Source organism: Corvus hawaiiensis, chromosome 9 (assembly GCF_020740725.1).
Source record: "Corvus hawaiiensis isolate bCorHaw1 chromosome 9, bCorHaw1.pri.cur, whole genome shotgun sequence".
NCBI classification, from domain to species: domain Eukaryota; kingdom Metazoa; phylum Chordata; class Aves; order Passeriformes; family Corvidae; genus Corvus; species Corvus hawaiiensis.
In genome coordinates this window covers 12,756,776-12,828,864 of record NC_063221.1, presented here as the reverse complement: position 1 = coordinate 12,828,864, position 72,089 = coordinate 12,756,776, and positions in this window count along the sequence as shown.

The following is a 72,089-nucleotide window of genomic DNA, read 5'->3' as shown; positions in this document are numbered from 1 at the left end:
TGTACTTGGCATGTAGGGCCCTATACACTTCAACCTTTCCTTCCAAGTGCTGCTGGAAGGAGCATGGTTTGTAAATACACAACAGCTTTCACTTTAGCAATATCAAGAGGTCAGTGGGGTGTTGGGGATTGACGAGGCTACAGGCAAAGGAGATTTGTCTCTTCACTTATTTCATTTCACAGTTGAATTGAATTTTCTGATTAATTACAGAATATTTGAAGGAAATGAAAAACAAATCCTGTCTCAAGTTCATTTTTAGATAACAATATTACTTGAGTCTAGCAATGCAACTCTGATTTTTTCAGTCTGTGTTGTATGTGGCAACAATGACCAACCAAAATTTAAAATAGCCAAATCCTCTCATACCATTTTTCCAAAGATACTGAAAAGTGTTTCACATAAATTTGAGCAATGTGGAGATAACCTGGTAATTCTTGAGAATAATGCACTATATTCATAGGCAGTTCTTGAACAATGAGATCCCAGATATGCTATTATCTTTACTTTCCAATAACTTGGTTCCATTATTCCTCTACTGCAAGTAGATCATTTTCATGCACTCATTTGCATCACAGATCTAAATCTTTTCTAGTTAAAGCTTTCATATCACTTTTGATTTGTTCTAATATTTCCTGAGACAAAACAAAAATTTGCCTAGTGTTCTGAACAATATATTCAGTCTACAAATCTCAAGTGAAGGTAGATGTCAATGAACTGAGAGAGGCATTTTGAAAATCTCTTAAAAGATTTTCATGTTTAAAAGCACTTCACAGTCAAATCTAATGGCTCCTGTTCACCAAAGATAGTAGTGACACAATCCACGCTGTATGAGATGCTGTCTTTGCAAGTGCCTGAAGGCTATTCCTTATATTATCACTGCTACCCTTTGATAGGGCCTTCTCCAACAGAGAAAGGTATTTGGTAAATCTGCTATAACTATTCTAGACAAAGGAGTATAGTGCTTATATAGGAGTTAATTCTATATTGTAAGCATGGAGAAAACAGCATAACCAAGAATTATATTCTTAGTATTTTACTAAGTATACAAATTACTAAGTATTTAGCTGCTCATTCCTGTATCTCACAGTACGGATCTCGCATAAACCAGGAGATAATGACAAATTATGAGCTCAGGGGACATTGAAGATCTGAGCTGCAGGGTAATAAAGCAAGAGTAAACACAGACCTTGGTTCTGCTGTGTTTTCATCAAGGAGAGAAAAATGCACCGGTGTCCCAGCATTCACTGGAAGAGCAAACTCCTCCAAAACGCTTACCTGTCCCACAAGAGAATATCACTGACTGCCCATGGAGCTCCCAGCTGCTTCTGCTCCCCTGACTTGTCTTTTCCCAAGTCCTGAATTCTTAGAGCAGGTGCAAAAGAAAAGGCCTTGAGAGCCTGGTAGCCCTCCATGCAATAACAAAAGCACTTTCCAAACACCAAGATTTAAAAGGAAGCATCACCATTCTCTGGTAGCTCCCCCAATAAAACCCATTAACATGAAACTGCCTCTGCCCAGGAGGTCATTTGTTACAGCACCGAGGCCATGGTGACAGAAGTGACTGACATTTCCACTACAACACATTTTTGCTAAGCTACACGACAGCAGAGACTCTGCTTAGAACGTAAACCCAAAAGCCAGGAGAACTCAAGAAACAAGTCAGGTTCATTGTCACAACTCAAGAAACAAGAAAGGGCAAAGCCTGGGCTCTTGCAAGGAAACAAGACAAGGAGGGCAGGAAAGGGAGCTCAGCCCTCTGAGTTCCTGCCTCATTCATCTTCCAGCTCCTGCTTGTGAAGCATGCTTCCAGCTCCTCCGGTGTGCCCTCAGAATCAGGGGAAAGGAAGAGCTGCAGATAGCAACTTCGACGGCCAGGCTCTGCAGCCTGACTCACAGGCAAGAGGGCAGAAAGTGGTGAACGTGGGTGAAAGCTGCTGGGCTGTGACACAGAAATGCAACCAAAAATGGATGGATGTAATGTTAGATCTTCTCAGAAAATTCCAATATATGCAGTTGTTTTCATCAAACTTACCTTGCAGTTATTGCATCTTAACTATTGTGGTACTAATGACCCGAGAGTGAGAATGATTACCAGCCCACTGAAGCTAACTTCATCCATTTTCCCTGTCTAAACAAAGTGCAATGCAAAAAAGGTGATCAAACAAACAACCTTAACTGTGAAAATAAAATTGGATTTTTAAAATACTGTCATTTTTATTAATCCGAGGTGATATTACTGAGCTGAAGATTGCCCTTTCATTTACAACAAATGTGTTTTTTCAAGTTAACATTTGCTATTTAGCTGAACATAGAATTACTAAAAGGAATCTGCTGTATTTCAGACAAAAGCTATTTTTTACCACGAAGTCATAAAACCCCATGAAAGAAGTTTACAATGGGAGCATTGACATCCCCTTAACTGCAGCAGCACCAGCTAAGGCAAATGTAATGGGGAAAAAATTTCAAAGATAAGAATCAAAGCGTTTTATCAAGGTTGTTCATCCTATTACAATCTCCACTTATACAAACCTTTTAATGCAGAAATTCACCTGCTGGACAGAAAGCTGTTGGTACGAATGTGTATATAAAAGCATTTTTCAGTTACTGTCTTTACCTGAACTGCCAATAGGATATCTTCTGTGGAATTCTGTGGAATGAATTTTGGCTTAAATAATTCTAAAGTAGGCTGAGCTTGTCAATTTTTCTCTGGGTTTTTTGATATTCCAAGCTGTGTCCTGTGTAATAATTAAAGTCATATTCTGCTCTCAGAAATACCATCAAAGTGAAACCACTGAAATGTCATATCTTAGCACAGGTTTACACTGCTGAGGTCCAAATCAGAATCTGATTATTGAGCTCTTGAATGTTGCTCTTGGTCTGACCTTGGAAATACTGAGAATAAGCTAAATGCAGCCCAGAGTACTTTTATCTGAACAGACACACATTTTCAAATGTGCAAATATTTTCAAGAAAAAAAAAGGAAAGCTATTTTAATGCACTGCTAACTTGAAAAAATAATTTTGAGACTTCAAAATTATCTGAATGAAGTAAAATTTTAACTATTGTCTCCTTTCAATTCTATTTGAGTTTACTGCTATGTAGCATAATCTCACAAGAGTTAATAGTGTCAGCAAGATCCCACTGGATTTGTTTTTACAGAGATATAGACATATTAATTAAAAAACAGATTAAACCACTGCAGGTCTCATTTCACTGAGCTACAGAGCAGCTACTGAAATATTTCTGAGAATTACTGCACATTTCTTATTTGTAAGATAGAGGAAAAGTATTCCAGCAGATCCCATTAACAAACACCAAACAAAAAGCATCATTGATTTATGTCTTTGGCTATATTCACTTGTTTCTCAGCATAAGGTAATGGTTTCTGCAGATATATATGTACACTATGAAATTATCTCTTCACCCAGTTGTCCCCTTTAAAAGAAATAACTGGACTGTCTAGGTTTGCTATGTATCCACTAAAGGAAATGGATGAGCCAAAAATTTGTGCTCATGCAAATCCTTTAAGTTAAATCTATTCAAGAGTGAAGAATTTTTTAAGCTTCTCTAGCAAAATATGAAAGATTTTACTGAAAGCTCTTCACCTCCATAATATTGTTATGAAAAGGGTGCTCTCTTACCCTTATATAATTTGTGAATTCAGAAGCCTGTTTCTTCATTTATGTCAACATGTCTAAGTCAAGGTTTAAAGAGTGAAAGATTTTTTTGCTTGGATGAAGACACAATTTTAGCCAAGGATATTAATCCTAACTTCCCAGATACTAAACTGAGCATTTTTCTGTTAAACAAATTACTAAAAAGTGCAGTTTCAGGATTCTATGTGAGGGAATGGTTCAATCAACCTTTTTTTCTTTAATTTTTCCCTTGGGGAAAATAAAAAATTATATATAAATTTCAAGCAGAATTAGCCCAGCTTGAAATACTGCAGTTGCAATATTGCAAAATGCTATTTTTGAGTTAAAGCAACATTTTGTTTAAGGCATCAGTAGAGCTGGAGTGTCCCCCAGAAGCTCTCAGAAGACAGCTCACCATCCTGTTCTCGCTCTCCACTGACATCCACTGGCACCCGGACCGTTTATACGGTGCCAAGGAGTGCTGTCACTTGTGAGAGGCCAGTGATACTTCACAGATATTTAAGGGCTCTTTTTGTGCTCTGGTTCTCATGGTTGCTTTTTAATCTGGTTTAAATCTTTGAGCACAGAGCAACGAGGAGTCCTGTGGGACTCGGCAAGAAGCATGTCTGGATGTTACCACACCAAGTGGCAGGTGACTGGCAGGCATTCCAGGATATGTGTGTGTACAGTTACAGGCAGAATGCCCAAGGCATTGCAAATCCAAAGCAAAGGCCAAATTTTCCAAACTTTAACTCTGCATATCATTATCTATTTTAAAAACACTTCATTCTCCAAAGAACTTGTATTCCCTGACCAGTGTTCTCTGAAGCTGTGCCTGACATGGAATATTCTCTGCAACATCACACCCCTTCCAAGGACATGGTAGCACATAATGAAGGAGTCTTCAATTAAGATTTCCCCTTAGCAACAAACTAGCCAGGAACCAGCTGCACTGTTCTGGCTTTCCATGAACTTTGCTGTGAGGAAGACATGCCAGCAATGTCAAATTTAGGCCAAAGTAGAAAGGAGAGGCTTAAGGGAATTGGAGTGCATCCTATATTTCTGAAATATATTTCTTGCTCATTCTGTACCCAAAAAACCTTTCTAGAATTTGCTAACAATACCTTTTCTCATATGGGCTCTTTCAAAATCCCACTGGTTTTTTTTCCCTCCTTCTCTTTTTGTTACCTTATTTCTGAGTTAGCCCATTTTCCTCCATTCCCTGGGACAATTCTTGATACAAAAAGCAATCCTGCAAACTGAGAAATCTGACATGCATTCACAAACTTGTATCATTTGCCATAAATAAATAGAACTTCTATTATGGATCACAAAAGTAAGGAAAAAAAAAAACACCTTATAATAATTACTTGGTCCTGAAATTGATATGCAAAAATATGAAACAGTTTACACACCGCACCAAAATTGCTAGCAGCAAATGCATTGCAAACTCATTTACATTGATTCTCCACAGATAAGGAAAGAACATGGGTGAACATAGCAGGGTCCATTTCAGCTCCAGTTTGAGAACTGGCCTGCAGCTTGGTGACAGAATGCAGAAAGGGGTACAAGACCCCAAACAGGAAGAGAGAAGGCCTGTGCTATTGTCTCTTTGGGTTTATTTCCCATACAGATAAAATTGTTAGCCCTAAGATCGAGATGCCAGCTGATGCAGCTGTGTTATCAGAAGCAAACCCTCCGACCAAACCCAACAGCAACCACAGAGCAGAAAATCCCAGTCCCTAAATTTGCACCTGCACTTTTGCCCTTATGACCACCCATGACTGCCAAAAATCCTGAGAGTGCAGCAAAGCTCCTGTGCATGAACACACTGGGAAAGCACATGGACCGTCGGAGAGCTCTCTCCAAGCACAGCACATTTCAGCATGGATGTCTTGCAGGTGCACTTCACAAGATTAAAGTGTGAACATATGTAAGCATTTAATATCACATTTCATAGAGAAACTGTTAATACTGGTAAAACTAATCCTGTTTTCAAATGTCTGAAGATCATAAGAACAGCCATATTTTGTGTTGAAAAAGGCCCACAGTTGGAAAACAGTATAAGAAACCAGGAAAATACAGAATGGCACGTCCTTCCAGCAGGATATTATGTCTGAAAGCAGAGGGAGGAATTATACCTGAAGACTGCATTTTCTTTAAAATCCACAAAATCACACCTATTCATTACAGAACAAAGTAATCAAATCCCATTTGAACCTATTCCCATTTCATATCTCCACCATACCCTCTGACAGGGAATGCCACAATTTAATTAACCATTTATGAAGTGAATATTTCCATTTGTTGGTTTTAAAACTGTTGCCTGATTATTTTATTCAGTACACCATCATCCTTACATTATAAGAACAAATAAAAATGCTACCTTTCCTACTCTATTTGTCAGTTATTAGACCTTTACCGCAACCCCAGTCCCCTCTTTTCCAAGGAGAAAGTATAGAGCGCTTTAATTAGTCCTCAACAGGAAAACCTTCTCTGTCATCTGCTGTTGTTCTTTGTAGCTCTTCTAGTTCCTCTGGGAACTTTTACCACTCTTGTCTTAATATTCAAGATAACAATGCAACCTAGATTTCAAAAGGATTGCATTCATTATTTTATCTTATTTTTTCCCAAGATATTTTATAGAACTGCATTTTCCTCTTTAACTGGTGCTGAGGTGACAGCTTTATTGAACTAATCACAATAACACCAATATCTCCCTCCTGAATTGTAATTACTGAATCAAAATGCATATTTAAATACGTTAGTTCCTTTCCATTTACCAAAATTGAATTTCATCTGCCATTCAGTTTCATAAAAGACATGTTTTACCTTTTTAGAATCAACTTTGCTTTTGAGCATTCAAACAAATTTAATCAATTAACAGCCTGTATCTCATACCTAATCAGCCCTTTCCAAGGTTATTTACAAGCATGCTGAATACAACCAGAATCTGAGAAGCCAGATTTAAAATCCTCTCTTCATAATTCAAATTTCCAAATATCAGTAACACCCTTACAGCAAAGGTACAAAGATTGGTTTGGGGTCTTTTGACTAGGATTGCAAATCTTTCATGCTTTCTAGAGATTTTATTCTGCATGGTGTTTTAAATGTTAGAGCTAGTGAAACATGGGAAATGTTTTCAGAACAACTCATTTCAGCAGAATCAATTTGTATTTGAACTGTTTATGACTTATCACTCATTTTGTGAATTTTTAAACATATTTGCAAATATTGAATTTTTCCAGTTATTAGAAATGTTATTCTTTGTTTTATCAAAGAAAAATATATTTTATAAGAAATTAACCCATAAGTGATCAAGTTTCCCAGAAAATATCATATAATCCAATTACAGCAACCAAACCAGATATACCAGAACTATATAGCTCAAATCCCAGATTTTAATACCCAAAGCACACACTGTGTAGATGTCAGACTCTTTGTCCCTATGTTTGCAAAGGAAGTTAAATTTTTTTAAAGTTCGGTGTAAAATATTTAATATTTAATTTAATCATTCTTAAATAAAAAGCACGTGTTGTTGAAAATATTATCTGTGTCCATAATTAAACTGGCCATCTTCAACCACCATTCAGCTCTTTGGCTGCTTTAGTGGCCTGTGTAACCCGCTCAGTGGCAGACAATTTCTGCAAATACAGAATAATATCCATTATACTAGTTTGGAAAAGAATGAAACAGACACATGGAAAAGAAGAGAGCTTCATTTCCAGACACAGTTTTCAAAGTGGAATCCATGTGGTCAGTCTCTGTGCAGACTCTGATAACAAGCAGTCACCTCAGAGAGATTAATGCTGACATTAGATGTTCCTTCTCAGAAACAACTGGGGATGATCATATCCTGCTACCCAAAAATGGGAAACTAGCTGGTGGTGCAGGTAACAACCAGAAGTGGCCATTTCTAAGCCTGAGGCCACTTAGAAGTCCTGTCTTGACAGCAAGCCCTACCAGGAATTAATGCATTTCATTGTTAAGGGTAATTAATTCTCATCTTACAGTCCTTATTTTATTATCTCTGCAATAGTTACATTGGCTTGCTCAATGCCCTAATTTTTCCTCACTCATAGTCATTTTAAAATAAGCTTTTTGAAACCTGTGAGCCTGCTGATCTGAGGAGTTCTTTTTCTTTAGAATATGTGTGCTTGTCTGGCATTTCTATCCAAGCTTCTACAGCTCTGCTTAAGAGTTAAAAACTGTAATAAAATTGAAATATGTTAATATAAAAATGAAGAATGGGATCTGTCTTACCATATTAAGAAGATTAAGCAATGGCTAGATAGTCCTGGACCATCTAGGGTTTAACTTCTACTTGTCAAAGCTGCTTTCTCATCTCTATAAAGACACTGGATTATAGCCCTTTTCCAAGGTCAGACTACCCTGTCTCTGCAAGTGGAAAACATGAAAGAGATTTATTAGGCAGCAATATATATCTATGCATTTTATCTTTCTGCAGTCTAAACACCTAGGAGAGGCTTGAGGCAGAGTTTAGGAGGAAATCAAATGAATTATAAATGATGATTAAATCCAAATTGATTTAAAGCTGATGGGGTTGCATCATTTACATTGTCAGTAATGTTGAGTGTCATTTTTAAATGTTACCTCTTTTTTTGAACATGTGTCATACAATATCTATTAGCAAGATACCAGTATACATCAGAAGATGTATAAGGAAGATGATCACAAGCATGCTCAATATTACAATGAGCTTTTAAAATTGTAATCAGTTTACAGGAAGTAGCTGAAGTGGGAACAAACATCTCCACAGCACCCATGGGCCACAAATGCAGACACGATGTATATTCCTGTACATATGTATACACACATACATATCTCTCATAGCTAATATTGAACAAAAAAAAAAGGCATAAGTAAGGAATCATTTTTCAGAGAGTATTTTGCAGGCAGATAATGGGCTGACAGCTATATAAAGGATATTTACACAGATAACAAAGTGAAACAATGGTAAATAACCCTGCTAAACAAAGCACTGGCACAATACTAAACCAGGGAGGTTCCCCAGGATAGGTCACTTCAGAGTACATCCACAGGCATTAAAAACAACACAACATCATTGTCAACATTGCCATACACACTATTTCTCCTATGGTATCCCAAAAGCAGGATCAGTGTTACAATGTCTATCCTGCTTTGTGCCACATATCATCTTTCATATGACTGGAGCCCTAAGCAACACTTTCTGATTGCTAACAAAAACTGTATTTTAAAGGTTAGTATTAGCCAATCCATTCTTGTCCAATTATTAAAAGAGAGCAAATCTTTTTAAACAAAGAATTAAAGAAACTTTGCAGATAAGAATACAGACAGAAAGACCGGTTCCTCAGTCTTTGAAATCAATTTTGTTACAAAAATAAAATATTCAAAGCTTTAACACAAATTTTGTAGGCACACTTCCCACAATGAACAACTTCAGTTCCTCTTGATGTCTGTTTTCTTCTTTCCTTGCAAGCACTCAGAGCTAGTTTTGGAAAAAAAAGGGGGAAAAGCACCAAACCCACTCAGCATATGACATAGAAACTGTCCCCATGAATAAAATGAACTAAACGTGTAAGATTGTTTTCAGATGAACCCAAGCAGCCTGTGTTTATTATGAAAGTGTCACACTTACACAATTGAGAGTTAAGCTATAATTTATCCCACACTTGGTTTTCTAAAAATCAACCTAGACAGCAGATTCTGATACCCAAAGTTGCATTCTCCCTCTCGACTCGCCCCTGCTTGGCTCTGGTGGGCACCGGCACTCCTCCAGCCCTGTGCTCACAGCTCTCTGCAGCCCAGCACTGCAGAAACAGCTTGCAAGTCTTGTTCAACCCTGCCTAACATTTCAAGTGCAAGATTATAACTCTCAGAGTCCCTGGACCTTATTTTTTTTCAGACTTTTCTTTATTTATAATATGAATTTTTCTGCAGGTTCTCATTAAAATTTACTGAGGATTTTTATGTAATAAAAGAAATAAAGCCAAAAATTATAATTTTCCCTAATCCTCAATCCTGAAAATTCTTCCTAAACACTAGCCTTAATGAGTTATTTAGGTGTGCACCTGTAAACAAATGTATGGTATTCACAGATCAAGGATCTCAGAAGTCAGGATTTATAGATATTCTCCCAGCAGTACTGACACAGCTAGAATGAAAACCCTACCAGTCCCTTAAATTTGGTCCTAATAGAAGTGGACCTATTCAAATAGGCTGCTGAAAATTGGAAGCAGCTTGGGAAGATGAGATTCCTCTGATGAATGTCACAACACAGTCCTGTACATAGTGAAGGAAATTGTTTAAAGTGCTTTCCATCTATTTGTAATTTCTTGTTCCTTCTGTGCAGTTTGGGATGCAGTTTTGCTTATCAGCCTTTGCTTGAGATCTGTGTTCACCTCAGCCCAGAATAACTCCATAATGTGTCATTTTGGATCATGTACTTATCATACCGTAAAGATCCTTGGAATCAAATTCCCACAAAAAATGTCATCCAAACCCTTGTGTACTGTTTAGCTTGACACAGGCTATTTAAATGGTAATAGTTGCAAATGCTGGCGTGTGGTATTTCTCTTGAACGTGCTATCGCTCCCTCTCTCTGAAACAACCACCACCAGTTATCTCGAGCTGAAGGTTAAACAAAAACTCTAAACATCTTTAAATTGGATTAACCAATATGATCAAAGCTTGATGGTTTCATAAATGTCAGTATATCTGCAAAATGAGACTTGGAACTTCTAAATAAAGCCAGGTCCACGCCTTTTTGTATTTAGGAATTCTAAATGCTGTTTGCCCTTCAGGTTTAGAGTGGTAAAAATTAATAAGGTATTGATTAACTTGAAAAAAAAAAAAAAAACCAAGAAAAAATTATGGCTTTAGGTAGATCTTAAAAATAATATTGTTGAAATTAACTGCATCTACCAATTTAACCTAAAATGTATTATATCATTTAGTTCTTAAAATCAGATTTTAGACAATAACGTTAAGAACAGACAAAACTGAAAGGTTTTAACTTTTCCTGTTGATACTGGATTAAAAAAATATCTCATTATTTCTCTCTCTATACAATTTATTTGCAAATAACTGTAGCCCTTCATGTATTCACTAAAAAAAGAGATTGAGAGGAAAGCTATATAGTAAACCTTTCACTGAAGTGCCCTCATGTTTACATCTCAATGGAATGAAAACATCTCTAGAGACAGCAAAATCTTTGACAGATTATGACCCTCCCCACTGGAAAATTGATTTACCAAAGTGACTCAAAGAAAAACTTCCCCTGCTACCTGCAGCAGTTGTATATTTCAGTGATTCCATCCCAGACACACCGAAAGGCCAGCTGTATTTAGTTTTCAGAATTCATATAACTGGAATGTATTTTTATAGGCCTCACATGCACAACCTCTTTAAGAAAGAGACATGTACTTAAACAGAAGTCTAAGGAACATAGAGTCAAGAGGCAAAGATCATCAAAAGCAAACAGTCAGGGGCCTTACTTGAATTCCTGAAAACCATCAGCTTGTGGCTGTGCAAACACGGCCCTTGCCAATGCCAAGTGCTCATCTCCTCGGGCATGGAGCTTGCACACCTCTTTCCTGGTTTGCAGTCATCACCTGGCTCTGCCTGGCAGTGGTTTTACTCATGGATGTTGGTCCAGCTGCACACCTGATCACAGAATTTGTCATGAAAGCAACTGTGAGATTTTAAGCACCACTGAGTATGTAGTACCTGGAACCACCTCATTTATAAACACTTTTGTTGTTTGCTGCAATCTGTGTCACAGGGCAACAACTCCTCCATTAAAAATTTTTTAAAAATACGTATTTTTAATAGATTGACCAATATGGATCAAAAATCACATCAAATTTCACAGATTTTCTGTCAAATTCTCCTGGTCAAATGAGCATAACTCTACTGATTCACAGAACTACACTATTTGGTACCAGTTGTGAGACAAGTCACATCTGCTCACATTTTGCTTCATGGTCAGATATGATTAAACTGCTTATAACAACTATAGCGTTATATATTTCTATTCTATAGCTACTTTTTATAAAGTATATATGCCCCAATATCTTAGATATTAAATGGCATTTGTATTCCTATGTCATCAGCTTTACATATTTATTTGACGCGACCACCTGATGAATTAAGATTGAGCATTTTGAATTGCTAGTAGCTAAAGCAAATTTCTAATAAAGTGGAACACATAACTAAAACATCACAAGAAAGTATCAAAACTATAATTCTGTTTATACTGACACTGAGGTTTGAACACTGGCTGATATACATACACACAGAAATACCTCCTTCCAGCCAAGAACAGCAGTAATTCTAAGATCCTCTCCAAATGATAAAAGAGACTCCTATAAACTCAAAAATTTTGGTTTTCTTCCAAAGTAATCAATTAGATTCCAGGTCCTCAGATATGGCTTGCATGGTTCACAAAACTTGCTGTTGGTACCTGTATACAGCAAGGAGACAATCTCCCTTTATTTATAGTCTCTGATGATAAATGTAAAACCATTGCAGCTCCAAAATTTTTATTTTCCATTTCCCCACTAATCAAAGGCCACATCAGTGGAGATCTGCTTTGCCTGTAGCCTTGTAATATTCAATCAGACTTTCAAACACATACTGTAACACAGCTGTAGTTAAACAAAGATGCTAAGCCTCCAAGAGCATTGCTTTACATCTTAAAATTTGACAAACAGCATGCAGAATCTTAACCTGCGTCCTACAGGATATAAAGACAATGCATAAAGAGTCAGTTGAAACACTTAACAAGACAAATGAGATCAAAACAGATTTTGCTGCAGTGCTGCAAAATGAAAACACACAGGTATTCGTCTTTGACTGCATGTCTGTCTCACCACAGGGTGTAACTTTAATTTCCCATAAAACGCTTTAGCATTTGCTTTATTCCCTGACAATCAGTTCCATAACGTTCCTCCACCTTTCTTGTTCACTAGATACTGTGCATGTAACAAAACATTTTTTTCTTGTGTTCCTTGTTTAGGTATGTAATAATCACCTTTCTTGTTGGTCAGTTTTCTGATGTCTTCTATCCAAGCTTTGCACACCACATGCCTCATTACTAATACGACCTGTGAGGACTGTGGAGTGTTTTTTTTTCCCCATTTTTTTTTTGTTTCTGCATTTGACAAAGGTAGGAATGTCTGCACAGTACTACAGGCCACATATCTGACACACCACTATTCTGATCCAGCATCTTCCACTCAAACCATAGCAGAATAAAGCCTGTGTCAGTCATTTAGAGCAATTCAGCTTTCCCTCTCTTAGTGGTCTTAATCTTCTTTCTTTGCTGTGAACCCCAGATGAAGATTTCTATTGGGTCTGGCTCAGCTGGAGTTCATTTTCCCCAAGCATCCCTCACAGTGCTGTGCTTTGCATCAGGAGCTGGAAAGGTGTTGATAACACCCCAGTGTTTTGGCTACTGCTGAGCAGGGCTGGCAGAGCATCAGCGCTGTCTCTCAACATTCCAGCCTGTAGCAGTAGGCTGGGAGTTGGCAAGATCATGGGACACAAATAGGACAGTGGACCCACATTGACCAGGAGGATTTTCCAGGCCATATATTGTCTGCTCAGACATAAAAGCTAAAGGGAGTCAGAAGTGGGGGCATTCTTTGTCTACATTTCCCTTCTGGAGCCACTGCTATGAGAGCTGAAGTCCTGCTTCCTGTTAAGTGTCTAGGCTTCACCTGCTAATGAGAAGCAGAAAATTAAATCTTTGGTTTTTATTTTCCTTTGCTTGTGTGCACATAACCTTTTGCTTTAGTAAGCTGCCTTATCTCAACCTATGAGTTGTCTCCCATCTAATTTTCTCTCCTCTGTCCAGCTGAGAAGTGATAGAGCAGCTTGGTGAGGGCCTAGCATGCAGCCAAGGTCAGCCCACCGCAGTCCTTGCTGTGGGGTGAGCCCATGGCAGTTTTCCATTAGCCATGCTGTAGTTACAGCAGTTATTGAGTAGCCAGTTCCTGTGCAGGACAGAGAGTTTGGCAGCTGAGCTGCTTATCTCCCTATTTGCCAAGTTTGGGAACATGCTAACATAACCAATGGCTCTGTGCTTACCCTGGCACTGATGGCCTTGCTGTGCTAGGCAAGACATTCATTTAAGGAAGATCTTGTGAACTCCCCAGGAACACAGACCACTGCAGATGAAGGTATCCAGTACCTGAGAGAATTAGCAGTGCTGGAAGTAGTCTATAGTGATATCTAAGAAAAATGTCAGTGTAGAAAACTTGAAAAGGTATTGGAGAAAGATTCTTCAACTCCCTGAGTATCACAGAGCACTGTGCCTCAGTGGTGGTGTAGCAAACACGAGAGAGCTCTTCCCAGCATTGTCACTGGGTATGAGTAAAGGGAAGTACAAATTGCATGGAGGCACAAAAGAGTAATCCTTTTAGGCTTAAAAAGTTATTTCCTACAGAACATGTACAGAGAAATTGATATGTTAAGGTAACTCTTGAAATTAAAATACTAGAAGGAAAATACACCATTCGAAGTTTAAGTAAAGGCCTCAGTATATGAATTAAAACATTTGTCTTGCCAAAAGAAATGTCATCAGATGGCCTTTCACTTAAAAAAATAAATAAATTGGAGATTAAAACATGCCTTTTGGGGTTTTTTTGTAGTTTCATACTAACACCTCAATATTTCTGATCTCATTTGTGACATAGTAGAATATATGAATGTAACATGATAAGCTTTAAAATTGCTGACATAGAATTCAAAATCCATTTTACACTTTTGAGCCAAATAACTTTGGAAGAAGAGTGTGTTTGCTGGGTGAATTTCAATGACTTCTTCCAATTTTAATACAACTGCATTACAATTACCATATTTGCAAAACAAAAAGCACAAACCAGAAAAGCATAAAAAGAAATGGATGATGACATTTGCATTTGCAGAGTACATTCAATGTAAGTTTGATTTTTTTTCTACTCAGCATCACAAATGTGTTTTGAAACCTCAGTGTAGTAAGCATTATGTGTTCATTTGAGGAGTTTCATTTGCATTTAATTTGCCTTCAATGGCTGAATAGGATATTAATTTTGAAGGCTTATAATAATTTCTTATGAAATAATACCATGACCTAGACATGAAAAATCTCCATATTTTTACATTTTTCACACAACCCTATCCTGCTTTTATTACATGCCTAAAAGTAGAAATTCTTAGGACAAAGTAATTTCATTTTTTTTTTAAATATGCTCTATTTTTTGGAATTTCCCTTGACACTGATTTTAATGTAGAAGATCACAGAAAACTTTTCATTTGTGGTTTTTAACACATATTACTAATATTTCATTCTAGATCTTCTTTAATGCTGGGAGTCTTAAAAGCTCTCCAGGTGTCTAAGGCTCATCACATACTGAGAAACCTTCACTTAAAGCTTAGTGATCAGAAAAATAACCCTAAGAAAGTTTATTATCCCATGGCAGCCTTTACTAGGGTTAGGATATCAGGTTCTGGAGTGAAGAAAGAACTGCCACTGGTGGTATAACACCACTGATTTCATGACTGACTCAACAGAGAGTCCTTAACTGCAAGACTTGACCATTTTAATAACCAAGAAAGATTTAACAAAGGGAGAGAAATGGATGCACAGAAATGGAAGGTTATTCCAAGAATTAATGCAGCTGTAAAGCTTGTTGTGAGAAAAACTAGGACCTTATTCTACAGAGGAGAATTCAGCACAAACAGTGCTGTATGAACAGAGCATCACCTCTGACCAAAGCCTTACAGAAACAGCTCGGCAGACACTGACAGCAAGCACAGTGACCCGCATTTTTGTCATTAAACTTGATTTCCTTCTTTTTTTTTAACTTACCTTTCCTGCCATAATGGAAATGGTACCAAACAGGAAATAGGAGCAGTAGGGAGAAACCTAGGTTAGATGAAACATATTTTTATTGCAACCAAGCTGGAAAACTTTAAGTTGCCCAGATATCACAGAAATGAATAATAGGAAAATAAAGAAGTCATTAGCTACATTAGATTTAACAAAACTAGAGGGAAATTAGGGTTGCACAGGTAATACAAGAGCAAATGAGGAAGAGAGATCACATAGTGTAATACATATCAGGAGCTTATGGACAAGCAGAGAAATATTTAGCCATAATGGCAGCGAAAACAAAATTATCCTCCTATAGTCAGAGAAAAAAATGACCACAAAGGTGGTTGAAAAGCTCCTTGCCCATGTCCCATGAATAGTTCCCCCCCACAATAAGTGGAGAAATCCTCACATTCAAGCTCCTCTGAGTCTCTTATTTCAAACACAGATGCTGTACACAAATAACACATAAAATCCCGAGATCTTCCATCCAGTTTAAATGGGGGTCAAGCATCCCTTTCTATATCTGCAAGTCCTTTGAAGACCCTTTTAAAGCAAATATTTTATGGAATACCGTGGGATGGAGCTCTTGTAGAGACTGCACTGGGAGGTATCCCTAGATACATGGGATCTAGGATTTCTTTTGGGAGAAATTGAAGAATTTAATCATGTGTGTAAATCTGCAAGTGTTCCTGAAGAATCAACCTTTTTCCTGGATTCTCTGTCATCATGCCAACTGCATCAGTGCTAATTCCTCATCACAGGAAAGGAAACAGAGCTGGTATTCATGCTGGTCTCTTTAAAATATTGGCCACTGGGAGTCATGTTCAGTTAAGAGATCTGTGGTCTCACAAATTTCAACAGTTAAGAGAGAAAAATTAGTTCACAGCATTTAGGTATCAAAGGAGGCTGACAAACAGCTGGCTGAATTCAATGGAATTCAGTTCAGTTTTTAGGGTCAGAAGTAGATACAAGTTCAGTGTAATCAGAAAACACTCAGACACAGTAGGTCCTACTTTTGATAGCAAATTCATTAGTATGGGAGATCTGGCTAAGGATCCATTAAAAGGAAATTCTAAATTGTTGGCCATCTGTTAGTAATGGATAAGGAATATATACAGAAGCCATTTCTGATGGGTCAACAATGCAATTTATAACCATATAGTATCATTTGACTTAAACCTCTCTACAAAAAGAATTTATTACAACCATTTTTGCTCCTTTTTTTTTTTCTTTTAAGAGAGAATTCATTACTTCTTAAACAGCACTTGAAAGACGTGGGAAGGAAAACCTACATAATTTTAAGGAGCTGCCATTAAAGGTGGGAATGACTGCATTCATAAAGTTGTTCTGATCCTACACCTGACTCCAGTGATGCTCCTTTGTAAGTTCAGAGATCCACCCACACTGCCATACACCCACTGAGTAGTAAGAGTGCTGGCTTATATAACTTCCTAATTCAAGGACTAATGAATGTTGGCAGTTTTTATTCCCTAGTGCATTTTTTCTTTCCTGATTAAAATTCAATTCCTATGAGAAATAGAACTGCATATTATCAGACTGTTCTAGACAGAATATGTAGCACCTTTGCAGCTGAGTAGAACAACACACAAAACCAGTGAGAATTTTGAAAATCCACCTGCATCTCTCTTTTTGTATTCAGTGCTAAAATAAAATCATCCGCTCTCAACATTACAGAAAGTTGGACTTAAAAAACTATTTCAAAATCCAAAGCCAGGTCAATCAGGGCTTAACCACAGTAAGATCATACAGTCATTGATTTTTATAACAGTGGCGTGGCCACACATGATTGCAAAAAGCAAATTCAACAGCTCACTGCAGAGACAACTGCTCCACAAATTTCCAGGCACTTGGATTACTTGGTGGTAGATGTGCAGAGTCAACCACAGCCACCTACTCAGCCTCCCACCCATTCAGAGTGAATTCCCCATCCCAGTGAATTAAGTACACCCTTGAACTCTGTGCTTGTAACCAGGACCCAAAATTAACTTGCCCCTTGGAGGACCAGCACAAAATAACCACAGCTGAGGTGTTCAAAGGCAGCACTGTTATCCCCCTGACACCGGCACTGCAACCACACCCATTACTGAGGTAGTGATACCCTTGTTCAGCAGGCATGATCTTAACAGCCCATTTGTCCCACATAACAGCAACAGTAACCCTGACAGAACGTGCAGTGACAAGAAAATTCACATTAACACTCCAGCTTTCTTACACTAACAACTTTATTTGAATAACATACTTATGAACAATTAATAAGTATAATTAATAGGAATAAATAAACTGAATAATCATAAAATTAAAAAAACAAGTATTATTGCTCACTGATCAAATGTTTTACTTTATCTAAAGCATTATTACACACTCACTCTTACAATGGAGGGGGTATATATTAACCCCTGTGTTTGACTTGTGGACAAGGATACACATGAACAAATGTGGACAAGACTGCCTGTGAGCTCATTACTGTCATCCCCTTTGTTCCCTCTTTAGGTTGGGGTTTTGCTTTTTTGTTTTAATGCAATTTTGTTTTACTGTGAGATTTTGGCAAAATCTGAAGCACGTCTAAATTTGGGCGCTAAAGAAAATCATCAAACTCATGCATTGTTTTAGGCACTGACTGAAGTCTTCAAAGTCCTATTTTATCATTAGAGCTACTTTTCCAAATACATCTGGATTTTTGAGTACTTGTCATAGTATATATCACCTAATTTATCACCTGAATAGACATCACTTGCCTATGCAGTTCGTTCTGGGAAGCAACACAAATCTATTTGTTCCCTCTGAATGAAAACTACATTATAGAAACTCTCCTACAGCTGCTCTACACTTGAAGCTTGCTTACAACAATGGTACAGGTCACTGTTAAAAAAGATAAATTAGCCCCTACCGATGTTTATGTTAAACAATTACTCATGTTAATAAGTCAAATGTTCAAGGTTAAATATCATTGTAGTACTAGGTTACATTAATTGATCTACAACCAGGAAGGGTCAGGTGTCCTTTAATCTAATAACCAGCCCCAATAGCTTTACTATCCTGAGAAAGAGGCCCATGATTCACCTGGGATAAATACAAGATCTTACTGTCAATGCTGCAAACTAAAGGCTGAATAGGAAAAGGTTGCCCTGAAGTTGACATGGAGCACCTTGGTACTGTTCAGTCAACATGTGCAAAGCTCAGCCTGTCCTCCATGGAGGAGTTTTCCTAACTCCAGACAGCACCAGCAGGTGCTGGTGCAAACTGTGAAATCTTCCTTGGGACTGGCTGAGCTTGCACAGCCTGGGATTTCCCCCGCTGCCAATCACGCTGCCCAAGCTGCTGCCACACAAGTTGCACTGACACAGTCCCTCCTGTGAGCTGTCCACAGACAGCTGAAATCCCAAACCAGCCAGATGGTATTCCTTGGGTCATGATAAAAACAGCAAAATTCCCAGGCAACTGCTTTTGCCCAAAAACATTCAGAGAGATTTTAAAAATCTTTAGACACAGAACAGAGGTGAACTTTCTATTATACTAAACTTTTGCTAAAATACGGCCATTTCTTTGGGTGAGGATAGGGAGTCACTTTTGAAAAATCTGTCTTTGCTGGCAGGTGGGAATAAAGTTGAGTGGGAAGGCATTTCTTTTGGAAGAAAAGAAATTTAGAAGCTTCCTATCTCTTTCACTGGAACAGCCGTCAGTACCCATTACCATCTGGCATGGCAGAATTTCATACTTCCTCAAACTGTAATGACTGTGTTGTGATCAAGTAAAGTAAATAATTTTGAAACCTGAGTGATGCAAGACCATTCCGATAAGGAAAATTTAATGGATTTCAGAGGGAAGAAAATCATTGCCATGATTTAATAAATTATACAATTGCAATAAGTTCCATTTAACAATTACAAAAGAATCCAACTAAGATCAAGAGTTAGACAGAAGAACATTTACATAAATTAAAAATAACTGTACTCATGGATACAGCTAAAAATATTATTTACATGCAAACTGTATGAATACTAAAGCCTGTGTAGGGCTAAGAACTGCCTGTCTTTTATATATTAAAAAAATTAAATATCCTGTGCAAGGTAATAAAGAGGAAAATTAACAGATGCTACTGGCCTGTGTTTGGAATATATGTTTAGCTTGACATAAATGAGAGGAGAAAATCTGTGATAGAACATTTAACACCGGGTTTTTCCTCCCCTGGCACTAATGTAGAAGAGGTGAAAAGGAAGAAGAAAAAGTCTAGCTTCTAATTACTGAAAAGATTCTGGGAAAAGAATGGAAGATCTTATCCATTATTTCTGTTGTATCCAGGACCAGGCACAGTCTTGCAGCACAAAAACTGAGGTTACTTGGAAGAGCTCTACAAAACTCATATTTTTTGTTTTGTGATAAATAATACCTCAGGAAGGATACAGCACACTACATTTTGCTTCTGAGAAATTTTGCAGCCATGAATTTAGACAGTCTTTACTTTTACTATGCAAAACACACTGGTGCAACATTGGTAAAACCCAGAATATTTAAATCAGTTTGTGGAGTGGTCAGGACAGGATAGAAGTTTTGAATATGTAAGTCAAATATTGATACAAATTGGTTTCCCAAGATTATCTTTTGGGAGGTGGCAGATGTATAATGCTCCTGAAAATGAAATGGACTATGACAGGTATGCTAAATTCTGCTTAGATAGGGTTCAGTGGGAACTGGCCCTCCTTCATAATTTAAATTACTACTCTGTCACATTTTAATGCAAGAAACAGGGTCTCCACTCACAGGATTTCCCCAGTTTTTAACTGCAGAGGACCAGTAGGTCTTTGTTTTTTTTGGTTTTATGATTAAGAGTTCCCTTACTTTAAGAAAAAAAAAATTAAACAGCAAAAGAAAAAACCCACAGAAGAAAATACATATATATTCCTGCTTTAAAAAATGAAAAAAGAAAAAAATACTTCCTGCAACCTGTATATTTTAATAGAGCATAATATAACTAACACTGAGGTCAACATCACACACTTCAAGTGCTTTTGCATTTTATGTGCATTTACTGTAATGTGTATGTTTGAAATGCATTCTTTAGTCTTGTTAGTGATTCTTTTTAAGCCACAAATACTATTTTATGCTATTGTAGGCCAATCTAAGCTAATTTTCTGTGGATTATTTCTAATTTTCTATGGACTGTCTCCGAGACCTATCCAGAGCAACACCTTTCTCATCGAGAAATCACAGGGCTATCTACAGCTACTTTCTTGTGTGCAAATGGAATTACTAAACAAAAAGGAGATTAGTGGCTATCTCAAATATGTCTTTTCTTTAATAAATGTCCTTCAAGTCATTCAGATTTTGGGATTTGATAGTAATGTTTTACCTGAGATGCTAGAATCCCTTCTAGGAAACACTAGTCGCCAAGAAATGAATTTCTAAATAATGGGGAAAAAAGCCTGATTTTAAAAAATCATTTTTATTATTCTGTTAACAAAGAAATATTAAACCAATTTTCTGTCAGATATTTTTAATAAATACCTAATGACAATGAAATATCTCCCTTCAATGACCCAAGAAGCCTCCAGTATGCAAATAATCTTAGGAAGATGATACTAGTAGAGTTGAGGAGATTAACTGCAATACTTAAGTGGCTGTTTATTAGCTCAAAACTAATGAACAGGTTAAAATGTATAATTGCTCAAGCTATTTGTAATATTTGCTACAATGATTAGCTGAACCACAACACTTTCCAGATTTGCTATGAAAAATTATTGTTGCAGGATCTCCAAGACTCTAGTGTAAGCTTTTGTCTCTTGAGTTTTCTTACCTCTTCTGCGCCAATAATTGCAAATAACACTAAGAGATTATATAGTAGCTTTACTCTGACATAAAACAACACACATCTTTACAACAGCAAACGAAGGACAGTTTGTAAAACCAAAGAGATCTGGGTAGCCAGACTTTAAATTATCTGATTAACTTTGCAAACTAAAATACCAATGCCATTACCCTCTATTTCTTTGAAAATTGTGGTCTCCAGGAGGCTATCCTTTCATGGTTTTGTTCAAAAATACAATCTCTGGTGAAATTAATTTAAAAAGCACAGCAATGTGAGTCCTTTCAGTTTGGAAATACTTCATGTCTATTATCAAAATACCTCATTTAATTACTGAACAAATTACTTTGCGAGTATACCAACCACTGCAAAATAGACATTTAGGATAATTTGCTTCGACTGTCTTTGTCCTTTCCTGTAGCTCTTAATATTTTTTCAGGGATATATTAAGATTTAGACATACACAATAATGATTAAGCCATTGCAGTTCTGTCACAAGCAAAATTTTCCCTTCTGGTCTAAGTCTGAACATTTCAGAGGCTCCGAACATGATGTGATCAGCCAAGTGAGCAAGGGACATCTTAAGGGCATACAAATTTGACAGCTGCTTAGACACAATTAAATGCCTATATCTTTTGGATGAATGGTCAGTCCAATCAGTGACCATTTTCTAGATCCAATTCACAGCCATTAATAAAATATTATGAGCATTGCTTGGCACAATCTATTAAATTTAACATAGCAGTTGTTTTGGATATTTACCATGTTCTATGTGAGATATTTTATTGTCCTAAATACAAATATCCACCCAGATTCCAACATTAATGGATTGGAAATACCAAACATTTAGCAGCAAATTATGACAGATTTAAGAACACATCCTTGAAGAACAAAATACTTTGCCATCAGTTTGAATACCAAAAGTCTAGAAATGTATGGCCTAGATTTTTACAGCAAGTGGTCATTTTTGAGTCATCAGTATCTGCATGCTTTACTCCAGGCAGCCTGATTTTCAGACACTACATTATGTTTCACTATTTGCAATGCAAATTCTTTTACTGGGTAGTAAATTCAGAAACCCAGAATGAAGGCACTCAGTTCCACTAATCCCTTTCTAAAATTCTGGTCTGGTGGTGAATCCCAGTTTAAAATCAAATCTATTTAGAGATGTGATTTTTTTCTTTAAACCAACAATTTTCAGACATGCAATGCAGAAGGAAAACAAACCCAATAGCTCTCTAAGAATTGTTGCATGATTTTGATCAGCCCATTTAGCACATATTAAAAAATAAAAATGTCATCACTTCAAACAGAAACAGCTTGTCTTTCCCCTGGTTGTAATTATCAGGCTGGTCGATCTAATTCTGACATCAATTTCACAAGTGATCCTCTGCTCATGGTTTATCAACAAAAATAACTTAGACATAAAAACTAAAGGCTCGTTGCCCAGCCAATACTTTATTTCCTACTCCTACTTGATATATAAACTGTACTTGAAATTTCATCTTTAACAATGATCACTTAATTAAATAACATACAGGTGTTTTAAGTTCTGCTTTTCTGGAATTTGATGAAAAGGGGTGTAACAGTTGACAAGCACTTGAACTTAAAAGAGAACATATCTTTGATGTCAAGTGTGTCTAAAGGACTCTCAAGTAAGAGTAATATGAAAATGGGCTCACCACCACTCAATCTATTCCCAACAGTTACCTGCTGGTCTAAGTGCCCCTGCACCACTATAAAAACCTGTCAAGCATTCAAAATCAATTACACACAGGATGTCAAATGCTGCCACGCCAGCTGTCCTTTCAGTGCCCATTTCCAGTTAAAAATACATCGAGCTGTGCTGTTTTTCTCAGCTGTGATTCACTGCAGTACAGAATCTGACCTCTACATACCTTAATACCTTCATACACAAAGGTGAATATTTATACACAACAATCATATTCTAAACATTTGCATAATTACAGGTACAATGAAAAATTAAAGTTATTTCAGGATTTATTAACGTCAAGCTACAATTTTAAGGGGAAACCATTAAGTACTTAAGTTGTTCATGTGTGTTGCCTTTTTCAGTGATTGTATATGACGCTAAAATGGAAAGGCAGCTTTCAAATATATCTCCTGCTGTCTCTTCTACACAGCACATGGACTTTAAAGCATTTATTTACCATGACATGCAGTAGGAATTAACAGTACAGTTATTGAAAGATGTGAGTCCAAAAAGAATGGCTCCCTTTGGCTACAGAAGCAGCCCTCCCAATCTTATATTGAGTCGCATATTACTCCCAGTGCTAAAAACTGTTTAATATCCACAAACTTGGAGGGACACCCAGGTCTTGATAACCACATTTGATGTGAGTAACACTGAACTATAAAATAAAACATCCCACCACTAAGCCCCTTCTTCTCACTTTGTGAAAACTTATTTTAATTTTACTATTATTTGTTGAGATAGGGGGATTTTTTTCCCTTTTCCATATGAATTTTGGTATTATCTTTAGTGGAGGAACTTCTATTTGCACCATAAAGATTTAATTCTTTCTGAGAAGTAAACTCTTGTTCCAGGCAAACCTTTTCAGTCGTTTGCAGAATTCATAGAAGATGATTCTATGGTCTTTCATTGAAACCAAAACTATAATGGAAAAATTTTGTTTTCCTACAATGTTTTTCAATCCAAAAGTTTTAAAAATCTTTTGAAACTTTTTGAAAAAAAATTGAGGCTTCTAAATTGAGAGCATCTGTTCTGACACAATTCTATTGCAAGAAAATATTCAAAATACTTTATTTTCAGTCCAGTGTGAAAAAGGGATCAAACCAAAGCTGTTGTGTGGAAGAACTGACATACCCCAAAAAAGCTGAAAAAAGTTTACTGATAGTGTCAGGGACACTTTGTAATAAAAGTGCCAAAGGAATTAAACATGAGCTATTTGTCAAAAGCATTTGTAGACACACTTACTGTGTGACTCTGCTGGAGACAACGCAAAATAGCCCTTTTGAAACACGGTGCTAAGGGAGCCAACAGCAAAGCCCACTGTGCCACTTCAAAGGTACATCTAGTGACAACTGTATCCTTCTAGCACTCATCGGATTCACACTTGCTTTGCAAAACCTCTATAAAATAACCCTTAGTATATTTTAAAAGACCCCAGCCTTCCCACATAGCTGCTTTTACTGTTCCCTGCAAAGCTGGGTCTCTTGCCAGCAGCCATATGTAGCTGTGAAATTGAGGTTAAGCCAGACAGCACAGTGAGACCCCAGTGTTGGGATTTTAGAAGAGCGTGGCTCCACATGTGCTAACGGGCACTATGATGACATTCTGTCTCTGATACACACGATGTATTACAGCTTTGGAATGCTCTAGACATATTTTACTCTTGTTTTAAATCAGAAAGAAAGAGTGCCAAATGTTTGGGGGGTTTTATCATGGAATAATCGTGTCTTGCTGAATATACATAACTACCAGTAACACTGAAAGATGAGCTCACTCCTCAAAAAGATCAATGTTTTTTCACATACATCCATTTTAAACAAATGTTAAACTTAATGTCCATATTTAAAGTTGCAAGCATGCTCTCTAGAATAGTATAATCAATGTTGAGCAATATTAATACTTGTATTTTGAAACAAAAAAAGAAAATAAATTCCCAATATACCTTTACATTTAGTCACTTCTCGGAGCCTTCTCAAAACTGTTTTAATTGTTCCATGAATTGACTGTAAATTAAGCCCCTTCCAAAGCCCTCAGAAAAGTATCTATTTAGCAAGTAACTTTACCTGTCTCCGTTGGGCCTTTCAGCACAATCTCTCCCAAGACTAAATAGAATCCAACACTCTGTGCTTCAATCTTTAATGAAGTCCTCAAGTGCTACAAAAAAAGGAAGTGTTCATTAAATGTACTACTAGTATTAATAATAGTTTGTGATAACAACAGCAGATGAGTCATACAAACATTTCAACAAATGAAACAGGGCAATTCACTTTCTCTTCAAAACAATTTGACACTGCTGTAATAAACTGATTGTCTCTCAAATGAACATGTATCACAGTTTCCAAGGTTACAGAAGTCTGCAGTCCTGAATAGGCTTTGTGTTCATTTTAATGTACTGAAAACTTTGCACTCATGATTCAGAACAATGGTACTAACCCGGTGATGGCCCACTGCATAGAGCTGTCCATGCTGTCTCTGTTGAATCATTTGTGAAAGACAAAGGATGAAATGGTCTTCATAGCATAGGCCTGAATAAATTACTGGATTCAGTTCTGTTCACGTGATCATCTTTAGAAACTTGTCACTGGAAAGCTGTGATGTTGATTTGTCTCAAAGTGGAATGATTTTGACAGTTTTGGAATGTTTCTTCATGCTTAGAAACAACAGTAATGCCCATCTGAAGAGGGTATTGTGGGACCAATAATAATAAAAAAAAACATTTGTTTCAAGAAAATGTCCCTTCAGTGACCCCACCAACCTAGAAAATGTCACCATCTATCAGAATCATAATCTCAACGTAAACTAGCATCTCTGAAAAAGGTCAGAAATCAAAATGAAATGCTAAAAAGCCTTACAAAGGAAAACAAATTGGTTCAAATACCGATAGTGCTCTACAGACAATAGTGGTTGAAAAATAAGTTTTGGGAGTGCTTTCATGATGAAGACGGCAACAATGAGGTTTTGGTGGGGGATGACTATTATTTAATAGCTGACAGGAAAACTGGTTAACTGAGACCTAAACCCCTGCTTAAAGAGGGGACTAAACTCAAGATGGTCAAGACATCAATTGACAAACTACAATGGCTACAACCAGACAAACTGAGGCTTTACTTCACATCACCTTTTTTAAATACACTGTATCAGCACATCTGTGCAGAGCGAGTTAAATCTACCTTAATCAAACTAAACAAAGGTGTCGTGACTGTAAACAAACGTAGCTGGGGAAGACCAACAAGACAGAAATGGATTCTTTGTTTAGCTGACCTGTAAATGTCTGTAACAACTGCTGAGCCCAATGTTACAGAATACTTTGAAGACTTAGGAGCAGACTAATAATTCCCCGCTTTGTTTATGAAGAGTCGCACGAACCAGTTCTACTTGGAAAAGCTTAATATTAAAATTCTTTGAAACCGATGTTTTCAAGGCTGGTTCACTTAGACCAGGAGAATTTGCATCAGCTCCCATGGGAGAATTAGTACACTGATAGATTTGGCTGCATGATCAGAGGAGGTTTGAATATGACCTGCTTATAATGAACATTATGCCTCCTCAGGTCCTCTTCAGCTAGTCAGAACGCTTCTGAGTTTGATTCACCAGAGGGCCAAGGGGGAGCCAGGAAATTCACTGTTGGGCATGCTGAGAGAAACACATGAACGATTTTAAGGGCAAGTAGCATTTTATGTCCTTTTTGTGCTGCTAGGCTGAAAAGTGGCAGCTACTGATAACCTGGTTGTGCATTTGAATGATGTGAGAAAGCCATTTACTTTGGAATTGAGAGGAAAGTCACAAAGGCGTGTCAGATAAATTACAGCTTGGCTGCCGCTGCTGAGGCACAGACTGATGCCTGGTGCTTCCAGGACACTTTCTGCACAAAGCTCCATTACGACCTTATGAAAACTCCAAGAAATGTGTGAAAACACACCTTAATTGGGTGAGCTGTTCTGGCTTCCCAGCACTCATTTATATGAAGAAGGTTATAATTTGCTGAACCCCTTTGTGGATTACATTCAAGAGCACTATGGGAGGCTTGTGGCATGGCGGGCAGTGCGGCCCCAGGCCCTGCAGGTTTGGGAAGCCCATTCCCATGTTGGCTGTGGCAGCCAGACATGAAGGGCTGCCCAAATGCAGGACAGATTGATGGACCTGCTGGCTCAACAGATAGTTCTGCAGCAGTGAAATGCACTAAGTAGGAAGACACTAACTTATTTTTACAGAAAGAGACACTATATATATTCAAGTAGGTATAGAACTGGTTGTTTCTGTGTCTGACACAGCATGACAGGAATGAGGCATCCTTCACTGAGCATTGACAATGCATGAAATAACACAGAGAAGTAACTATAAGTATTTATTAATTTATTTAATATTTAGCACAGTTGTTTAGTGATGCTCAATTCCACTTCAACTTTCTGTATCTTCCTTTCACATCATGACTGAATGAACACATTAAATGATACTTCCAGGAGGAAATAAATAAGCTGGTCCCTATTTCTTTCGTGAAAACACCAAAAAAAGGGATTTAGACCACAGCAAAACATTTAAGGGAGAGATTATGGTTATTATTTTGGGGAGATTATGGATAATTAACCAGCACAACACATCAGGCTGCAGAAAGGGCAGGTGGAATCTCCATTGTTTTAAAATGTTCTTAAAAGCATACAGGCACTCATGAAAGTAAAGATACAGATTTGAGGTTTATCCAGGCCAACATCAAAGCTAAAGAAATCTCATATATAAAGAGAAAAATGCTTATGACATGTTACAAAGTAGTATATATTAAAATACATTAAATGGACTATTACCAGAATGAATCTCAGAAAAATACCTTTTCAGTTTTCCTCTTCAGTGATACTCCATCTACTGCCAAATAATAACCTGCTATCCATACCTGGATAATTTTATCATTGTAAATGGTCTTTACTTTTGACTTACAGATTTCTGGGTACTAAACTAAAAAGATTTTAATTCAGCTTTTAGGAAATTGCAACACTTCCAAGTCTGGTTTCTCTAAAGGATTTTCCTAATGCTATAAAGACAAAATTAGATGTTCACAGCCTGATAGATTGTACCTGTGTTCCTCAAAATTGCTAATCCATAGATTTCATAACACTTAATAGATTCTAGGCAATGATGAGCCTGACTTCAACTGAAATGCATGTTTTGAAAAGGCACAATCTGTAAATTATTGATCCAGAAAACCTCTAGACTACTAATCTCTGTTACCATCTGTATTTGCAGGTTTGTAACAGAATGGGGACTGATCTCCTTCCTCTGAGACCATTTACCAATTCTGTCAGTATTCATTGCAGTGTAATATTATTCTCCAGGCAATGCAGCTTTGTTGCTTAGCAGCAGATTCTGCTTGTGTACCTGACAGTTTGGGCTAATCTAGATAGAATTTAAAAAAAAAAAAAAACAAACCCAGAAAAACCCCACCAGTAAAAAGATTTCTACTATTATCATCACTGGATAAAGAAACAGGCCTGGAAAGGGAAGAATACTTTCTGAGCTCTAACTTTTACTGAAAAAAATAGTCTAACGTTATGAAAGTACACAAAATTTCTTTAGCAACACACTGGTTCTCAGAGAGCAAGAAACAAGTGGTGGTATTTAGGAACTCAGTGGGAGTGAGACACCAAGGCAAAGGTGAAGGAGTCAACATGCACTGGGTTTTTTAATCATCATCTGTAGAAAACAAAGCTCACATCCCATTGCAAAATATTCTACTAAACTTGATATAGAGGCAGAAAGTACAAAATTCAGATCTCCAGGCTTAGTGGTACAAGCAACAGACTGGCTTGTGCTATCAGGGTTGACTCATGTAATTTTGCCCAAATCTTTCAACAGGACTTTGCCTGATTTATTTTATCTCAAAGAAATACAGTACTTAAAAATTCATTATCCCCACCTTTTATCTCCATACACGATAGCCACTTCTGTAGAGACTTTTTCCTACATTGTACCCTTTGTGATGTTGTGGAAAAGATGGTATCATAAATCTCACACTGTTGTAAAGCTTAGATTTAGGTTTCACTGTAGATATGATGTAGCCAAACAGTTCTATGTTGGGAGAAAAGTAGAGTGAAAAGAAGATTAAGGACATACAATAGTCTGCTACCAAAATTTTGTATGAAATTCACAAAAGTTTGATACCAAAAGGTGTAAACAAATTGACAGTTAAAGAGTCAGATACAGAGCCAAAAAAGCTTTACTGAGTGGTTGGTATATGTACATTAGACACCCCTCCCTTTGAGACATCCACTGAATATTTTTTAATGGGTGGTCCAGGATTTTACCTGCGAGGGCAGAAACAATATAAATAATTCAAGCTGAACCTACCAATTGAGATTCTCATGCTGCCTCACTTCTAGAGTAAAACATTTCTCAGTTTAGGAAACTCACTCCCTTGCTGTATGTACAAAAGCAAATGAATTCTGAAATGGCAAGGAAAGAAGTGTCATTCTTCTTTCTTCATCTTTAAGCATTTTACAAAACCCTGGTTTTCACTATCAAAGCTATTTCCTGCCTTGACCACTGACTGAACGGATAGAAAAGTACAAACATTATCCACTCTAGTTCTAAATGTACTATCCTTAAGTATCCAGTGAATAGTACAGCATTTAAAAATCTTTTATAGACACAATATAGGTATTTCTCTCTGCAAAACTAGACAAAGAAAAGAAGCTTACAGTGGATATACATAAAGCCACTTAGGTTACTGACTTTTTAAAATATAATAATTCACTACAGTTTGGATTGCTTATTATAAAAATATGGAGTACAGGCAGGAGAAACATACACTGAAATGTGAGGAAACACAAAAAAACCCAGAAACAGCCCAGACCCAAACCTAGGTCTAGTTAAATTGTACCATCATATTCTGAGATTTGGCTCTTGAAACTGTAGAAACAAGCAGCAGGTAATGGAATGAATAATAGTATTTCTTTTCAGGGAGTGAAAAGATGAGACTGATTAATTAGCTATTCTCCAATTTATTATGCATGATATAGCTAGGACTGATGTTTTGATGTTTAACAGAAGAAATAATTGTTTTGCATGCTTTTGTTTTGCCAAAAGTACATAAAAATCAGACCAAGAAATGGATAGGACACTTAATTTTGGAAGGTGTCATAGGTTAGCAAGCATAGTCCCGGAATGGATGTCCTTGCTAAGGGGTGCTTACAGCTTCCTCTGGGACCTGATAGAGCCTATCAGCTGGCCAGTTTGAATATGGACAATTCTCTAAGCCACTTAAAGTTGTGACCACCTCTGTGATCCACATTTAAGAATAGGCAAACTCCCCCTCCAAGCTCTCTCTCGTTTCCGGCGCTGGCACAGGTGGCTGCGGGCCCCGAGTGGGGGCCAGCGGGCCCAGCCAGGCCCTGCTTGGGCCAGGCCGGGCCGGGCCACGGCCATCCTGGAGCCGATGGACCTGTTCCAGCCGTGGAACCCCCCCCACTGCCTTGCCGTGGGCAGCCGGAGCGGCTCGGCTCTCCCCCCTCTCCACTGTGATAAGAAAGATTCAACATTCCAGCTGCAAAGCTGCAAGGCCGAGGTGAGAGTAACCCTTTTACTGCTGTGAAGAGCTGAAAACCTGAGGGAAAAGAGAGAGAGGAGATGCTTAAAGCTGAAATTCTGTTGTGAAGCTATGATATATCAGAGTATCCTGTTGTAATTTCATGAAGATATGGGGGGTGGAGTGTTCAACTCGTGAGCAAAAGCACCTGCGCTGAGATAGGCAGATGCTGCCGCAGCTGTAATTTCATGAGAAGTTTGGACAGGGAGAGATGAACCAGATGAGGACTTTTGCTCCAAACGGGAAAGGAGAAAACCTCAGTCCCTAGAGATGCTCCCAGAGATAGTCCTAACAATGAAGATGATGAAGACCCTTTGCTCCCAGGGAAGGAGAAGGGCCTCTGTTTTTGTTTCTGAACGGCTCAACCTTAAAATTGTACCCCAAGAAACTTCAAGAGTGGACCCCCGAAAGCAGTTGTGGGAAAAGCTGCAAGTCGGGGGGAAGGGACTCGCATGCGAGCAGAGAACCAGCCTGGGCGGCTGTCTCGTTGTGATACTGTTTTCATAGCATGAGCAAGAAGAGACTTCTCTTTCTAAATGGACTGAACAAGGTTATTATGGAAGTGGTAAACAGACTGAACATCTTAAGGGTTGTCTTTTTACATTGTCAGTGGGAGAAGGGAGGAAGGTGGGGGGAGGAGGAGAGTTTTGAAGGTGGTATAATTTTTTTCCTTTCCTCTTTTAGGTCTGTTAATAAACTTCTTTATATTCTTTCAAGTTTGGTGCCTGCTTTGCATTTCTCCTAATTCTTATCTCACAGAAGATAAACAGTAATGAGTATTTTGGACCAAACCACTACAGAAGGGATGATTATATTTTCTTTCTGACCTAAAAGAATAAAACCAAACAATTTTCTAACAAATTTTAATTGAGTATTTTGCTTGCAAAAATGACCCCTATAAATGGACAGCTGATTGACATTATTATTATTGTGAGGAGGAGGAGGGAAACAGATGACAAAAAATGTATTTGGCACCCCTCATGTACAGTGGACAATCAATTTATGTCCATTTTCCAAAATATCTTTGTTTTTGTCACAGCGCTAGGTTCAACCACACAATAGGCACTCTCCAATTTGATGACAGAATTAGGTCGACTTTTCAGAGGAAAATTCTGGGGAATTTGGTATTTTGTGCTAGAATGAATGTTACTGAATAATGGAATTAAAGTAGTGGGTGGGCTTTACTCGGGGGAGCATAGAATAAAGTCCTGATGGCTGATGGGAAACAGCACCTGACTGTAGACTCACACTCTCAACAATTAAGCACTATTTCTGCTGGTGTTGTTTTTCAGATTGCCATGGCACTGTAAAATTTCTTTGCAATCTTAAAGGAGAGTAACAGTTGTCTTGTTTTTTTACAAAAAGCTCCTTTCATTCATGAAGACAACAGTGTAGAAAAACATTTGAGACATGGCTGTCAGAATATTCAAGAAACTACAAACTTTGCTATTCCTTGGTGGAATAGCAAACAAAATCAAAGCCAACTTTTAATCCTTCTAAACCCAAACCAGCTGTGTGCTCTGACACAGTCCCAAGTCCATCTCAGAGGGAGACCCAAAAAAGAACCAGATCTCTCCACTTTCACAGAAAGAAGAGGAGGCAGCTGTACTGACCAGGATGACCAGCAGACCATGGCACAACACAATAACTACGAGTCTGTCTCTCAAGTCTTGCTGTCAGCTGTGCTTACATTCACAGAAAACAAATCTTTCTTATGCACACAAAAGCCAGAAAATTAAAATTAAAAACCTGTGAATTCATCATATTCTCTTTTCTATGTTAACCATATCTGTTTGAAGAGCTTTAGTATGCTCATAGCAAATTAGCCAGTTACTGAAAATCAATCTCATTTTCAGAACCTCAGAACAAAGCCTCTTTCCACACTTGCTCCCCAGTAACACAAAAATATTTTATAGCAAGAATAGCTGTATTACTTTCAGTAAAGAGACAAGGGAAGAAAAGAAGCTTAGCATACCAACAGATAAAATATACTTCACTTTCCTCTTGTAAAACAGAAGTCAGAACCTCTGGGTTTGCATGGTGCAAATTAATGAAATGGTATAAACAGTCCACTAAAAAAAAGAAATCGAACTTTCAGATTAAAGGATTTGTCACTGAATATTTTATAAAAACAAATTTGTGTAAAGCCTTTGGCATTATGAAGAGAACACCTGAGTCTGAAGCAATAGAAACAAAAATATTTCACTGATTAAGAGTTCTTGAATTAATTTGTGATGTAGCTGTCATATTTTCATCTTCTGTTGAACTGAATTACAATTCATGCCTCTGTTCTGTCAGCAGCAGATCAAAAGCAAACATGAAACAAGGCAGAATTCTTCCCTGTTTATTACTTCATGCCTGTTTATTCGTGACTCCTTGCAAACTGCTGAAGGCCTAAATCATAACCCAGCTAGCCCAAAATGGCTGGGTTGTTTCATATGCGCTCAAGCAGCTTTGCAAATGATAAAACCACCTTATCCCACATCTTTATACATGTTTAGGCTAAAAACATCATCAATGCCCTCTTAAGGAAGTAAGCCTTGATTAGTAAAAATAATTGGACTTCAAATGGGAGCTTTAAGAAGGGTTATGTTCCAGAAATAGTTAATTGTAGGTGCCATTTATGTGGAAATAAAAGGGTCCATTTTCACTTTGTAACATGAAAAACCATTTAAAAGATTGTAGTGGTTTTGGTTCAAAATATTCATTACTTATTTATTTTCCTTCTGCGAGATAAGAATTAGGAGAAAGCAAAGCAGGCACAAACCTTAAACAGTTGTAGTACAATGAAAGAGTTTTATTACTAATAGAATTAAAGAGAAATAACAAGAAATTAAAGCAAATCCCCCCCCACACACCCCTTTCCAGCACTTCTCTCCTTTTACCCAACTCGCACAAAGGATAACAGAACATGGGATATTAGTCAGTGTTCCAGTTCTTCATAAGTCTCTCCCTTATGCTTAAGGAAAAAAGGGTTTTCTTCAGCTGCACTTGGTTCCCAAACTGCCACCAACAGCAGACCCGCCCAGAAACAATCAATCTGCTGCGTGTAGAACATCTCTCCCATGAAAAATCTCACAGTTCCTTCACACTGCAAAACATGGGCCATCACATGGGGTTATTAATCTTTTTAAGGATAAGTTATTTTGGCCTCCATACAAAGGCTTTCTTCGCCACAAGTCTCTAAAAGCTTCTCACTGCTTCTATATAGCCTGGCATAGGCACTCTTCACAATCTTCACAGGCCACACGTGGATTCTCCATCCCCCCATCTACTGCAAATGGATTAAAGAGACAAACAGTTTGTGGTATTACAGTTTCTTACCATGGCATGCAAGAAGTTTTTTTAAGCTACACGCAAGAAACACGGCACCGCCCTCTTTTCTCCCGTCGCCATTTCCAGCTCCGTCCCACGTGACTCACTTCTCTTTCTCTCTGACTCTGAAGCCACCATGTAGAAGAGTGTTCTTGTTCAGGCTTTACGGTGGAGAAAGCCTCAGTCCCTCTGTGCTGCTGGCTGCGTGGTGTCCTCTTCAGTTCAACGTGAGGTGTGCTGGCTGCAGAAAGGAAGCTACGCTGGCTCCCGTTGACTCCGCCTGTCCCCAGAAGCCGCGCCAGATGGGTTTAGCTGTGAGCAGTCCATGGCTGGTTTTAGCTGCCTGCGGCTCTGGGACAGTCCCCCCCAGTGACCCAGAGTCCATGCCGCAGTGTTGGGAAAGGGGGGAAGGGGCAGTGGCCTGGGCCCGGCCCGGCGGGGCCTGGAGGCTCGGAGTCCCCCCACCTTCCAGCAGGCGAGCTTGGACAAAAGGGAAATCCCGCCTTTCCGTGCAGTTTAAATATGTAAATTGTGAGAAGCGTCATTAGTCTAAAAGACTGTCCATCAACTCAGGTTCAACCCACTACGAAGATGAACTTTTATAATAAATGGACTATGGACTTTATATATTTTTGTCACTTTTTAGCTGGGAGGCTATGAACAAACAGACAACATATTCTTTGGTGCATCCAAGGCAAAATTAGTTTGAAGATATGGAGATACTACTTCAAGAGGTAGATAAGCTCTGCAGACTGTTATTTCTAGAGACCTGGCTTCGAACCCTGATGTCTCATTCCAGGCCACAGTCTATGAGCACATGTCCCTGTTGCTGTTTGGCAGGGCCAACAGACTCATATGGCCAACAGGTTTAGGAATGCCACATCTAACCAAGCAGTTAAAAATGTAAAACCACAGAGGTTAGTGGAATAGCAGCCTGAAATGAAGTTTATTTAAAAGAAATCATCATCCAAACCCCTGTGGAAAACAGTATAACGTCATGACTTGTCTGGTTATTAATCTCATAAACATGTGAAGGACACTGTTTTCCGATATTTGACTCTTGTTAAAAAGACACAACTTGGATTATCCTAAAAGCACCTCCCTGACACTAGCAAAACTATCTTTTCGGAAAATCATAGAAAGCTTTTATTATATAAATCCTCAAGAAGTGCTTAAGATAAAGTCTAGGGGTGCCGTATAAAGCCATGCATCTGAGCCACATATTTAAAGGGTGGCAGTCAATCTTTGCAAAGAAAGAAATAAGGTAAATATTTTTTGAAAGGACAGTGCAATCACCTATTACAGCTGGTGATGGGGTCAGTAGCTCTGACCCAGGAAGAGGTGACCGGTCCAAGGAGATGGTCCCGAAAGGAATCGCCTTCCCGAGGCCCGGTGTCTTCCCTCAGCTGCTGGCAGGAGGGCCCTTGCAGAGGCTGTCAGCTCTTTAGTGATATCAGCTCGTGATTCCAGCTCAGCTCTGCAGGGCAGCCTCCAGGCCAGACCAGGGAGAGAGACGAGAGGCTCGTGTGGCTGGTTCCGCATGGAAGGAGCTTTATTGTTGGTCCCCTCCGGCGAAGGGGAAAGCCAGGGACGAGAACTCTCCCGGCACAGGGGCGGAGGGCTTGCTTTTATAGGGATACAGGGGATGGGTGAGGACCAATGGGTTACAAAGGATCTGCATAGGGTCTTCTAAAGGATTGTGGGTCTGTCTTTTCTCGCAGTGACCAAAGAAGTGGTTGCCTTTCCAGGGAGTCCTGCTGGGCGATTGCAAAATCTCTTATCTCAGCAGAGATCCCTCCAGGGCAGGGGCTGGGCATACCCCACAATCACCAATTTAATGGGATGAGTCAAATTAGAAGACCTGGAACAGCACACAACTGCTTTGTTAATTTTCCATGTATTTTTCCAATTTTGCAACATAAAAAGTAAACCGTCTCAATCAGATTACCCAACAGAATCTGTTTCTTCTCAAGTCTCATCACTATCCTGATATCCAGGACTTTTTACCTGCTTTATCATTAATTCATATTCTCTTCACATATGGCTTCCAACAGCTGTCATAGGCAAATCATTTTAAAGAAATGAAATATAATCATTAACTACAGAACTATAAAGAAGTTTAATAATTTCTAAAAAAAAGCTTTCATCTGGGCAGCCCTTGTCAAAAGCCCCTGGCTAGCAGCAAGACTTCAAAACTTACCATTTTACTATCTAAAGAACATTAAGCTGTTATAGGTGCCACCCAGGAATAGAAGAAAAAATAACTTATTTTATCTGACACTGATGGATTGGAATTAAAATATAAATGAATTAGGCACATTTAGATAATTTTCCTAACTGCAGTTGCTAGATGTCAGGGTTTCAGTGCAAATCTCACATCGAGTATTACTTTATGGCTTCCCTAGACAAACAGATGGTCTCCTCCAACAAGAAGGCACACCAGAGAAAAGAATGAATCTGCATTAATTCTGACAGCATATTTGAAAGAGAAATTAATCTCTTCCTCAGTCTAAATTTAAATAATCATTTAGGTCTCAAATCAGTAACAATGTTTGGCTCCCATTCTAGAATAGCCCACATAATGCCAGCAGAGGCCTTCAGAAGCCCAGCATGACCATCTGCAACGTAGGAGCCTGAACATATTTTTTTCTTTAAATTGAGTTATACCCTTTGGTGGTAGCTATCCAGGTCCTATAATTATCCAGGGGTGCAAATGGTACCTTAGAAAAAGAAAACAAAAACAAAAAGCACAAATAAAAAAAAAAAAAACAATCAAACCCAGCAAGATGTGTATGGGAGGTGACGGGAGAGTTATATAATTGCTTCCTGGGGGAATAGACTCTGCACAAGCAGACAGCTGCCCAGGGAAGGGCCTCACAGAGGGGGTGAATGCCCAGCCCTGCTGCCCCTCAGGCTCCTGGCTTGCTTCCCCTGCCCTCTGCAGGGACACTCCCCTGGGCACAGCAATTGCCAGGTGCTCCTGCCAGCCCTGCGTGGCTGCAGCGCTCCCCAGGGGATGGCACAAAACCTGCCATGGCTCCTCCATCAGACTGCAGGACATGGGTACCTACAGGTACCTACAGGTACCTACACGGTGCCCGGGGCCTGGGCCTGAACGGGTGAGTCTGGACAGGGGACATGGGTGAGGTTGTTGAGAGCAAAGCAGGTCCGTGAGGCCTCCTGTGCCACTTCAACAGCTCTCGTGGCACGGGCAACCACGTGCAGGTCAGACACACCTCTGCTGAGGTGACAACCTGGTAGGAATCCATCCTGGTTCCTGCTAAATGATGGAAGGCCTCATCACCAGCCAACGAGCTTTCTTCAGACTGCAGAGACCACCACAAAACCTATGTGAGACAGCCATGCACTTATCACACGGTGCTACATCTGCACAGCTATTCCCCAGCCGGATTCCTTTGTAACGAAACGCACACTGATTCAAACTGCCCCATCCTTGACTAAATTAAAAGTCTCCTCTGGGCAGCAGCTTCGTCCCATGAAGTGTTTACTGTTGTTTTAACCTGAAAAATTTTGACTATATTTATTTGTCTGAATTCAAAACAATGTTGAGAAATAATGACTGAACAGAAGGGAAACTCTGGAACAATTTTACATTGTCATTATTTAAAAGTAAAATTATGTTTATAATTGGCACTTCACTAGAACTCTGCAACTTTCTCCTGTCTGTCATCAACTCACCTAAGGAAAACTCCTGATATTCAAGTAGTTATTAATTTAAAAACTGTAAACAAAAGACAACCAACAATAACTAGCTTCCATGAAGCTAATCTTCTAGCACTGAGAGAAATGAATCCATCCTAGTGTGATGGAAAGTACAATGCTTCATTACAATAAGCAATTACAAGAAAAAGCATGTAGGCCAAAAAAACCCAAGATCTGTTCTTAAAATTAAATCTGTGAGTTATGGATAGCTAGGCTCTTTTTTGAATACTGTTAAACATTTTCAAAGGAATGTCAGCATCAAACCCCAGAATTTCACATCAGGCTTGAGAAAGTAAACAGATTAGAGATGAGACATCATGAGCTACACTGGTACCAAGTAAGGAACACTTTTTCTTCTAGTCCACATCATTCAAAACAAATAAATTACAAAGACCAACATTGAAGATCCCTAATAAGTAAACCACAATAAGTACAGCCAGATATATTTGGTTGTATTTGTACAAAACTCAAATATCATTATTAATGCTAATCTCTGACTCTTTAAAAAAATAATTTAGCAACAAAAGTCAAAGTTTCTAAACAAAAAAAAATAATAATTCCTTCTTAAAAGTGAGAAACCATGTACAGTCCTGCATGAACACTACTGCATGAGCCCTATTCACTTGTTGCACTTGCTGCAGTATGATCACCTAAAACGCCTCTGTATGAGGAGACTGTTTATCTCTCAACACCCAAATACATCTTCATCACCTCAGCTTCTGGTTGCAGACCTATCTCCCTGTTTGTGGGTGGCTTTGGAGCAAGCAGCACAGAGTCAGCATGTGCAGGTCAAGCACAGTGTCGGTGCTGTTGTTGTGGTGCAGTTATTTGTAGCAACATCAGCATTGTTCAAGCATTATCAGTGTAATATGGCCCTTACAAGTGAACATAACTGACAGTGAATGAAGTGAAAATACAAAGAGGTATACACATTCAATTTACAATTTTTTTTTTTCTTTTATCTCTCAATCCTATTTAAATGTGACTTTCTTTTCCTCCTGAAAAATGCCAGTTATCACAGCACATACAATTTTAACATGTTCCTTCTACAGTCCCACTCTAACTTTTCCTTCTTCTGATCCTAAGGTGTAGCATTTATTAGAAGTAAATCAGTTCTTATGTAGCATTTACTTGGAATACATTCACAGAACTTTCGCTCTTTTTTCTTCAGTGTCCTGGCGTTTTAAAATACAGCCTGCACTTACTGTTTTTCTGTGGTACTCCATTCCTCTTTGAATGGAGCTGTTGTCCAAAGAATGCAAGTACAAGCCAGCACTTCCCACTTGTGTCTAGTGAAACAAAATCTTCTAAAACTATACAGGAAATTTTGTTCTAGAAGCAGTAGCATGACTAGCCAGAGAACAATCTTGAAAGGAAATGGCAAACCAAATTTTTTTTTTTAATTAAAAAAAAACAGTAGCAGGGATTAACATAAATATATAAAAGACAGCACAAAGACCTTCAAAGCTCAAGTATCTAACTGGATTATGTGACAGCCACTATAAAGAGCAGAACTGCCTTGAAATGACATTTTTGCTATCATGCACTTAAAGGCATGGAAAATGTCTTTCTTATGGGGCACCCAGAAGTAGTTAGCACTTTCACACCAAGTGATTTCTACAGTGATTTTTGTATTTATTTTTTCCACCACAGTCCATTCTATGATCAAGCTATCTGTGTAAATGCCTTCAGGTGGTTCTGTAGACACAGCATGTAGGACATGCCCAGAGCACAGCAGCAGTTTTTAGCCAAAGAGTCATACTCATTTCCAGAGACAATAATGACATTTTGGGACACTGAATTTCTTAAGCAAATATTTTTCACCATTGTGCATTATATTTCTGGTTAATAACTTTTCCTTCTCTATCATTCTTGGACTAGAATCAAAGGAGAATGTGCTTAGGAATATCCCTTTCTTTGCAAATTGAGGTAATGCAGCTATTGAGTATTTAATCTGCAAAAATAGAAAATGCAGCTTTTTCCTCTACAACTCTAGCTACATTAAAAATTTTCACCAAACACTGGGCTCAGAGATTTTTTTTGTTTGTTTCGCTACAGCAACTTGTTAAATATGAGACTTAGAAACAAGAGCATTGAAAACCTAAGATCTTGAAATAAGGTGGAAAATAAGTCTGTAAATTAAGAATATTTTTTTTACTGGAGAAGAAAAAGGAACTTTCACAATTAAGTAAGTTAAAAAGCATTAAAAAAAAACCTAAACAAAACCGAACAAAAAATCCCAAACAAACAAACAAGCTACAAAAACAAATTAAAAATAAACCCCACACCAAAACAACACAACAATGCCTTGGTAATTTTACAAACATAGAAATATTTTGTGTGCTTACTTCTGGACCCCACATTTCTCTTTGGAAGTGCACCCCAGTGAGACACTACAGCTGAAAGGCAGCAGTAACCCCTGCAAAGTTTTATGTGCCTATTTATTCTGCTATTCTATTAAAATGCCCATTAGTTACCACTATTTCCCATTTCATGTGGTGTGTACATTCACGTGTGTTCACGAGGTGGAAGAGACTACAAATGAAGCCACACAGCTACATGGAGAATGCATCACGTGATGCATATAAATATCCTTGCATGCAATTTCCAACAAAGAAAACATTTAACATAAATGAAAAGATGAAGGTCTGTCATAGTAACAGGGCTTTTCCTTCCTCCAAGAAGCCTTTATTTCATAGCTATTTTCACTGACATGATAGCACAATTGACTTACAGTCTATCTTCATTTGCAGCTGACAACAGTTTAAAAAAAAAAATAGAACTTCATGGAGCAGTCATGTCTGCATTGCCAAGCAGTGCTGTGTAATGGGAGCTGATCTGGAGATTGAGATTTTTGCTGCTGAGTAACCAGAGTCCACACAACACCACCTCAGACAGATCTGCTGCTGACAGGAACTGCCACTGCTGGCACATCCCTGCTCTCACCTTCTGGCCTAAAGTCACTGGGAAGAAATCCCTTTCAGAACACTCCAGGGTTCTACAGCAGGAACCAAATGAAGAGAGAAGGGAACAGTCAAGAAATCCACTGCAGATGAGCAGTTCTGGGTGTGAGCTGAAATGCCAGCACAGACTCACCCAGAAAAAACAACCCCAACCACAAAATTGATCTGGTCACTGCTTCCTTAGAGAGCCAGTCAATGAGATTTTCTACAGTCTGAGCTGTTTCAGATATTTGCTGCAACAAAGCATAAGGAGCATGTCCCAGTAGGGTAAATAAATAGAGGTCCACAAATGCCAGAAAAAATACTTGTTCTAGTTTTACTGTCAACTATCGCTGCAAGTCTTCACCTTTTACAATGCGATCATATCTTCAAGGTGTGGCTGTTGATTCACTGCTTTGCAATGGAAGATAGTTTATTAACAGGGAAAGGAGATTTACTGGTCATTAAAATGATTTCTCTTGATTGTAACATAGGTGTTAGAGAGATTTTAGTTTTATCACTTGCAAAGATATTTTAGAAAAAAAAATCCCCAATTTGTTTATAACTAAACCTGTGCTTATTACTGACTGGTGGCAATCTAAGCTACTCGTTTAACAGCCAAGAGTGTGATAGCCATGATAAGTGCAGTGGGGAGGAAACTATGAGAAGTAGCCTAAGCACTAAACTGAAAATAAGAATAAGGGAAGGAAATATAGTCACTGAAATCATTCCTACAGCCCATAGTATTTCAAATGCCCAGCAGCATTGTAAAGACAGTAACATTCAGAATGAAGCTTTAGCCATCCAGCTCTTAGATCTGCTCAGTGTTGGTCATGAGCGTAAGAGTTTCAGCTACAACAGAAGCAATTTCTGATCATCAAAGAATTGGAGAATCAGAGCTGAAGGATGACATGAACACGGAAGTAGGGTCCATGATAGATCCCCTGCATTTCTATGCCCATAAGTGTGAATGTTCAGACACTCAGTGCCCAGGTGCCTGGGTTCAGGGGCACTGTATTGTGCATCCTTGGGAAGGAGATACCAAATTCTCTCTTGTTCTGAAACATAGATTTAGAAGAAACATTTTAGTTATAGGCTAGCTGTGTTGAAATTAGTTAGAATAGGAAGGAATTTGGGCCCAGCTAGAGTTAATTAAAATAGTTAAGAGAGCTGGACCTGAAATGGGTTTTAAGATGTTAGTAACTGATTACCAAATAACTGATGATCTGTCATTTCTATGTTTGCTTAGCTGTGCTTAGAACGAGGAATAAAAACATTGATAAGTTGGTGTAGGGAACAAGGCCAATTACCAATTTCCTCCCTTGGTGGGAACCCGTTCAAAAGTCATGCAAGAGGAAACTTAGAGGTCACTAAAGTAACTAGGATTGTTAAAGTTCAGAGAGGTGAAAAGGTCAAATTGAGGAAGATGAGTTACTTCATCTTTTTTGGGACCACTGACCCAACTCAAGACCACCGACTCCATTCAGAGCACACACTATGCATGCTTAATGACATTTAAGCCTATTTCCATACGAAGCAGAGAATGGGAGGTGTTAATGTTATGAATATGCATTTGTATTTTGGATATTCATAATATTTGGAAAGAAAAAGTGTCGTATTTGCTTGGATCGGGGCCCTGAGTCTTAGAGAACTACCCCACGCGGTGCCTGGCACCGAATAAAACATACACTTTCTAACTCTAAACTGTTAGAGAGTTTGCATCTGTCTCACTTGGATATCAATATTAGATCGATATTCATATTTTGGTAAATCAGTTCAAATTTACTGTTTTACAGACATGGAGCAGACAATCTATCCACATTTCCACCCTGACTGACCACAGTATTTAGAACTGTAAAATTAGCCAAGGACCACAGTGAGAGTTCTTGAAGTCTGCAAGTATTTTCTCATTTTTCTCCTCCTCAGTAGCTGTAAAATGCAGGACCTGACAACGTGTCAATCAAACTCGCCCTGTGAAACCAGTCCTAAAAATAGTGAGAATCACAATTATTCATCAGGGAAGGCTCCAGGGCAACCTCTACCATATGTTTTTTCCCCAAACCTAAGTAAACTACCTATCTGGAAATCATTCACCTGCTAGTGTTCGTACTCCATCAAAAACGGATGTTGAAGCCCTACAGAAATGACAAAGATGGATAACTGCACCACAATCTTACTCCAAATAAAGTTCCCTGATCTCTGGCCTAGCTCAGACACATGCCCAACAGAGAAGCATACGTGGATAATGCTTTCTTTTGAATACCAAGAAACCCCTCAAATACTTACAGAACCTGTTATATATCAAAGAGTGTTTTTCAGGGTTGTGGGGATCTGAAGAGCTGTTCTGAGTGCTGGAAAAATGTTTTGGTTAGACCTGATAGGCTGAGGCAGCAAAATAAAAATTAACCTCGAAAGAACACATGTACCTTATTACTAAATTTTAGGCACATGTGCAGACATGACTAAACAAAACTGCAGTTAAAAAAAAAAAAGAAAAAAGAAATCTTGAGTGTCAAGGTGACCTCTTAGGCTTTAGTTTGATAAGGAAATGTAAATTCTTACTTTAAGTCTGCTAGAACACTCAAATTGTATTTTAATTGGCTTAAATTAAAGTTATATAAAAAAATATTTACCCACAGGGAAAAAAATCTTCACAATTGTAAGAGAAAACAGATGGAAATTGTATGGCATTTTAAATACACATTTGCTTAATGCTTTACTTGTTTAAGGGTTGACTCTCACCCCTCTTGAAGTTCAGGTCATCTTTCCACTTGACTTTTATGAAAACTGAACCAGCACTTCAAATATCAAAGTAAAAAACCCTGAGATACAAACAATGAATAAGGACAAAATCAGATTTATAAAGTTAATAAAGAAACCAAAGCTTTCTTGTACTAAAAAAAAAAAAAAGAGTTGTATTGCAAAATCTAAGGTAGAATGAAGTGCCTCTTCTGCTTAATGTTACAGAAATCAGACATTTGGCATAGGGTTCAGTAAAATGTATTAATTGATTCAGATTTCATGATGCAAGTGTTTTCAGTAAATGAGTTTTTAATTGTTAAAGGAGCCATTCTGTGCCCTTTCAGGAAGCAGAAGCAACTGTTTGAGAGCAAATATAACAGAGCACCATCATCAATAAATATATTTTTGTGCTTTAAAAAAATTGAATACCAAAATCTTTCTCAACTTCATGAAAGAATAAGAAAACTTTGTGAACCTGCATAACGAAATTAAATTCCAGAATTATACATATACATTTATAATATGCTAGAATGCTAACCTGAGTATTAGAACTACTCCTTTTTGAATAGTAGAACTGCTAACCCCCTTTCCTTCAAAAAGTGGTCTATGAATTTACCTTGCTTTGCTAGAAGTGTTTGAGGAAGTAATTTCCCCTTCAGAGAGAGAAAACCAAGGAGGATATCTCTGCCTCTGACACATCCTGCGCTTACAAACTTAAACATTCAAAAGTTCCTACAAAGGTGGGTGGGAATCATTTTAATAATGATTTTGGTTCACTGTAGCACTTGGTAAAAGTTAGGAAGATGCCACTGCATTCTCAATTATATATTCCCATGATGAAACATTCACTTTGATCATACCCAAGAGCAATATTCCTCATTTGGTTAATTTTTCACCCTAGAATCACTTCATTTTATTGTCTGAATCTTGCTGGCTTATGTCCTGTTTTATATATCAACATTTAAAATTAAAAGGAAGAAATGAATTTGTTTACTTTTTTAATATGAGGAAGTGACCACTAGAAAGATTTTGAACAAATTTAAAACTGGTCCAATCTTTCAGTTTTCTGAAACTCCCACCACAACAATCTCCCGCTCCCTGACAGCAATATACATGTGCGGCATGTTTATATTTAGATATGCAAATATCTATGTATTTGTATAAGTTATCCCATAGATTCAGTGGGAACAGCAGCTTGATGCTCCTCAAAATCCTGAGCAAAAGAAAATGCTGCTTAAGCATGGAAAGACCAGGATCCAGAGATGCATCTCACAGCAGAGAGGTCACCAGTAAATGGGAATTGATTAAACCCACCCCCCCACCCCCCATCTCACTGAGTTCAATACATTTGTTTCCAAGTCTGAATTTTGCTGGACTCTTTCTGGATCACAGCAAAGCTCTTGATCTTTGATGGTCCTCTGATTACTTTCTTCAGCTCATCAGCTTAAAAAGCCTCAGCTGGACAATGATGTCTCATCCTCCTCCCATGGGTGGGAAGGTGTAGATTAACCAGCTTTCAAGCTATTGACAACAAGAACAGTCTCCTTTCCACAATAAAAGGATATAATTTGCATTGGCATTCACATTTATGATCACTGTAGACATTGAACAATAGTTTTAATGAAGCTCACAAGACCAGAGCTATAGCCAAAAGCATGGCAAATTTGCCCTTATTCTCTGAGGTATTTCATAATTTAATATTGAAATTTTAAGAACTTCCCAGAGTAATTAATTATGCTTGGATATAATTTGTATGCATCATCGTATTTACACATCAAAACCAAAACCTAATTTGCTAAAGGAAGTCTTATACTGTGCATTTTGCAACATTACAGGCATTAGAATTAATTAGATGTTGTTTAAAATCCTCAGTCTTTTCCTTCACACCTTCTTGAAAAAAGTCCTGCTATCTTTTGTTTCGTCTTCCATCAGGATAAAGAAAATATTTCAGCAACTTGCAATCATGTTGAAGAGAATAAATTAGCACTAGGTGTCAAAAGATTATCTGAATATTTATGATGGAAGGTATGGAGAACAATTTAGAACATTTACATTGCATGGAAAAGAGAAGTCAAAATAGAAATTATGCCATCTAATTAGACAGGTCTTAACAATTAATTCAAATTTTGCTTAGCAGTATGGAAGTCCTCTTTCAGGGTACCTTGATCAGGTTAATTGGATCCTGAAGAACATAACAGAAACCCCCTGGCAAAACAAGCGTTTGCAAGTTTAAAAGCTGAGACATTATTAATAGTGAAAAAAAGCAGCCACCAAAGTGTACTTTGCAGAGATGGAGCAGTTCAAAATATTCTGCCGAAGCACAACGGTCTTGTTTGGCTTAATATTTGTATAGATTCAAATTTGTTTCTTTAACAATAACAGGACTATTTGGTGCTTTTAGCACAAGTTTTGAGACAACTGTTAAAAGCACCGCTAAAACATACCAGCCCAGGACTGCTGCAGCTTACCTAAGATGTGTATATAAAACTAGAAAAGTTAAAGTCATTGAGAAGTTGTGATCATTATTGTGCTTCGTTAAGCCACTGACAATTTTTAACATAAAATTTAGACTTGTTGAAATTATTAAATTAGCTCTGTTTGTGCTGGATAATTAGAACACCTTTTAGCTATTGCAAGGAAGTCTCTATCGTGTCCCTGCATAGCTGAGTTCTTCAGAACTCTACAGCTTCTGCTGGACACATTTATTCCAGTCCCTACCCAGACACAGGATTTCTTCCATGTGTTTTAATGTTAAGGAAAACAAAACCCTCCAGGTGTTGTAAGGAGACAAGTGGAAGAGCCAAACCCATATGATCCTGAAGGTCTTCCTCAAACTGCATCCCAGGCTTCCTTCTGTATGTGAATTCATGCCTTTGGCCTTATCTCACAATCCCACATTATGCTAATTGCTGAGGAACACACTCAGGCCAGCTTAGGTGACACTGGCACACTGGCACACTGGCACAGGGGCACAGGACACTCCCCTGCCAACCCTCTGTGTAGTACTGACCACAGAACTCATACAAGGGAGCAAATAGGGGACCTTGACAAACCCTTTTGCACCACGTTGAAGAAGAAACCAGGTGATGGGAAAATGTGGTTTGACAACGCAACAAAAAAAAAAAAAAAAAAAAAAAAAAAATTTAAAAGACCTTCTTTCCCTGTCCTTTCAAGCTTTGTCATCACAAATTTGGATATTGGTCCGCTTCTTTCTGAACGTGAAACAGTGGATGCCACATTGCATAGACACCTTTGCAAATTTACTCTTCATGAAATTTTTTAAACTTCCTACAATTATAAGTGATTTGTTGTAATCTTCAAGAGCTGATGCCTCCTCTAACTCCACACCATGCTTTCTATCCAGAGCTGCACGCGACACAAAATTTATGGATTGTCTCCTTGGTTTCATTTTGGCTTGTCTCGATAGAAATAATTAACAGTAATTCACAGGGAGATTTAAAGTGCAGTAAATAAAAATTGAGTATAAAAACCTGAAAAATACAAAATTCCACTCCTTTTTCCTTTCTTTTTAACAGAAAAAACAATCCACCTTTTTTTACTCTCATGGCATGCTATCATTGAGATGATATAAAATAAATAATAAGGAATTTACCAAGACCTAAACTGGGTTCCTAAAATCATATCAACTTAGTACAATTATAAAAAAAATAAATCACAGACAAGTATTTATAAACACTTTAAATCACTCAGATATTCTTTTTCTTTTTCATAGAGTTAGTCACAGCTAAATAGTGCATTAAATAATTACATGGTTTAGGCAAAAAAGAATTTGACATAATCACTACTGCATATATTAATATTCTAATTTTACAGTTTTGTTTAGAGTAGATGCGGTATTACAATTATAAATTAATTATGCAATGGTTCATCCTTTGTGTGTTAACTACCTTCACAAGTAATCAGCCAAGAAAACAGAAAAAATATTATCCCAAAAATTCATTTCACTACACTCTTCTTTGATCTCTTTAATGCGTTGAACATTCATTAACTCTTGATTATATTTTCATTATTATATTCTGTGCATAGCTGAAAACAAATCAAGCTTCCTTCAGGCAAACATTTGCAATCTAAGAAAGTCAATTTCTATTAACAAAATCAATCTTAGGCATGAAATTTTAACACACACCCTCCCCTAAAAACACTAAAAATCCACAATCCAAACCCCCTAAAGTAACTTCCAGTCTATTTAATTGTTAATTGTTATTCTTTTATAATTATACATAAAACAGTTAGGGATTTTCACTGGATAGAACAGTATCCCAAATTTCCTTTCATATCTTGGGCAGACTAGGTGAGCTCTTCAAAGAAAGTAGTACTGGGTGAAGTTGCCTCTGTATCACTATGATTCTGCCTAATTTAAATTTATGTATAATTCTTTTATTATTTTTATTTTATAATAATCAAGCATCTTCCAGATGTTGAGCAAAGTGTGGGGCTTTTTTCCTCTTTAGTATTATTATTATTATTATTATTATTATTATTATTATTATTTAGGAAAGGTTTGTTTAAACAACAATTCTCTTGCACATTGGTTTTTCAACTGAAAAAAAAGTACTCATTTATATTAGAATTCTCAAGATAGCAAGAGAAACACCATAACATAGTACTACGCATAGACACAAATTCAATTATGACTATCCTTAAGGGATGTCTAAAACCATCTCAAGTGGGAACAGAAATTGACAAATTATTCAAGTCTACAATAACTACCAGGAGGTCTGGAAACAATGTTTTCCATAGTTTAAGATTCCAGTTACCAACATTTCTTCAGCTCCTTTGTAACCACTCCCCAATTTCAGTCAAATGGCATTTTAGGAGATCATATGTGCAAAATTTCAGGGTTTTCACATGAAAAGGCATGTAGCTTCAACAACAGATTTTGCCTTCACAAAGTTTAGCTATTGCATAAGTTTGCTATTGCATATATATGTTATTGTTCACAATAAAAATTATGCTTTGAGAAGAATTGAATTATTAAAAAGAATGCTGGACCTTGCAAGAATTTACCCCTTTAGAAAACAAGACAAAGGAACAAAAAAAACCCCTGACGTTATTTTGCATAGAAGATGAAGGAAGAAAAGAGAATCAGCATCTCTAAGGAGTAACCTATCGAAGAGAAAAGAGTTTGTCACAAATAGTTTCCTCATATGGCTTTTACTGTTAGACACAAATTAAGAGGTCAATCTTTTCATGCAGCAAATTAGTGTCCAACAAATAAAGGACCAGAGAAAAGTATCACAGTTTCTTGCATGCCTTGTACCACTAGAGTTAAAAATGACCATTTAAAAATGAGATTTTTTTCATCCTCATTACATGTAACTGAACTGCAGACACCTCTCCGTGTGTCAGTATAAAGGCTTCTCACAGGTCTAGGCTGCAGGACAGACAGCGAAATCCTAATTTATCCAACAACTCGAATGAACATTCCACTGATGTATTCTGTCAAAACACTATTTCACATAAGATTGACAATTATTAGCCATTATCTACCCTAAGCATTATTTTGTCTAAATACAAAGATTCTGAAGTTAATTGGACAAAATGTAGATCCTGTAATCCATACAATTCACCTCATTAGTGTTAAGCCTTTCCCCAATCCTCCGATTTAATTGCAAATGTTTGGCTCACTGAAGCTAATATCCTTTTTGTCATTGTTTTTCAGTTAAAATCAACAGAACTCTGCCAAAGATATAGATTACCAATAAAGGTTTATCCTTTTATAATTACTTCAAAGCTCATACCAGGCAAGCAAAAGGCATTATTATGCAGGCTAAACAAAATGGCAAAGGATTTTCTGATGCTGAATATTCAACAAATCAATACAGGTAAGCTGTCTTCATAAACACATTACAAGACTTTATAAATTTAAGGCATTTTGGAGTAGCATTTAGACGTTTCTGGTGTTCAGAATATTTTTCAAGAGCAAATATGAACAGCTATTGAAAACCTTGTGGCTCAATACTTTGTTTCAAAAGCCATTGTTTTCAAAGAGAATAAGCCAAAATTAAAGTTTTAACTTCTGAACCTATAACTTCTTTTGAATTTCTATTTATGATCTTAATAAACCTTGCAATGGTTTTACAATACAATATTTAATACTTTCACTTCTTAATCTGATTTGTGATACTGTGAACATGTAAAGCCACAGAATTAACTCAGCTGGTCACCTAATCCATTATAAAAGCTGCTCCCATTAGGTGAACTCCAATAGGAACAAGAGATTGCTCTGGTAGCAAAATTAATCACCTGCAGATAATTTTCTTACATCTCTAATCATGTAACTCTATTAAATGAAAAAAAAAAGTAAAAAAGGGTTACATTTATATCCTATATATTTAGCATATAGTGTCATGTACTGCCAGCTTGAAAACAAAAGGTATATTAACACACATAATATAATGAAATTATTATTAATTTCAAGCCACTACACAAGTACATTTGCAATGAAAAGAAAACACTACAGATCCCAATTTTCTCTAAGGTTATTGATATTTTCCTGACAGTAGCTAATTTCTATGACAATGTTTATTTTTTTTTAAGTTTCCTGTGGATACTATGGATCAAATACTGCACAAAAGCCTCAGGACCTTATTTCTTCTATCTGCAGATATTCTTATAGTACTCTTAGCAAGCAGCACTGAGATAGAGACATACTGGCTGAGAGTCTTGTTGCCTTCCAAATGCTATCAAGGAAATAGCAACAAGTTAGCAACAATACTAAAGAGTAAGTACCAGTCATAGCGATGTGTTTTGTTAATCCCATTTCATATCACGCTGTAAAGCATGTAAAGTGTGCTTGGCCCAGTTAGACACATTTATGCAGCAAACCACAGTTATGCCCATTCATCCAGCCTACCCTCAAAATCAACACAGCCACAAAAATTTATTTTCAGGATCATATATTACCAGAGTTCTCTGATACTTTCCTCAAGAAAAATACACAGCTGAAGATGTGAGAATTTACTCTCCTACCTTGTGTGATAAAAGATATGCAATTATGGAAAGGGAGAGAGAAATGAAATCAAAAGGGGTTTGTGAAATAAATAAAAAAGAGAGAAGCCAGTGCTAAAAAAATATACTGATGCAATCTTAAATATATGTTCAAAGAGCTTTGTATAAGAAAAGAAAATGAACAGAGTACCCTGTTCAGATGTGAAATAGATAACTGGAAGGAGCGTCAGCTTGAAGAGGATCACACTTCCATAACCACCTGGTGATAGAGTATCTCTTGGTCTCTTCAAAGCCATTTAAATTGCTTCTCCTAGGTGCTGTGAGTTGGGCAGGCACAAGTTCAGGAAAACAGAGATCATATTGCATTTTGCCAACGGGAAGCTGCAGATACTTTACATCCATGCTGGTATTTGAACTCCAGAGGAAAACGCCACATGTGAAGTGGTGGTTTCAGAGAGATTTGCATCTATTTGGTTGAGAATACAACACAAATTATGAAATACTGAGGTTTTAGGCATCTGACTCTCCTACTTATCAGTTTCAAGAGACTTAGTGCACTCCAGTGAGGGTCACACTATCTGGCACTCTTTGGAAATACAATGAAACCAGCTATTTGGGTTATATAATGAAATCTTTTGTAACTATTTTCCTGAGCCAGTTAGAAAAAATATTTTTTCTCCTTCATAGGCAATCTAGTAGAAAAACCTCTCTGTGAAATACTTTTGGCTGATAATACACTCTACTGGGAGAAACAAAAATATTTTGTTTTCTTTTTTGGCATTTCAGACCAATCTTTTTCATTCTTCAAATTAAATCTCCCTATTATTTTATTTAGCATTTGACTACGATGCACACAAGACACCCTCCACCCTTTGGGAGCATATAGCATTTTGTGTGCTATGCGCAATTCTCTACTCTCAAAGGAATAGCCAGACAAGCCTGGTGACAACTGGCATTGCAGAGATCACTCTTATTCCCCTATAAATATAATACAATCAATGGAAAATAAATTCTCTATCAGGGGTAGTCAAGTAAACTAGATGTGGGAGGACACTGGAACAGTACACAGCAATACATAAAAAAACCCCTCTGATGCAGGATGAAATCTGTTACTTTCTAGGTAGTTTTCCCCGTTTGTTTTCCACTACTTAAGTTGTTCATTTGACACTGAACCACCTGCTTCTCAGGGGTGCTGTATTTGCTCCTTGTTACTTTTTAAGTTTAACCTGACATTTTGTTTTGCCTTACATCTCAATTTCATTGTCACTCAGACCTTTAGAAACTGTTGATGTAATACAGTAATCTATTCTCATCGTGATATTTAAATACTATGTGCTTTACTCAGAAGACTGTGATAGATCCCTTGAAATCTCTTGTCAATATGAATTATCAATCATATTTTGTTTCCTTTTAATCAGCTCCTATCCCTCAAGATCATTCTGTGATATAACTGATTTTAGCTCCTGCCTCACTGTAACTACATCTTTAAAAAATCAGTCTGCCTTTGTTCTACATTCTTTCTTTTGTCAAATCAGAACTAATGTTTCAGTGGCTGTTAGATTTATTTATACACAACTATTTCAGCTGGGCTTACTTGTTTTGTCAGTTACTTAAAGAGGCCAATAAGAAAAGGGTTTGCTGGAGTTGTTCTGTAGTAACAAAAGCATCCCAAAAATTAATAGAACCACTGTGAATAAAATAAGAAACAAGGAAAATTAATATATTAGCTTAAAGTTACAGTTCAAGTTTCTACACAGGGTGTGCCTGAAAGCTGTGGACATTTCAATTCTCTGCAAGCTCAGGGACAGCCATAAAAATTGCCATTGAAGACTACAGCACAGATACAGCACACTTCTCCTTCCAGCACGTGTCACTGCTGGGCTTGGCACCAGCACACGCATCATCCATGCTGGACTCAAGATGAAAATTACACTCAGAAGATTTTACAACAAATTCTAAAGTTATGAGCCTTCATGAAGGACACCAAAGGAAAAAACACCAGAAGCACCTTCACAGGCAGGGATTATAACAATGTAGGTAAAAAACTGCAACAAACATTTAGGAACACACTCTTTATCAGCATTACGATTATTTTCACAGAAAGTCTTAAAAGTCAGGACTGAAGGACAGAAAAAAAAGTGTCATCAGTATGAAACTTCAGAAACTGGAAACACAAATAGTAACCAAGCTGTTTACTTCCCTGCTTAACCTGGTTTAGAACTTATTCCTATCTATTTTCATGGTAAAGACAACATTTAATTAAAATCTCCTTCCCTGGTAAATACTTATTACATTTCATGTGTTTAAGAAAAGTTAGAACAATATCTAACAGTCCCTACTCAGCCCAACCCTTAAACAAGTCTTATATTGTGTGCCAGTGCTGAATCCCACCTTCCCTCCAAATATGAACATGAGCAAAAAAAAGTATATTTTGCAAAATGTCTTAGTGGGTTTTTCCATTTTCACCCCCTGTGAAGATATTGTAGTCTCATTACTTGCCCCTCGATGTCTTATGTTCTGTTCAAAAACACAATTCTTCTGCATTAGCACAGTGAGGCACTGCAGAGCGGTTATGAAAGCCTCCAGTCAAAAGAGAAAATGTGATTTGGTTTCTGATTTTGGTTTGTTTGGGTTCTTTTGGGGTTTGTTTATTTTTGCAAAGAGAACACCACAGCATAGGCTTCTGAGATGCTTTAAATATTTGCCAGACAAGTCAGAGAACTTTCTTTCCTAAAAAGAAGTTGAATAGTTGGATTAATTTGCTAATACAATGAATGATGTAGCACATGAAACTCTAGTTCCCCAAACATTATTAATTCATTCCACAAACAATTTTTAAATAGAAATAGACATCAACATTTAATCTCGTTTGGTTTTTATCTCGGTTTTTTGGGGAATATCTTGAACCTTCAAACTTCTTGCTGTTTTATTCACAAAGACTTCATTTCCTTTGCTCTTCTGTGTTTAAACCGGTTCATAACAACTACTAAAAAGAGGTGGTTGACAAGTTGAACAGTGAAGACAAAAGGTGGCTAGGAAAGGAGCAGTTTTACAGGGTTAAGCAGTGCTTCCTCTAATTTGTCATTAGATGTTTTAGTCTATGTAACTGACTATAAATACCATTCCTCAGTGTTTATAGGTTAAGATGCTAAGGAAACTTGCCGGTCTGACCATCCAGCCATCTGTGTAGGACTGAGGCACAGCGGCAGCTCTGGACACCGGACAGGGTCCCGCTTGGCTCCCCACAGTCACACCAACCTTCCTCACCAGCCTGACTGGCTTTCCCACAGCAGAGTCTCAGATGTCCAGATTGTTGAAAAGTTATACAAAATTTACTCTTTTTTGTAACTTTAGTCAGTCTTGTTCACCTTTGCCCCAGGGGAAAGGAATTTTAAGGTTTTTTTCAAAGGACTGTTTTATCACTCAAGGTGTGAGGAGTTTAACATCTCAAGTGGGAGTAGCACAGAAGATACACAAAAGATAACAACCATCAATGACCATCAGCTCCAAACATCACCCCTAGCATGGTCCATGATCGTAGACACGTGGTCCACAAAAGAATGATGATAAGAGATAAGAATGATGACCTAATTAACATTGGAGGCGAAGAAATCCGTAACCAACAGGAAACCAAATACTAAGAACTGCATGACTTGGGACCATTTGATGAACATTGAACCATGAATTTCTATAGGTTTTGACTGTATCTGAAAAATCTAGCAAAGGGTTATGTGTCATGGAATGATTTTCTCTGCACACCCATGCTATGTGTGGATGAAATGATTTCTGTTGCACATCCTGGCCAGAACAACATCCTGGCCAGAATAACATTGATTCTCTAACACTAAAAGTGTTGGAGAGTTTTTTTTATTTTTCCCACAGTTTTGGTGACAGAAGGACATCACAATTTTAGCACTTGATCTAACATTGTCTCTTAATAAACCAAGAGGTTTTTTAGACCCTCCTGATGACTACAGAAGACAGATTTTTTTTTTTTTTTCAATAACCAAGCACAGCACACGCTTTGTTTCTAGATAGATATAATACAGATATAACTGAAAATTGTAGCTAAGCACTCAATTCAGCCATTTCAACCTTTTCTGCGTATCAGACTCAATGTCAAAGTGTCATAGGTTAGCAAGCATAGTCCCGGAAGGGATGTCGTTGCTAAGGGGTGCTTACAGCTTCCTCTGGGACCTGATAGAGCCTATCAGCTGGCCAGTTTGAATATGGACAATTCTTTAAGCCACTTAAAGTTGTGACCACCTCTGTGATGCACACTTAAGAACAGACAAACCCCCCAGAGCGCTCTCTCCCCGTTTCCGGCGCTGGCACAGGTGGCTGTGGGGCCAGAGTGGGGCCCAGTGGGTCCGGACCAGCCCCTGCTCAGGCCAGGCCAGGCCGGGCCACAGCTCCAGGATGACCCCCCCCAGCAGGACTGTGGGCAACCAGAGCGGCTCGGAACCCCCCCCTCCCCCTCCAGTACACCCAAATTTCAGCAAAGCGGCACCTCTGTCCGGCAGAGGCCAGGTGACCAACAGTGATAAGCCACACAGCTGCAAGGCCGAGGTGAGATTAACCCTTTTATTGCTGTGAAGAGCTGAAAACCTGAGGGAAAAGAGAGAGAGGAGATGCTTAAAGCTGAAATTCTGTTGTGAAGCTATGATATATCAGAGTATCCTGTTGTAATTTCATGAAGATATGGGGGGTGGAGTGTTCAACTCGTGAGCAAAAGCACCTGCGCTGAGATAGGCAGATGCTGCCGCAGCTGTAATTTCATGAGAAGTTTGGACAGGGAGAGATGAACCTGATGAGGACTTTTGCTCCAAATGGGAAAGGAGAAACCTCAGTCCCTAGAGATGCTCCCAGAGATAGTCCTAAAGATAAAGATGATGAAGACCCTTTGCTCCCAGGGAAGGAGAAGGGCCTCTGTTTTTGTTTCTGAACGGCTCAACCTTAAAATTGTACCCCAAGAAACTTCAAGAGTGGACCCTCGAAAGCAGTTGTGGGAAAAGCTGCAAGTCGGGGGGAAGGGACTCACATGAGAGCAGAGAACCAGCCTGGGCGGTTGTCTCGTTGTGATAATGTTTTCATAGCATGAGCAAGAAGAGACTTCTCTTTCTAAATGGACTGAACAAGGTTATTATGGAAGTGGTAAACAGACTGAACATCTTAAGGGTTGTCTTTTTACATTGTCAGTGGGAGAAGGGAGGAAGGTGGGGGGAGGAGGAGAGTCCTGCAGGTGTGGTATAATTTTTTTTTCCTTCTTTTAGGTCTGTTAATAAATTTCTTTATATTCTTTCAAGGTTGGTGCCTGCTTTGCGTTTCTCCTAATTCTTATCTCACAGAAGATAAACAGTAATGAGTATTTTGGGCCAAGCCCGGTTACACTAAATTGGTGTTTCCGCCCGGTTACAAACCCAACCTGCTACACAAAGGTATATCAGTACTTGCTAAATGAGCTTATGAAACACAGATACACTCTCTCAGGTTAAAAAAACAAAATGAAAACACAAAACAAACAAACAAAAGCAAAAAAAACCCCACCAAAACACACCAAACAAAACAACCCTAATCCAAATCATCTAGAGCCAGATTGTTGCTAACTTCATTGAGACTGAGTGATATCTTAATTCACATGTACTCCATTTATCTGTATTTTTTGATACAATTTAATCAATCAGTCTACGGAAATTCTATTTTACTATTATGTTAGCACTTGCCAATTATTACGTAGACACTAATGTCAACCTCCTTCAGGGAGCTGACCGAAAACTTACAAAAACATTGGCAAAGCAACAGTTCCAAACCAAACTGTTCCACAGAGTAACACCGAACAATCTGCATGGCTGGCCCAAAGCAGCTGCTTTTTACATAGAGAGAAAATTCTCTCTTCTATATTGAATGAATTCTTGGCTTGTACAACATGAAGCCTACAGTGTGAATGGCTCTCTAACTGTTGCTGAAACAACGCCAAAACACATTTCTTACCATGGAAAACAGTAGGATATCCAGTCTGAACAGCTACCAGCTTCATTCAGAGGAGCCAAACAGTGTATTTAGGATGGCTGCAAAGTACAAGATATGTTCTGTAGGTTACGGGCGGGTTCGGTCGGTGACGGACGGATGGTGACGGGAGATCTCTATAGGCAGGTCTTGGGACATAGTCGGTTTATTGCAAAGGGCGTGGGTATAGGGACACTGCTCAGAGCTGGTAGACTCAGCTCTGAGCAGGCCCAAGAGAGCAAGAGAGTAAGCGGGTGAGAGAGAGAGAGAGTGTAAGAGCAAGAGTGGAAGTAAGAGCAGGAGTGGAAGAGGTAGTAAGGAAAGGAATGTCTGAAGTCCTGGTTACAATACAATAAATCATCTTCTGTGCTGAATATTCTAATTGTCACTAACCAATCTAATACAAGATACAAATCCTATAGCATTTACATACAGCCTATAAGAGTTCTTATATTACCATAGAGTGTTACATCTTAACTTCTAAAAACTACTCTTTGGACCCCTTCTGCTGAGCTAGTAGGGTCTGCTCTGACCCTTGGACCTGTTTGCAAGCAGAGGGTATTGTTCAATCAAGAGGGGATTACCTTCAGTCGGCCATACCATTGTTTTCTAGTTGTTCAGTAACTAAGACTTGGTATTTCAAAAGTGGCTTTCATTTCGATGTTGCCTGTAGTTTTCATATTCCCAAAATCTTTTGTCAGGCAATCATATTTATAAGGCTTTCCTGTTTCATCTTCCCCAACAATGTTCAGCATTTGTAGCGATCTTTCTTGATTTTTTCACAAGAACTGTGTGGCACTCAGCATTCAATTCAGATTTAGGGCCTCCAGAGGCATGCAATTACATCAGGTATCTTTCCTTAGATAAAATATGCTTTAAAATATGATCCAGTTTTCATACAGGCTCTGAAACCAAAATGAAAAGGCAAACTAAAACTGAAACTTTCAGAACAGGCAGCATTAGCAGCATTCATCCATCTGTTTGTACAGGCACTAAATGTGAGGCTGGGAGAAGAGGACTGCAGTTCTGAATAGTGCCTTCATGTCTTAATGTCTTAATAGCTGTCCTTTTGTGAAACTGAAATTTATTTTCAATTATTTCTGTGAATAAACTTTAAAAAATGTGTGTTGATACTTTAGGATATTTAATTAACTAATAATAAGAGAAGTTACAAGCAATCAGATATATTTTTTCAACAATTTATCACTTGAATTAATACTCAGCTTCTTTGAAATATTTCCATGACTTTCCAAGTTTCTTTTACTCAAATTCTTTACCAAGTTACATCCTTTCTTAAATCTGATATTTTATCTTCATCTTAAAATTTTCCATCTTTCCCGAACAAACAGGCAAAGGGAGCAAACCAGTGAAGAGATCAGCAGTGAAAGTGCAATTCTCAAATTGATTTGTAAACAGCCATAATGCAAAGCAGGCATTAATTTATTGGTGCACTGTAAACCTCTGGCTAATTTATCAAGCCAGGCACTGTGCAGTGCAGAAAGCACTTGGAATGAAAGAGTCAGAGAGAGGTCAGTGCCTGAGTTGCAGCTCATTTCCACTGAGGCCCTGCACAGCCACCAGCTGGAGTAGCACACATCAGACACTCCAAAAGGCATTCCCTGGGCCTGCCTTTCCCAGCCGAATGTGGCAAACAACAGGCATTAATACAGATTTGAAAAGCCTTATACCCATTCTATTAGTTCAACTAATTCACAGTATTTAATTAGATTGCAAATCTGCTGCACCTGCAGACCTGAACCAGCACAGTTACTCTTGTGAGGCAGGAGAAAACCCACTCATTCAAATCTGTGTGGGCACCTTTGTTGGGAGCACTTCCAGGCAGCTAAGTGCTTTGTGTCAGTTTTGCAGGCATGGTGCAAAACTCCTTGCTCTACCTCACCTGAGAGCCTATAAGGCTTCAGTACAATTTGTTCAGAGTCCTTCAGCTACCAAAGTTTGAGCAAACCTCCCAACACAGCCACTGCTATAGGTGGGGGAGCCCATTCCCTGTTCTCCACAGCCCCTGTGCATTCTGCAGGAACTCCCCCTCCTAGACTGCCGCACCAAGGCGGGAGCTGTTCTCTTGATTAGTATTTCACTTAAACAACAAAATTCTTATAAGGACACTATTAATAAGGCCTAAGGACTACATACAACAGTCAATAATCTTAAATATATTAAATCTGTTTGGAATGGAGGGAAAAGGCAACAGAAAACAGGCAGGGTTTAACTTCTGCTCTTCTTGTCTTTTGCTACACTACTGCAATCACAGGAATTGCCACCTTCTCTCTTCCACAAATGTATTGTGAGAAGTACATCTTCGTGATTAGAAAAGCTGCAAACCCAGCATTCTCTTAACCCAGCAAGCCTGTTTCTCAGGACAAAGACAAGTGCCTGTTTCCCAGCTTTGAGTCAAACTTACTTCTCTCTTTTGATGAAAAAAGGATTTTCCCTGACCCTCAGAGGTTGCATGTTAACAGAAGTTATTTCTGCTCAATCAAGTGGCACAACTGGACCCCACTGCAGAGAAAAGAAAACTAGGGAAATTCAAATGGCTCAAGCAGGCACGCCAAGGAGATATGTAGGAACCTCGGTGCTGGCTTTTTGCCTCCAATCATCAGAAGGTGAAGGGTGATGTCAGAAAGGAGGCTGTACCAGGGTGTTGTGCAGAGCATCCTCACCACAGTCCCAGCCCAATGGCAGCAAATAGCATTGCTCATATATTGAAGTACAGAAACGCAGAAAATACAATTTTTTTTTCAGATGATTAATGGAATTAAATTTCAGGTCCGTGACTTCTTAAAAGAACATAATTTTTTTTTCTAGGAGTGTTGCTTTGGACTCAACTCATTAAGAGAAAACAAACACATTACCATTTAGGAACCCAGGTGAAACAATTTTGATGCTCCAAAATCTGTTTCTGTATCAGTGTCATGGATTAAAAAGAATGAAAATTATTCATATCTGTAAACATTCAATTGAAATTGATTTCCATTTTAAAATAACAGTGTGTCTTGTATAGTTTCTGAGATGGCAAAAAAAGCAATGCATACATTTTTGATTTGGGATTTAATTTTGTATATTTAAGCACAATTTGTTGGCTTACAGCACTAGTTGGGTTAGAGCAAATATTGCATTTTAAAACTTCATGGAACTAATTTATAGTGTAGGGCAGGCACAGACTTGATCTCCTGGCAGCAAAATTTTATGTTTCCATTTCAGCAATACTGCCTAACACAATAATATCAGGCCAGCAAATCTTAAATATAAGTTAAGCTAACATGATCCATTGCCTTATAAAGCAAAAGTACCCTGTGGAGTCATGCTGAATATGCCAAGTGATTTTTCAAAATTTAATCATCCTAAATGTCAGATAAAGGTGCTTTTGCTGTCATTCTTTAAAACCAGGAAAGAAATCTGAGTGTGCCTTCAAGTTATACAGAAAACTGTTCGAAAATAGCTATGTTAAAATATTAATCTGCTGTTTGCTCAATGTAAGGAAGGAAATATTGACGTGTTTTATTGAAAAATAAAGAACTGTATATTTTTCCCAATAAAGATCACCAGTTTTCATATCAATATAGATATTACTGTTTCCTTCTAAGGTCAATTTGTCTTTTGCTGATGCTTCTACAGTAGATGTTGTACAACAACAGCAATGATATCCTGATAAAAAAATTCAGTATGCCTCTAATCAAACGTGTTGAATTTAACTCTTGAGTTGATCAAATAAACAAGTTGGGATGTTTCATAACCATGCTCTTAACCAGCCCCACTCATGGAATGGGATTGACATGAAGACTATTCACTAGAAGGTTGCACAATGAAATATGATATCACAGGCTCAAGCTCCATGTGGCTGAATAGAAAGTAGGAGTTGAATTATACTGAGGAATTTGAATATTTTTAAAGTAAATTATTACTTATTCATAGTGCCTCCCCTAAGGCCACCTTATTGGGGTGAGGGAGAGAGGATGTCCTGAATTATTTTTTGGAATTTCACCTTTAGAATGGGTGAATATCATTAGACAAAATTAAGTAAAATAAAATAACCAGCATATCATAACTGACACTAGAATATCTCAGAGAAAAAGAGAGATAAAGAAATATTATGGTTAGATAAATGATTAAGTTAATAACTATTTTAAGCTATGAAGAACTGTGGATAGTGTCAATGGATTTCAATCCACCCATTCCCTTTTCTCTTTACACTAATGTCAAGTATAAAATACTTCACATTTATGGTTTCTATTCTACCACATGGACCAAACCAGTCTGTAAAATGCTCCGTGTCCTGCAGCACATGGGATTTAATTTTAGGAGGATTTCAGGCTTGGAATAAGCTTTGAGCCATCATCTGATCTTTCAAAATCTGTAACCTTACTTGGCAATTTACACATACAAATGAAATGTGCATAATGAGTCATGGCCAAATCCAGGTAACACTCCTATAAACAAGTCTGTGATGGAAAACCAGAGCAGACATCAGGACTGCAGTATTCTGTTTAGCACACACAGTCTTGCATTCAGGAACAGTGGAATGTTCAAACAAACAAACAAACCAGCCTCCCTCTCCCACCCACCCCTAAAAAAAACCTCAACACACAATCAAAGCAAACACCTAAACCAAACCAACAACAGAACACAAATCCCCCACAAAAAGAACAAATGAACAAAAAAACAAACAACTGAATCCACAAAACAAAAAACCCACCACATGCATCAAAAAACAACCTCGCCAAAAATAAAACCCCAAGAACACCTTAAGACAACAGAAGCAATGCCTACATCTTGAAAGGTGCTCAGACTACCTATGGCTCTGCGTGCTGCAATCAAAGTTGAAGAGATGCCAAGAACCCTGCCAAAAGATATTCCTGAAAATTACCTTTATAAAACCCACTTTAAGAGAGAAATATCTTTTTGTACTGTGCATGCAATACAGCCATGCTTTTGATGAATCCTTTTTATAGCAGTTCCCTGATTATAGAAATCCTTTTGTGGGTATACATATATATATATGTGTGTGTGTGTGTGTGTGTCATTCTTTGCCCCAAGTGGCATAAATTATGCTTATGACAAGGCCTCAAGTAGGTTTATAAACATAAACTAACATATAAATATATGTTTTATATATATATATATGTTATATATATAAACTATATATATATATAGTTTTATGAATATAAACTAACACCTTTTGTCAGTGAAACTCAACCACAAAACTGGAGGTCTCCAGTGAGCTCTCCACTGCCATTGTTCACCATTTCTACATTCAATAACTGTGAACAAGACACAAAAGGCAGCTCTGGAAACCTGGTGTTATACACTCTAGACAACCTTTTAGTCATCTGGAGGCTCCAAGTGTTCAGATGAACAGTGACTGGAGCAGCCATTTAATCCTATTGACAATTTCCTGTTTCTTGGCCAGGTGGGAAGTGGTGTCTTGGAAGAAATTTTGCTATGGCATTATTGCTTCAACAGCTCCAGGCAACAGCACAGCCCAGCTTAAAGAGCCAAGGAGATGCACAGCTTCAACTCTATGTATTTCAGGTACTTTATCTATTTTATCAAACTATAATCATGCAGTCTAGATACAACCAATACTCTCCAAACAGTTCACTCTTTCTGAAGTGTTATGCTGTCTGTGTGTTTGAATGGGTTAATTCAAAGGTTGTTTGAGTGGGACATGGTCTGTACTGCCTTGTGAGGTGAAGCATTCATGGCCAGCTTCCAGCAGCTGCTCTGACTGTGGAGGGAACCACCTTTCACCACTGGACTGGAGAGCTGGCCAGGACACAGCCATGGGCTCAGGCAGCCCTGGCTGCTGGAAGAGCAGCTCGGGGACTGTCAGCAACCAGGGCAGTTTTGGGTAACCATGCCTAATCTTCTGTAGAAGGGCCAACAAACCATGAAAGGAGTAAAGCTATAGTGACCTGAACAGAGCTCATGCTCTTACCTACTCTTCTATTTCTTCTTTTTCAACCATGACTAGATTATTCCTCAGCATGCTTGAAGCTATTCCCTTTGGTGAACATCCTGTTTTAAACACATACAATCTACATTCAAAGCACTGCAATAACACTAAGACATTTATTTCTGTGTATTTCTGAAATATAGGATTTTTTTTTAAATTTTCTTTATCAAAAATATGTAAAACAATACAATTGCCATATTGTAAAGGTCACTGCCTTTTTGATAATTCACTGAGGGAATATCAAATCCAGAGGATGAAAAACACCAAGCCATAGATACTTAGAGGCTGTAATTGTCAGAATAAGCATTTTACTCTGCGCGCGAAAGAAAAGAGTTTATGCTTGACTACATTTTCTACTAAACCCACAAATTACTTCTCAGTTCATCTTGTTAAAAATTACAATATTTATTTACTTTATTGCAGCTACACTGCTTCTAATATGGATTTACTTGTCCTAATCGCTTGTGTCCATATAGCTTATCATCTCCATCAATTCAATTTCTGTCATTGAAATTCCTCTCAAATTTTCTTGTTCAAAACAAGAGAAATCAGAAACACAAAATGGATTAAACACATGTGTGTTATATAATCATATCTCAGTCATTTTTACTTAACTTTTCCATTGTTATGATTCTTTTATTTATCATTCCCCTCTCATTTAGCCAGTCAGTCCATGCTACTCATTCAGTTTTGGTGACCCCCAGACTCTGATCCAAAAGTTTCTCATTCTTTTCTGATTACTGCAAGACAATCTATGTGCCCACAAGGTAGCAAGCCTATGCAATTACTGTTTTTCAGGAAAATGCTCCTGCTAGCCACAAATAAAATCATTTCCCAGCTGACTAGCAATGGATTTAAAAGCATTAAATACATAAGAATAGCTTCACTTTAGATACAAGTGATGGCACGAGTGAGCAAGATCAAATAATTTCTCCAGTTAGACAATTTTTTAGCAAAATATACTGTAGATGGAAAGAATATGAAATGTTTCTGAAGACATATTTATTTATAAAATTAACTTGTCCTACCAGACACTACCTGAGTTTCACCTGGCCTTTGCCTTAAGTTTTGCAATACAAGCCTGAGAGCTAAGCAACAAGACACTCATAAAAAACTTATAAATTATCACATATATTTGTTCTTTTAAGGGTAGAAAAGATGTAAAATATTATTTCAGATTTGTTAAGCAGCACAGCATAAATTAACAGTGCTGCCGAAGCTTGATTTTTACTAGAAATTTAAAGCAAAGCAAAATGTTAATTAAAGGCTGGGAAGAACTTGTCTTACACACACAAAAACCCAAACCACATTAAGTACTTCATTTACCTTAAAACATAAACTTTTGTTTTCAAAAGACTAGTGAGAAGTCTTAAAAAAGACAAAACAATCCAAAAAAAAAAAAAAAGTGACATAGGGCAGAAAGAATGTCATGCCTCAGATTCTGTTCTTCTCTAAAGTAAGAAAGACGTAGAACTAAGAAAAAGAAATAGAGAACTAAATGTTCATAAAAGAAACTAAGATCTGAGATTTTGTTTATATTAGGAACATAGAGTTGTCCTTAAACCAAGGTATAAAACTTAACTGCTAAAAGTTTCATTTTTCTTAGCTGAAAGGACCTATTCATGTGACAGTCAATCAGACTCCAGATGGATGCAACCTGCAGCTCAAAGAATCATTCCTTCTGGGCCAGGTGATCACATTCTCAACCATTTCATCAAGAAATGTCAAAGACCCCTGGGCGTTCCAGTTTACAAATCATTCAGAATTCTCTCTCAGCCAGGTAACCTTGTGGGATTCCTTGCTCAGAGCTTAATCAGTGGAATGAGGTCTGTAGTGCCAGTATGTCATTTCACCTGGGACAAACTCCTACAATATTGCAATAAGGGACTTAGACAATAATCTAACACATTTTGGGAAAAAATATCCTTTAAAGTATGTACTGCTGTTATTGCTACAAAAGACAAAGTAAAAGTTTGCATTATTTTTACTATTTTTTGTGGGGTTTTTGGGTTTGCTTTATAATTTTTTTTTTCCTTAAAGCAAGACAACAAGTCAAGTCAAACAAACTGCAACACAAAATGTAGATGTTGTACTACAATATTCCTTTTTGGTAATATATTTATTTTCACAGACACTTGCTCCAAGGTTTAGCAAATAATCTGGATACGGTTTGCAGAATTATCATCCTGCCTATTAAGCAGATGTAGTATTAAGCACTGCAGGAGGCTGCCAAATTGAAATTCATTATAAGTAAACCTCATAACAAAAATTAATTCTTTAGAAGTCTATTAATTTGCATTTAATGCCACTATGTATATATTACATCATGCTATAAAGATGTGTAGTAATGTGTATATGTAACACAAAGCATATATATATATATATATATATATATATATATATAAAACCCCTTCTTCCCTCTTTCTCAAATCTTTCCTGGGTTGGGGAAAAAGATAAAAAAGCTGGAGTAGCCACAGAGGATGACATACTTTTTCTATCAGCTTTGTGTCCTCTCTAGTTTTGCCATAGCAACTAAGCTAAATCTTCCTCACTTGGCATCATTAGCCTGATGCTTTGGCTGTGGAGGAAAGAAACTGTGATTTGAGAGGGTTTTGAAGGCATAAGATCCCCCTTCAGACTGGAATCTGTCGTGAAATCCTTAGCTTGGGGTCAGCATCACCATCCCTGGCACACATCAGGCTCTCTCCTTTGAGGCACAAACATGGGCTGGCTAACCCCCAGACTCAATTTCTGTGCTCTGCTGGGCTCTCTGCACCTCTGCAGTCAGCAGTCCACCTATGCACAAAATCAAGGGCTGAGCTTGTCCCTGTCCCTGAGCTGGCACGGCCGTGGGGATGCTGCTGGGAGCAGCAGCCTCAGCACAGGAGCAGGAGTTGGGTCACAGGGCCTGGGTTCTCAGAATCTGGACAGCTGGCACAGCACAGAGAGTGGACCAAGCCTAGAAAGACCTCTACTAGCATGAGCTGTCACCAGCCCAGGTTATTATCCTGCTGGGATCTTTTTTCCCCCTTCAGCAGGGGATATATTCTGTCAGAGCAGTTGTACAGGCTGGATCAGGATCTCTAAAAAGCCCAATACTAGGACCACTGAGTACCTCTCTTTCAGCCTTGGTGATTAAACTACATAAAGGTTTCTCTCCAATTCTACTGATTTTCTGCCTTACAATGGAATTGAAAGTTAGGGCAGCTTTATCTTAATTTTTAGCTAAATTCCAATACTTTCAATAAATTCTGTTCATAAACAAATATTTTAAGCACAATATGCCAAACATCCTAGAGATCAAAACAATTTCCCCTAAGAACAGTTGTTCTTTATTCACCCAGAAAAAAAAGAGCATTATTTGTTAAAGGATGATTAAAACGGAACATCATATTCACTGAAATAAACAGAAACCTCATATTTAACTCAAAATAGTTATGATTTGTGACAACATCAATAACACTAAGTGCAGCTTTAAACTATTCAATAAAAATTATTCTGGTTTTAGAGAGGAGCATTTAAGAGAAGAAAGCTATATACTAAACAATAAGATTACACCATTTAGACAAATAACTTCTGTGTTTCTCTCATCATAGAAATCATGTCATGCATCAATGTGCATAAGCCATAAGAGCAGGATGATGAAGCAGTCCTAATAACAGAAAAGAAGACTACTTGCTAGCCATTTGGCAATTCTATCTCCAATAGCCCATTTCCCATTCTGAATTCTGCTCCAGTTCCATTAATGAGTATCATATCCACTACAAGACAGAGCTGCAACTTCTTGCAACGGCAAGAATTACCTATAAAAATGTCACTTCTTTATATGAAGCATGTCATCCACTTTCAAATGAAAAATAGTGGAAATACCAGCAATTTTATATACTTTCAAGATAAAACTTCACAACTTTTCACTTCCAAATAGCATTATGTCAAATTTAATTTTGTAAAAATTAAAGAGTTAAAAAGAATTCTCTGTTAAGTGTTTATATTTTTTCTCTCCAAGTGGTATTATTCAAAGTGCCTCTAAAAAAACCCACAAACCTGTTTCAGATTGATTTATTTTTCTTAATTTCTTTTTACTTTCCTTTTGTTTCAGCAGTCAAGCAAAAAAATCCATTATTTGCCTAGTTCTGCTCGGCTATACTTAATGTTCTTGTGGTGCTCTCAGAAGAGAACACAGGACAGCATACCAATCACTCTTGGCAACACACTGGATAGTTTGCACATTTAAATCAGGGGAACCTCAGACAGCTTTTGGGTTCATAGGAATCAGTCACAGCTGACCCACAGTCGACACGGTTCTGTATGCTAAGCATTCCTAGCAGCAGTCCCTCTCAAAGGGATAAACTGTCTCATTATGATTGTAGCTGTATTCAGAATGGAGACTGAAATAAACCAGGTCCTTGAGGATTTGCAATGAAAGCTATAGGTGTTATTCTCAGTATTCAACCTCTTTGGCTCATTTCCCCTTATTCTGTCCATGAACTTTGAGGTTCTGCAGGTAGTGATGATTACTGATGACCTATATTCAAAATATTGTGACTTGCTATTTGCTCTATCTGACATGTCCAGGTGGCATTACTGGCGGGCTCATGCTCAGTGAGTCCAATAACATTGCTAAGTACTTTTTCCCTGCTTCTATACTTGATTTTTTAGCTCATGTGTTGCACTGAGTTCCTCTTTTTTGCAGAGACCTGGATTGAGCTAAAGTCCTGTCATTTAATCTTGCATGTTTGCAACAGAAGATTTCCTCCTTGTTATCTTAGGGCAAGAGCTGATTAGTTGTACCTCCCCTTGGGGAACTATAAGGATAGGAATTTGAAATAACAATGGGGAATATTTCTTCTATGCTTAGCACGTACTGAGACCATTTCAAATTTGGACAATGACTCTTCATGTTGTAGTTCACTCCTATCAGTTTGTAAATGAGCTCTCTGCATCACAAATTTTGTAAGACTATAAATGAATATTTTGTTAATTAAATGTCTATAAAGAACCCCATCCTTTAAATTTTACCATTAATATTCACAAAAGAGCAAAACAGCAAGATGTAACTTAAATCAACGGCATTCCAAAGCAAAATATTTCAAAAGGTCAGTCTCCCTCATGGTGATACAGCACCATGAGTCCCATCAAAATCTTGAAAATATTTGCTCATAGGAAGCATAGTTTCACCCTTTTCTGCCTTTTCTTTGTTGTTCTCATTTTTTACCTTTTGCCTTATTCCTTAATCTGAGATTGAAAATAGGCATTATTTGCATCTTACATTGCATCTCACATATACAACAATGATTTACTTCAACTCTTCCTCAGCTAAAATTATTTATTACAGTTCGGATTCTACTATGTATTAGAAAGTTTTAAGTATAAACCCCATAACTTTCTCAGACAAGAACTCTAGCATCTAATTCAGCTTTTTCTCAGAAATATAGTAGCCATTAATCATCACACGAAGCACATTTTTGTTCTCTCTAGGCAAAATGATTCTGTAGCACCACCTAGTGAGATGACATCACTGTCTGTGATGGAATTCTGAACTCGCAATCAATATGGATTTGTCACTTCCACTTTTGGAGAACGTAACTGGTCTCAAGATTGTAATTTAAATTCCAACACGCAGCTCATGATATGCAGTGATACAAGGGGTCACAGGAACCCTTTTTTCCACATTCAGAACAGAACAAGTTCGTTGCCCACTGTGGAGATGGAAGAGTGCCTCAACCACCTCCTTCCCCTCTCCTTGAGGTGTATGCTTGGAAAACACAGCAGTATCTGCCAGGTCTTCAGTATTTCTTTCTACCTCTATCTTACTGCAGCATTGAGCGTTAAAAGAACATTCTGAACTTCCTTCACTTCCAAAGACTGTAAAAATGAACTCCATGAAGGCTTGAAAACTCCATTGTATTACTGTGAAAAAGCAGAGGACTTGAGGAAGAGTGTCCAGGATTTGGTAATGAGATCCTTCAAATCCAGCAGTTTTCATCTATTAGCAACCTGTGAGGTCTGCAGGGAAACTGAAGAACAGCAAGTTCTTTAGTGCCTAAATCCAAAGAAAACCTTCTCCTCAACTCTCGTATGATCAGCATATTGGCATGAAGTATGAAATTTGATTATCCCTCTCTTAGCTTGCATAACTACAAAGTTTTATTAATAGTCTGAAATTCCTATGTTACTGAAGATTGTTTGTTCCAACCCTCCAACTAAACCAGTGAAAAAAGAGTCAGGCAGGAGATGATTTTCAATTGCTTAAGATAGACAGAGTAGGGATACACCTGTTTAGGGAAGACATTTACTAAAAAGGGTAAACAATACAAAATGCTCAGAACATTTAAATGATTCTAGTTACCCAGGAGTTCCTTGAGAGAGCCACAAAATGAACATTACTGGAATACACTATGAGAACATATAATGTCCTCCTTAGGCCGCTTAACAACTAAGAAACATCTTTCTGACAGACAGTGAAACAGGTGTCGAGGGAGATGGTGTTGAGCAACCCTGGAGATTTTCACAACTCAGCTGTTCCTGAGCAACCTGACCTAACCTCAGATATGGTTGTACTTCAAGATGAGGGTGGGGACCTGAGGAACTGTAGCCTCACAAACTACTATTCAGTCTCCTGCTTCTGAGGAACTGTAGCCTCACAAACTACTATTCAGTCTCCTGCTTCTCTTTGCCAATCCCGAAACATCAAAGTAGCAGTCCCTGGGAGAGGTAGACGGACAGAAACTGGTTGTTATGAATGTAGAAATAAAAACATTATCAAATTTATATCCATCTTTTAACTCCTGAAAACCAGCTATGACTTCAGACCAAAGCAGCATCATACTTAAACCAAATGCTAATGGTGGCAGAAAGAAGGCTGCTTTGAATAACTTTGGACAAGTCATTCAGTAGCTCTCAGGGGAAATTAACTGTACAGGATAGAAATTTAAAGAATCCAGCCCACACCTCACCTTTATATACTGTAATCAATTCTTTAATCAAAAACTTCTGCATTAACCAAAACTTCTACTGTATTTTCTACAACTGAACTGAAACACATCTTTAAATTAGTTAATTTTGCTTGGAAGCAGAGCATGCAGGTGTGCACCAATCATTAAAAGCACAATGTGATCTATTCACGCTTCTATTCATATCATGTTTGGATATTTTCTGGGCTGCTTCTCATTTGAGACCACACATGCCTAGTGCAAACCTTTGCTTTCTTTTTGATGGATTTCTGACATTCTGCTCGCAAGTCTATTATCTGGCTGCTTATTAGTCGCTTTCTTGAGCTCCCCGTGCTCCCACTGCACAGCATGGCAGAAAACACCTATTTTCAGGCCTTCAGCCACACAAACAGTGTGTCCTGCACAGCACTCTCACCCCATCAGCACTGCATTGACTCATTAAGACAGTCAATTAAAGGCTCCACGGAATGGTACTTCCTAACTATATATTTAATCCTAAGCAATACATATTTTTAGGAACCCTTCCTAGAAAAAAAATGAATAAAATATTCCTTATTCATGACAGAAAGGAGGATGTGAGTTGATATTTTGGAGGCAGCTAAGCTGTCTTTCTCCAATTTTTGTCCCATCTGCTTAAGGACAGGCAGCTCTTAAAAAGGGATTTGTTCCATGTTTAATACTCCTCCTTTAATTTTTAATATTTAAGGTCATTTTCCTATTTCTATCTCATCATATAGCATTCCTCTCTGTTACAGCTGTATATGTATCTGTACCCATCCAAATATATTAAATGTTTCCAGCATGAAGGCCTTGGCTACACTTCAGTACAATGACAGGTTAATGTTTTCAGGTCTTTGGAATCCATTAACTTGAAACATTGGAAAAGAATGAGATACGATTTCCATTTCTTTGTCCCTGTTATTATAGAGTTTTTAAGTAAAAGTAGTGTCTAAATACTTTATCAGTGAAGCTAATTTCTATTAGCACCATGATGGTGAGAGTGATTTAGACAAACACACAAACTGAGAGCTGAACTGGCACCAGGTAACTCTCAGCCAGGGTACCCAGCCCCAGTGCTGTTGTCTTATCCCTCCCTGAGAACAGGAAGCATCTGCACATGACAGCAAAGGACCATGAAACATCAAAAAAAAAAAAAAAAGCCATCAGAAAAAGGTATAGAAAAGTATCTGGGAGGTGATTTTCGGTTTTCAAAAATTAGAAAAGTAGTTCAAATTTTTAGTCTGTTAAAGCTATTTACTGGATGCAGCAAGACTATGAGGAAATAGCCTGCAGAAAGCACCCAGAATAAAACACTGCATAACATTTCCTGATGCCACTCCTGGTGGCAGCACACTGGGGCACAGGAGTCTGCTGGTATGACCCAGGAACATAAGTCCTATGTTCTTAAAAATCTGTGATTGTGTCATGGTAATTATTGCCTGTGAAACAGATGAATGAAATGACCAGTATCATAGCATCCACCTTCTGTATTTTTCATTAAATACATGGAATCTATTCAGTTAAAATTCCAGCCATTACTAAAGCAAAGCACATCCTTTACTTCATGTATTGAGATTGCAGTTAAATGCAAAGGGTTCTTTTAAAATTGTGTGGACACAGTAAGTAAAGGAATAAAAGCACAGAGATGTGCCTATCCTAATTTTGAAAAGTTATTCCAGTGTTGAAAGCAGAAATGCAATCCATCGGTCCACTCTAAAAAGCAAGATAATCACATTTTAATGTATATTCCTGAAAATAATAGCTAGAAGTCTATAAAATTAATAGATATGTGCACTAAAAGTAGGTACTATGTATGGAACTCTGATATGAAACTACTGTGATATTTCCCCTGGAAAAATCCCCAAACTCTCTACGTAAACTCATTTTAGAGAGTACATGTTCTTTAATTATCTGAAAGAAATCTGAATTTGTTCAAAAAGAAAGAATTTCAGGATTCACACAGTAAATTGTTTGGAAATAACCCTGGGTTGCAAGTGGTTGTTATGGGCTCTGACTATATCAACAACTAAAATGAAACTTACATTTTTTTACGTGGCTCATAATTTTTTAAATGGAGAGAGCTGAAGCTTTGAAAATAAGAGGCTGATAGCTGCTGATGTTCTTGAGTTGTAAACTATAAAATATAATCTAATCAGGTCAAACTTTCTCAATCTATGCCACACATATTTTAGTTGCTGTCCATTTTCTTTTTTTTTTTTTTCAGGAAAAGAAAAGCCTAAGATATCTATTGCAAAAACAACACTATGTTATTTTCAGATTTCAGCTAAGTCTGGAATCACTAGGCACAGAAAATAGATGTTTTTGCCAAGCTCTGTCCTTAACTTCAGATAGCCTAAATTTTAACAGACTGCACTTTAGATTATTCCTTTTTTTCAGAGACATTCTTCCACTTTTAAGTGCAGGAAAGATAGAAGATAAAACCAAAATTTTAGATCAAATTTAGTATGTCCAAACAGCTCAAATTCCATCTGTGCATAAATCTTCTGGATGAAGTTTAAATAATTACAATTTACAAGCATTTAATTAGGTTTATAAAGCAGTCTAAAAGAAAATAAACATCCCTCAGCAGCGCAGTGAGCACTGCTTAGGCAAAGAATCAGGTAAGGGCTTATCAGAGTTCTATGTGCAGTCACACAGAGACAAGTACAGGCCACCCAATTTATGGTTCCTCATATGTGTTTGTTACCACATGGCTGCTGAAACACAGCACTGGAGGTAAGTCTGTAAACATATGCATCTTAACTGTGGTAGATTAATAAAACCTGTTTTATTAATAAAACAAACAAAACAGTAATTTTCTTTTAATCCTTAATGCCTGTACTTTGACTATCCAGA